Below are 72,089 nucleotides of genomic sequence, written 5' to 3'. Positions count from 1 at the left end.
ATGGCAACGGGTTTTTGGGACTTCAAATGTATTTTATTGATTGACTGCAAAAGGGTAAAACAATAAATTCAGAGTACTATTGCAACCTTTTGCATCAATTAAATGTACAAATTCGAGAAAAATGTCTTGGCTTACAACACGAAAAAAAATAATTTTTCATCAAGATAACGCATCAGCGCACAAGAGTGTTTTAACAATGGCTAAAATCAACGAATTAAAGTACGTGTTGCTTGACCACCCACCTTATTCTCCTGATTTAGCTCCCAGTGACTTTTACTTGTTCCCAAATTTAAAAAAATTCCTTGCTGGCAAGCGTTTTACCTCAAATGAAGAAGTAATGACTATTGTAAACCACTATTTTGAAGACCTTGAGGAAAACTGTTTAAATTAAGGTATATAATTGCTAGAAAAGCATTGGACTAAGTGTATTGAAGCATTGGACTAAGTGTATTATATTGAAAAATAAAAATATTTTTGAAAATTTAACTATTCTCTTTTATTGATAGACTAAGAAGTTTCCGAACCACTCTCGTAATTAAGTGATACGAGTTAAAAAAGGGTATATTTACATGAAAGATTGATTTTTTGTATCTTGCCTTCAAAGCAAAAAAGCGGTTAAAATAGCGTTTTTTTTACTTGAGACAAAGCATAATTTCTAAGTAGAGTTTGACTTTGGAGTTTTAAGTTGTCGCTAACACGTTTTAAAGGACTTTGATAACACATGAATAACAAAGTTGAACAAACGAATCAATTAAAAATTGTTACCTAGAATCAAGTACGCAAACCTCAAATTTAAAAGAGAATTGTGTCCTAAATGTATTCCTGCACTGAAAAAAATATTGTCGTGAGATCAAAGATTTCGTGTCTTTAAAATACGAATGCAAATTTTGCTTAGCATAGAAGACGCATTTCTCTAATATACTGTTTTTTCCTTGTCCAAAAGTCGATAAACTTTTCAATGAAGTCGTGTTGTCCTTATAATTAAGGTCAACTTGACTTTAATAATTCAGAAGAATTCTTTAAAGTTAATGAATTGTCTTTAAATTTGTTGTCTTTTTGCATCTTGACTACAAAGCAAAAAATCGTTCAAAAATAGGACATGTTTTTCAACGCTTTATTTTAAAGACGTTTTTTACTTGAAACATAGCATAATTTCTACTGGAAGGCTCGTCTGAATTTGGAAAATAAAGTTGTCGTTAACTCTTTTTTAAAGGACTTTGATAGCATATAAAAAAAAGCTGAAAAAGCGAACAATAACAAGTATATACGGCCGTAAGTTCGGCCAGGCCGAATCTTATGTACCCTCCACCATGGATTGCGTAGGAACTTCTACTAAAGGCTGTCATCCACAATCGAATTACTTGGGTTGCGATAACACTTGCCGATGGCAAGGTATCGTAAAACTTTTTAACACTGTCTTCTAAATTGTAAGTTAGCCCATACGGGGTATATATTAAACAAAAAAAGGCCGATTAAATACGTATATAATATAGTTTGACAAAATTTTCTATAGAAATAAAATTTTGACAAAATTTTCTATAGAATTGAAACCTTGACAAAATTTTCTATAGAAATAAAATTTTGACAAAATTTTCTATAGAAATAAAAATTTGACAAAATTTTCTATAGAAATAAAAACTTGACAAAATTTTCTATAGAAATAATATGTTGACAAAATTTTCTATGGAAGTAAACTGTTGACAAAATTTTCTATAGCAATACAATTTTGATAAAAATTTCTATAGAAATAAAATGTTGACAAAATTTTGTATAGAAATGAAATTTTGACAAAATTTTGTATAGAAATAAAATGTTGACAAAATTTTCTACAGAAATAAATTTTTTACAAAATTTTCTATAGAAATAAAATTTTGACAAACATTTCTATAGAAATAAACTTTTGATAAAACTTTCTATAGAAATGAAATTTTAACAAAACTTTCTATAGTAATAAAATTTGACAAAATTTTCTATGGAAATAAAGTTTTGGTAGATTACAAAATTTTCTATAGAAATAAAATTTTGACAAAATTTTCTATGGAAATAAAATTTTGACAAACATTTGTATAGAAATAAACTTTTGACAAAACTTTCTATAGAAATGAAATTTTGACAAAACTTTCTATAGTAATAAAATTTGACAAAATTTTCTATGGAAATAAAGTTTTGGTAGATTGTTTTTGGCGATATGGACCAATTTTTGTGTAATAAGTCATCGGCTATATATAACTAAAGACCGATATGGACCAATTTTTACATGGCTGTTAGAGGCCATATATTGACAAAATGTACCAAATTTCAACCGTATCGGATGACTTTTGCTCCTCCAAGAGGTTCCGGACGTCAAATCTGGGGACGGTTTATATGGGAACTATATATAATTATGGACCGATATGGACCAATTTTTGCATGGTTGTTAGAGACCATATACTAACACCATGTACCAAATTTCAACTGGATCGGATGAATTTTGCTCTTCCAAGAGGCTCCGGAGGTCAAATCTGGGGATCGGTTTATATGGGGGCTATATATATAATTATGGACCGATATGGACCAATTTTTGCATGGTTATTAGAGGCCGTAAACTAACATCAGGTACCAAATTTCAACCGGATCGGATGAATTTTGCCCCTCCAAGAGGCTCCGGAGGTCAAATCTGGGGATCGGTTTATATGGGGGCTATATATAATTATACACCGATATGGACCAATTTTTGCATGGTTGTTAAAAACCGTATACTCAGACCACGTACTAAATTTCAACCGGATCGGATGAATTTTGCTCCTCCAAGAGGCTCCGGTGGTCAAATCTGGGGATCGGTTTATATGGGAGCTATATATAATTATGGACCGATATGGACCAATTTTTGCATGGTTGTGAGAGGCCGTATACTAACATAAGGTACCAAATTTCAACCGGATCGGATGAATTTTGCCCCTCCAAAAGTCTCCGGAGGTCAAATCTGGGGATTGGTTTATATGGGGGCTATATATATTTATGGACCGATATGGACCAATTTTTGCACGGTTGTTAGAGACCGTATACTAAGACCACGTACCAAATTTCAACCGGATCGGATGAATTTTGCTGCTCCGGGAGGCTCCGCAAGCCAAATTTGGGGATCGGTTTGTATGGGGGCTATACGTAAACGTGGTCCGATATGGCCCATTTTCAATACCATCCGACCTACATCAATAACAACTACTTGTGCCAAGTTTCAAGTCGATAGCTTGTTTCGTTCGGAAGTTAGCGTGATTTCCACAGACGGACGGACAGCCGGACAGACGGCTAAGACCCCATATACTTTATGGGGTCTTAGAGCAATATTTCGATGTGTTACAAACGGAATGACAAAGTTAATATACCCCCATCCTATGGTGGAGGGTATAAAAATTTGCTTCCTAGAAGCAAGTACACAAAACCCAAATTTAAAAGAGAATTGTGTCCTAAAAGTATCCTTACTTGTATTCTCCGCTTCTTTGGCTCGGAATCAATACCAAATTTTTTAATGTAACGACAAAATCTTTGGAACCGGGCATGCTTTTTTTCAGTGTGAATGAGCACATTTCATCCGATCCGGTTGAATTTTACAACGTGATGTTAGTATATGCCTTTTAAAACCTATCAATCTGTCATGTGAACTATCTTTCATTTTAGAAGGCAGTTAAGGAGTTTTAATATACCTTGCCTTGTTTTAATATACCTTCAAACCCAGTTTCGACCAAATACCAAACATTTATCGGCGCTGGATTATGCCACCTCAGTAATGTTGGTGACATTTCTGAGGGTTTCAAAGCTTCTCTAAGTGGTTTCACAGCAATGTGGAACGCCGTTCGCACACGGCTATAAAAATAAGGTCCCTTGTCATTGAGCTTAACATAGAATCGAGCAGTACTCAGTGATAAGAGAGTTCACCACCAAGTTATTACGATGGACTGAATAGTCTAAGTGAGCCTGAAATATATCGGGCTGCCACTATAACTAACCTAATCCATGGTGGAGAGTATATAATATTCGTCCTGGCCGAACTCTCGGCCATATATACTGGTTTTAACTTAAAAACAATCGTTGAAAAAAAACCAAACGTGCCGACGCAGAAACCTCCATGAAATATCTCTCTACTCATTTTGTGATTTCCGATTATAGGTTTTCTGGCTAAAGTACTTGGAACGAATTTGTGCCAACGTATTTTTGTGGAGTTTGGATTTTCTTATTTTTCATATTATATTCAATTTTTGATATTAATTTTATTCGTTGTATTCATTTTCTTTTGTTCGTGCTAATATCAAATTATGATCGTATTTCAATGCCCTGGGCACTGTTACATGTTTTGATCTCCATTAGACGTCTGACCACATTAATCAAAAACTACACCATCATCGACAGCGGGGGAATCAAAAGAAACAAAACAAAAAGCGTATAAAAATGGATATACAATGAAAATTGGAAATATTAAACAAAAAAATAAAAAAAAAATCATTCATACGTATCGATAAAATAATGCTTATGGGGTGAATTGCAGTACTTACGAGAATGTATGTTAAATACGTATATGAGTTATTTGTCATCTAAACATTGTATCTTACAAAATGTTACAAAAACAGTTTTCGTAAAACAGGTGATATATACTTTAGACACAAGATCGGATACTTATCAATGAGGAATTATATCAATTGTATTATTTTAATCAGTCTACACACAGAGAAGAGGTTGGTTGGAAATCGGTTGAAGTAATGAAAATTCTACATTTATAATTAAATATCAATTACCCCAATCTATGTACTATATTTGCAATCATACGTTGGTCTTTACTATAATGTTTCTACTATTCCAATGGATTTACGTTTGTGTTAGACGACAGACAGTTGTAGGAACTGAATTTCTCTACTTTGAAAACTTATGTTTGAATTCGGATGACACGACCTGCCGTAATTAATTGTCGTAACTGTCACTTAGTTATCACCACTTACGGATGGTTTTCACAACCGAATGTCATTTGAATTATTTTACAAATGCCATTTCTATTAAAATTTTAATTTCATATCTAACGAGGACTTATTTTTCGGACTTCAAATTAAAACGACAGGATTTTCAGCTGCAGTAATTTTTTAATTATCTAAATATGCACCAAATAGTCTCCATATATATATATATGGAGACTATTTCAAAATAAACACTAATATTAAAGATATATACTGTCCTTTATGAGCCCAAAATAAATTTCAGTCATATCAGATGCAAATTGCTGTTTCTATTGGGGCAATAGGTCAAATAGGCAGATTAGTCGATACACTGAAAAAAATATTGTCGTGCGTCCAGATTTCATGACCTAAAAATACGAATGCGTGTTTTACTTAGAATAGAAGGCGCATTTCTCTGATATAAATTTCTTCAAAATTAATGAATGCGTCTTTAAATTTGTTGTTTTTTTGCATCTTGATAACAAAGCAAAAAAGCGTTTAAAAATATGAGATGTTTTTCAACATTTATTTTAAAGATGATTTTACTAGAAACATTGTATACGAGTCTGAATTTGAAAATTTAAGTTGTCGTTAACACGTTTTAAACGACTTTAAATGCACATGAAGAAGAAAACAGAAAACACCTATATACGAACATACGGCCGAATCTTATGTACCCTCCACGATGTATTGGGTAGAAACTTCTACTAAAGACAGTCACCCACAATTAAATTACTTGGGTTGCGGCCGATGGCAAGGCATCTGTAAACTTCTTAACATCATTTTCCAAATTGTAAGTTAGTCCATGCGGGATATCCCAGCAAAAAAACGTCGTCAAAAAAGTAATGAAAATGTTCTTTTTGGATGCGGAAGTGTTGCAAAATTGAAGCAGAAGCGATGAATTTAACATGGGTTTGTCATAGGACGGAAGTCCTCCATTTCAACAGCCGGTGTACTGAATTTGCATCACTTCTTTAGGTGTGGTCCGAATTCAATGTTTTGAATGTAAATTATAAAATTCTGTGATATTTTGTGAAATAAATAATTTTTATAATTTTTAATGGAATCTAACGCTTTCCGAAACGTTTAACCTCAAATATTTTCAAAAATTCGCAATTTTTCAGATTGGATTTAGCATTTTTTTCGATAAAATGTAAATAATTTGTATCATTTTATGAATTCTTAAACTGTTTTTAACCAATTTGAAACAAAAAAGTTTAAATTACCCATTAAAAAGATGAAAAAAGCATGTTATAAAAAATTGAACGAAAATAACTTCCTGTGTAGTTAAAATAAAGAACATCATTGGGAGTACATCTTCTGGATGTGCTTTTAAAGTTGTGCCTTTGAAAGAACTTCCAAATTTTTTTGCTGGGATATAGTAGACAAAAGAAAAGTCGATTAAATACCTATATATTCAGTTCTTGACCGGTATATATAGGGAAGAAATAATTACGAACCGACATCAACTTTTGTGCGGTAATTATAGAGTCAGAATTGAAATATGGTGGTCGCTTTATATGGGGGCTATATACAATTATGAACACGAGTCTACCAAAAATGCTATTTTTTACTATTTGGTAGATTGATAGAATTCTTGATGTTTTGGAAGATTTTGCAAAATATTCCTCTCCAACTATGAAATGCTTCATAAATTTTCTATAGAAAAAACATTTTGACAATATTTTCTACAGAAATAAAATTGTGACAAAATGTTCTATAGAAAAAAAATTTTGACAAAATTTTCTATAGAAATAAATTTTTGATAAAATTTTGTATAGAAATTATATTTTGACAAAATTTTCTAATGACATAAAATGTTGACAAAATTTTCTATAGGAATAAAATTTTCAATAGAATTTTCAATAGAAATTAAATTTTGACAAAATTTTCTGTAGAAATAAAATTTTGACAAAATTTTCTACAGAAATAAAATTCTGACAAAATTTTCTACACAAATTGAGATCGTCAGATAGTATAGGAATCTTGGTATCATGTTTAATGATTCTTTAACGTGGTCAGACCATATAACCATGATCTGTGGCAGGACATTTGCCACTCTTAGAACTCTTTGGAAGACACAGAGATATCTACCACTGAGAATCAAACTGCTCTTGGCGAAGACCTGCTTAATTCCGGTATTGATGTATGGGTGCGAAATCTTTTCTAGTTGTGATGCTAGGAGCAAACGGAAATTGAATGTCTCCTTTAATTTAATGCAATTATAAGATACGTTTTCGGCCTCAACAGGTATGCCCATCTGACTCCGTTTTCAACCAGAATATTGGGGGTCCATTTTGAGAACTACCTGAAAATTCGTGTCTTAGTATTTCTACATAGGATTATTATGCACAAGGAACCTGATCATCTATTTAATAGATTACGCTTTAGTGCATCAGGTAGAACTGGTAATTTAATCCAACTACGCCACAGATATGTTGTATCGGAGTGGCAATTCTTCATCCATGCGATTCGTCTCTGGAACATATTACCACTAAATATAAAGACAATTACAAGCAGAGCACAATTCAAAAGCAAACTTTTTATATATTTTCTTTAATATTGGCATGTTCCACAATAATAAGTAAACTACACTATCCATTCACTTCTTTTCATTGTACTTATCATAATTATATTTTGTATTTTAATTGTATTTTAATTGGCAATAAGATTCATATAATCTCTAGAAACGTTTATTAATTGACCCTGTTTAAGTTAACTTTCAATTTTGATATTTTATTTATTTATTTATTTATACTTTTTTATTTTCGTAGCAAACAATCATTTCTTTTTACCTCATGTGTCACTCATTTATCTTATCTAAACGATAATTTTACATTTCGTTTTAGTTTAATTAAATTTATTAAATTTTGTTATGATATAAATCTGTTCGCATACAATCAAATGCCTGTACTGTAAATTATAGGACCTTGAGTCTTGTCGTGCAGGAACCAACTCAATAAATACAAAAAAATAAAATTTTGACAAAATTTTCTATAGAACTAAATTTTTGACAAAATTTTGCATAGAAATTATATATTGACAACATTTCCTAAAGACATAAAATTTTGACAAAATTTTCTATAGAAATAAAATTTTGACAAAATTTTCAATAGAAATAAAATTTTGACAAAAATTTTTATAGAAATAAAATTTTGACAAAATTTTCTATGGCAATAAAATTTTGGCTCGAGTGGCAATTGTGATTTTTCTGTCTATTTGGGGGCTACATAAAATATAGATCGATTTGTACCAATTTTGGCATGGTTGTTATCAGCCATACACTAGCGAAATATACCAAAATTCAACCGTACCGGATGAATTTTGCTCCTTCAAGAAGCTCTGTAGGTCATATCTGGGGATCGGTTTATATGGGGGTTATATATAATTATGGACCGATATGGACCAATATTTGCATGGTTGTTAGAGACCATATACTAACACCACGTACCAAATTTCAACCGAATAGGATGAAATTTGCTTCTCTTAGAGGCTCCGCCAGCCAAATCTGGGGATCGGTTTATATGGAGGCTATATATAATTATAGACCGATATGGACCAAATTTTGCATGGTTATTACATACCATAAACCAACACCATGTACCAAATTTTAGCAGGATCGGATGAAATTTGCTTCTCTTTGAGGCTGCGCAAGCCAAATCTGGGGATCGGTTTATATTGGGGCTATATATAATTATGGACCGATTTGGACCAATTTTTGCATGGGTGTTAGAGATCATATACCAAATTTCAGCCAGATCGGATGAAATATGCTTCTCTTTGAGGCTCCGCAAGCCAAATCGGGGGATCGGTTTATATGGGGCTATTTATAATTATGAACCGATGTGGACCAATTTTTGCATGGTTGCTAGAGACCATATTTTAGCATAACGAACCAAATTTCAACCGTAACGGATGAATTTTGCTCCTCCAAGAAGGTCCGGAGGTCAAATCTGGGGATCGGCTTATATGGGGGCTATATATAATTATGGACCGATATGGGCCAATTTTTGCGTGGGTGTTAGAGACTATATACAAACACCATGTACCAAATTTCAGCCGGATCGGATGAAATATGCTTCTCTTTGAGGCTCCGCAAGCCAAATCTGGGGATCGGTTTATATTGGGGCTATATATAATTATAAACCGATGTGGACCAATTTTTGCATGGTTGTTAGAGACCATATTTTTAGAATAACGTAGCAAATTTCAACCGAATCGGATGAAATTTGATTCTCGTAGAGGCTCCGCAAGCCAAATCTGGGGGCCCGTTTAAATGGGGGCTATACTTAAAAGTGAACCGATATGGCCCATTTGCAATACCATCCGACCTACATGTTTATCATCCCACTGTGTGTATAAATATAAATATGTCTTTTTCGAGATCTATGGGAAAAAAACTCGTATTGAAAACTGATAAAATATTCTCTTTTAATAGAACTGATTACGAAAAACTGAACTCATTACTATTAAAATCTTACCAGCGAGAAATCTTGATGAATCAATAAATACATTTTATGAAACTTTGAATTCATTCATTGAGCAATCTGTTCCATTAATTAGAGTAACTTCTCACACTGATCCACCTTGGAATGACAATAAATTACGTAACTTCAAGAATAGAAAGAATAAACTGACTACATCAATAACAACTACTTGTGCCAAGTTTCAAGTCGAGCGCTTGCTTCGTTCTGAAGTTAGAGTGATTTCAACAGACAGACGGACGGACATGCTTAGATCGACACAGAATTTCACCACGACCCAGAGTATACACACAAAAAAATTAGTTTATGATTCAACCACGAAATTAATTTTTTAATTGAAATGTCTTCAATCACAGAAATGATAGTATCAATTAAAAAATTAATTGAAGGTCAATTAAAAATTAATTGATCCAATTAAAAAATTAATTGATAGTATTAAGTTTTGTGATTGATTTTTGTTTCAATTCAAAAATTTGTTGATTCAATTAAATTTTTAATTGAATATATTTTAAAACTCAATTAAAATTTTAATTGGAAATTTTTTTCTGTGTATGTACTTTATGGGGTTTTAGTGCAATATTTCGATATGTTGCAAACGGAATGACAAAGTTGTTATACCACACATCCTATGGTGGAGAGTATAAAAATAATGAATTAAAATTTGCTACCTAGAATCAAGTACGCAAAACTTAAATTTAAAAGACAATTCTGTCTTAAAAGTATACTTACATGAATTATCCGCTTCTTTGGCTCGGAAACAATACCAAAGCCATTAGTGTAAAGACAAAATCTTTAGAAACGGACATGTTTTTTTTTTTCAGTGCAAGGAAGCTACTATTGGCATAGTTCCTTTAAATTTTAACCAAATCGGATTAAAATTGCGATCCATGGACTCAATAAGTCAAATCAATAGATCGCTTTAAATACATCTGGATTTCCAATTTCATGAATATCGAATAAAAGTTGCGACGTATATATACTCACGAAGTCAAATCGGTGGATCGGTTTATATGGGTCTATATCGAAACATGGGTCGATTTAGTTGATCTTCGAACTTGACATGCTTGCCGACAAAAACAGAACCTGTGGTAAGTTTCAGTGAGATCATGCCATTATTAATAGCTGTAGAGTGATTACAACAGACAGACATAGTTAAATCGTTTTAGAAGTCTTCCCTGATCGGTTTATATGGAGGAGTCTATATATAATTACGAACCCATTTAAGCGTGCACAATTGAGTTTTAAAAAATATTCAATTAAAAATTTAATTGATTCAACAATTTTTTTAATTTTAACAAAAATCAATCATAAAAATTTGTATTTGATACTATTATCTCTGTGATTGAAGACATTTCAATTAAAAAACAAGTATATACGGCCGTAAGTTCGGCCAGGCCGAAGCTTATGTACCCTCCACCATGGATTGCGTAGAAACTTATACGAAAGACTGTCATCCACAGTCGAATTACTTGGGTTGTGGTATCTTAAAACTTCTTAACACAATTTTGTAAATTGTGAGTTAGTCTATACGTGGTAGAGAGCCGGAATTGAAATATGGGGGTCTCTTATATGGGGGCTATATACAATTATGGACCAATCTTTGTGTGATTGGGGATCGATTTATCTGAGGGCTATATATAACTATAGACCGATATGGACCTAGTTAGTCATGGTTGGTAACGGCCATATACTAGCACAATGTACCAAATTTCAACTGACTCGGATGAAATTTGCTCCTCCAAGAGGCTCCAAAACAAAATCTCAGGATCGGTTTATATGGGGGCTATTGGCATGGTTGTTAAATATCATATACTACCACCACGTACCAAATTTCAACCAGATCGCATGAATTTTGCTCTTCCAAGGGGCTCCGGATGTCAAATCTGCGGATCTGGTGTTGGGTGTTTGAGGCCATATATTAACACCGCGTACCAAATTTCAACCGAATCGGTTGAATTTTGCTCTTCCACGAGGCTCTGGAGGTCAAATCTGGGGGTCGGTTTATATGGGGGCTATATATAATTATGGACCGTTTTGGACCAATTTTTGCGTGGTTGTTAGAGATCATATGATGACACCCTGTACCAAATTTCAACCGGATCGGATGAAATTTGCTTCTCGTAGAGGCTCGGAAAACCAAATCTGGGGATCGGTTTATATGGGGGCTATATATAATTACGGACCGATGTGAACAAATTATTGCATGGTTGTTAGAGACCATACACTAACACCATGTACAAAATTTCAGCCGGATCGGACGAAATTTTCTTCTCTTAGATGCTCCGCAAGCCAAATCTGGGGATCGGTTTATATGGGGGCTATATATAATTATGAACCGATATGGACCAATTTTTGCATGGTTGTTAGAGACCATATACCAACACCATGTATCAAATTTCAGCCGGATCGGATGAAATTTGCTTCTCTTAGAGGCTCGGCAAGCCAAATCGGGGGATCGGTTTATATGGGGGCTATATATAATTATGTACCGATGTGGACCAATTTTTGCATGGTTGTTAGAGACCATATACTAACACCATGTACAAAATTTCAGCCGGATCGGATGAAATTTGCTTCTCTTAGAGGATCGGCAAGCCAAATTTGGGGGTCCGTTTATATGGGGGCTATACGTAAAAGTAGACCGATATGGCCCATTTGCAATACCATCCGACCTACATCAATAACAACTACTTGTGCCAAGATTCAAGTCGATAGCTTGTTTCGTTCGGAAGTTAGCGTGATTTCAACAGACGGACGGACGGACGGACATGCTCAGATCGACTCAGAATTTCACCACGACCCAGAATATATATACTTTATGGGGTCTTAGAGCAATATTTCGATGTGTTACAAACGGAATGACAAAGATAATATACCCCCATCCTATGGTGGAGGGTATAATAATTAGATCAATTCATTTCGTGATAGGTTAGGTTAGGTGGCAGCCCGATGTATCAGGCTCACGTAGACTATTCAGTCCATTGTGATACCACATTGGTGAAGTTCTCTCTTATCACTGAGTGCTGCCCGATTCCATGTTAAGCTCAATGACAAGGGACCTCCTTTTTATAGCCGAGTCCGAACGGCGTTCCACATTGCAGTGAAACCACTTAGAGAAGCTTTGAAACCCTCAGAAATGTCACCAGCATTACTGAGGTGGGATAATCCACCGCTGAAAAATTTTTGGTATTCGGTCGAAGCAGGAATCGAACCCACGACCTTGTGTATGCAAGGCGGGCATGCTAACCATTGCACCACGGTGGCTGCCGTGGTGATTGAAGACAAAAAATATTTGTTTGTGTGTGGTAGTTAGAGGCTATATACTACAGAACATATACCCATATCACGTACCAAAATTTCACTACCATCCCAAATACATCGATAACAATTACTTGTACAAGTTTTAAACCGAAAGCTTATTTCGTTCAGAAATTAGCATGATTTAAACTGACGGACGGATGGAAGGACATCGATAGATCGACTCCGAATTTCACCACGACGAATAATATATACATATATATTTATGGAGTCTGACATTAATATTTCGATGATTTATGGTGGATGGAAGGAATATGGCCACTTCAAAGATGTTTCAAGGGCAAAATGTTGTTTTGGAGAGGAACATGTAACATGTTTGTCACAACTCTGATATTTTCTCGAAATCTATATATCTGATTACGAAAACCATATATAAGTTCAGCAATAAAACACCATTTTTGTTACAAAAATGTTTCATGGCTCTTGAAACATGTTTGGGAAGGAATATGAACTCCTCTCTGCGTGTACAATGAATTAAGGGTATGTTTTATTTATTATATTCTACCAGTAAAAAAACAGAAAAGAAATAAAAATATGATTTCAACCGATTCATCCAAAAATAGTAAGAAATAAAAAAAATTATTTTAAACAAGAATGGTTTCGGCAGTATTAGCACACTGGACCCAATATGTGAAATAGTTAGGTTATGTATAGTGGCAGTTCGTTATTTCTATAGACCAATCAGTTCATTGTGATATCATGGTGCCTCTTATCATTGAGTGCTGCCGCTTCCATGTTTGGATCAATAGCTAGGGACTTCATTTTTATAGCTCAGTCCGGATAATAGATAAACAGAAGCTTTGAAACACTCAGAAATGTCACCAGAATTACAGGTGATAATTCGCCGCTGAAAAGCTTTTCGTTGTGGGGACAAAATTGGAATTGAACCCATGACCCTTTGTACTTTTACCGATGATATCGTTGGAAGTCGGCCAATGGTAACCGATGTGTATTGTAAGTGGTAACCCATTATTTTTAAATCTCTGGTAATGCTACCAGTAGTAAGTTATTGATTAATGGTAAACGAATCGCATGCGGTTACCTAAGTTTTGTTAATACCCTGCAAAAACTCTCATTACTCGGTAATCTTGTAGGTAATCCTACTTAAAAAGTAATAAGCACATTCTAATGGAACAATGCTGTAAGATGAATACTACATGAGTAGGGACTTATAAAGTAAATTAATTTTTTTCTAATGAATTACTGAGAAGTATTTATAATTGTCATTATAAGTTAGTCATTACGTGTAATGAGAGTTTTACTTCTGGTAATGCAAATTGTAATGATTTGTGGTTACCTAGTTTTTGCATATCTATATTGATTACCAAAAAAATCAGCATGGATATGCATTCATTTGCAGTTATGTTAAATATTTCAAAAGGGATAAAATGAGACAGCCATAATTGATCATTCAACACTTTTTATCGCTTACCAATAGGAAATAAAGACCACGTTATAAGACCACAAAAAAACAAATACATTTCCTGCATCACATTATTTATATACGATATCCAAAACTAAATAACAAAAATACTTTAATTATATATGCACATTATTGATTTATCGCCCATATAGGGTTCAGATTTTATTTATGAATAGCTCTAAATTAGATGGTGAATAATGACGTTATGCGAATAAAATGCACATAGAAAAATGCAGATCTTCATATGTAAAAATCTGTGGGACCTAAAAATTACTGTAACATATTCAGATGGAGCCGTGTACTTATCTATGGATACACTGAAAAAAAAAAATATGTTGACGCTCACCTTTGGGACTTGCTTCCCTCTGTTGAAGTCGCGTTCCTTTAAGTTAATGCTAATTTTATTCACTGCAGGTTAGGTTTAAGTTGTTGCCCTATTTATTTCAGGCTCACTTAGATCAAGTAGTCTACTGTGATACCACATTTTACTAGATTTACATTCGTTTATTATAAAGAAATTACTCCTTAATATTGCATAATCTTTCACTTTAGTTCAATATTTTCATCAGTGGAGGTACGTAAAGCCTTCTGTAGTTGGTAGTACTGAAAAATTGTCATTGAGGCATTTCCCAAACAAAATATATTCTGGGTCGAGGTGAAATTTTGTTGACTATGTTCTAAGTACGCCTTGGAACTTAGAACAAGTTGTCGTTTTTTTCTATGCCGGATGGCATTGCCACATCGAACCACTTTTAGGTACACAGTCAAAAAAATCTCTACAGTAACATATAGTCCCAAACACATTCTGCTTCAAGCATATATTTCAGAATTTCAGAATTGGTCCAACCAAAATATTGTTTGCATTTTTGAAACATATTATGTTTCACCTTAGGCATTCACTGGTAGGAAAAACACTATTAATGAAATTTTCTTTCGGTGTATACATTTTTAAGGCGCCAATTTGTTACTTCCAATTTTTACTTGCAGCATACTCTCTCGGTCTCTCTCACATATATATTTATAACCAATTTCTAAATTAATATATGGTTGCATCCACACATATTATATTTACAACAAGTAAGGAAAGTCTAAAGTCAGGAGGGACCGACTATATTATACCCTTCACCACTATGTATACCAAAATTTTTGATACCATCTTAACACCTTCAAATTTGTTGGGAGCTAAATAAAGGTTTATGTTCCCATATACAAATATTTGAATATGAACCGATTTGGACAACATTTTTAAACTTTCACAAAGTCTCTAGACTCTAAATTTAAATTGGTTAATGACCGGGACGGACCAAAATGTTAGTAAAAAACAAGTAGGGAAAGTCTAAAGTCGGGCGGTGCCGACTATATTATACCCTGCACCACTTTGTAGATCTAAATATTCGATACCATATCACATCCGTCAAATGTGTTGGGGGCTATATATAAAGGTTTGTCCCAAATACATACATTTAAATATCAATCGATCTGGACAGAATTTGATAGACTTCTACAAAATCTATAGACTCAAAATTTAAGTCGGCTAATGCACTAGGGTGGAACACAATGTTAGTAAAAAAATATGGGAAACGTTTAAATCTGAAGCAATTTTAGAGAAACTTCGAAAAAAGTTTATTTATGATTTATCGCTCGATATATATGTATTAGAAGTTTAGGAAAATTAGAGTAATTTTTACAACTTTTCGACTAAGCAGTGGCGATTTTACAAGGAAAATGTTGGTATTTTGACCATTTTTGTCGAAATTAGAAAAACATATATATGGGAGCTATATCTAAATCTGAACCGATTTCAACCAAATTTGGCACGCATAGCAACAATGCTAATTATACTCCCTGTGCAAAAGTTCAACTAAATCGGAGTTAAAAGTTGGCCTCTGTGGTCATATGAGTGTAAATCGGGCGAAAGCTATATATGGGAGCTATATCTAAATCTGAACCGATTTCAACTAAATTTGGCACGCATAACTACAATGCTAATTCTACTCCCTGTGCAAAATTTCAACTAAATCGGAGTTAAAAATTGGCCTCTGTGGTCACATGAGTGTAAATCGGGCGAAAGCTATATATGGGAGCTATATCTAAATCTGAACCGATTTTAATAAAAGTTGGCACACTTGACTATAGTACTAATTGTTCTTTTTGTGCAAAATTTTAAGCAAATTAGGGTAAAACTCTGGCTTCTGGGGCCATATAAGTCCATATCGGGTGAAATATATATATGGGAGCTATATCTAAATCTGAACCGATTTCTTCCAAAATCAATAGGGTTCTATTCTGAGCCAAAACACATACTTGTGCCAAATTTGTAGTCGATTGGACTAAAACTGCGACCTAGACTTTGATTACAAAAATGTGTTCACGGACAGACGGACATGGCTATATCGACTCAGGAGCCCACCCTGAGCATTATTGCCAAAGACACCATGTGTCTATCTCGTCTCCTTCTGGGTGTTGCAAACATATACACTAACTTATAATACCCTGTTCCACAGTGTGGCGCAGGGTATACAAATGTATATTCTGGATTTCCTAGACCACCTGGTGACTTGGAATAAGGAGATCTCAAGGGGAGGATCCCCATTTCTAAATATCATATTATATTTAGTACAAACCTCTTACTCTTCTGTAGTACAAATCCTTTAGAATCATTTATTAGATTTTATTTTTATCATTTTATAAAATTTTACCTTTTGTCCGGACGAAGGATCGAACCGCGGATCAGCCGGATCGGATGAAATTTGCTTCTCTTTGAGGCTCCGCAAGCCAAATCTGGGAATCGGTTTATACCGGGGCTACATATAATTCTGAACCGATGTGGACCAATTTTTGCATGGTTGTTTGGGACCATATACCTACACCGTGTACCAAATTTCAGCCGGATCGTATGAAATTTGCTTCTCTTTGGGTCTCCCCAAGCCAAATCTGGGAATCGGTTTATACCGGGGCTACATATAATTCTGAACCGATGTGGACCAATTTTTGCATGGTTGTTTGGAACCATATACCTACACCGTGTACCAAATTTCAGCCGGATCGTATGAAATTTGCTTCTCTTTGGGTCTCCCCAAGCCAAATCTGGGGACCGATTTATATGGGGGCTATATATAATTCTGGACCGATATGGACCAATTTTTGCATGGTTGTTTGGGACCATATACCTACACCATGTACCAAATTTGAGCCGGATCGGAAGAAATATGCTTCTCGTAGAGGCTCCGCAAGCCAACTCTTGGGGTCCGTTTATATGGAGGATATACGTAAAAGTGATCCGATATGGCCCATGTGCAATACCATTTGATCTCCATCAATAACAACTACTTGTGCCAAGTTTCAAGTCGATAGCTTGTTTCGTTCGGAAGTTAGCGTGATTCCAACAGACAGACGGAAGAGCATGCTTAGATCGACACAGAATTTCACCACGACCCAGAATATATATACTTTATGGGGTCTGAGAGCAATACTTCGATGTGTTACAAACGGAATGACATGAAGTTAATATACCCCCATCCTATGGTGGAGGGTATAAAAATAAAATATACAAATTTGATTTCTCACACCGAAGGTAGAATTCAATTTATAAGCCATTGAATCTTTGAGATCTACGTCAGCATTGGTTTAAATTTCAATGGTTTTTAACAACACAAAACCGAAAATCATTTAGACCACAGTCTAACATGATCAATAAGAAACAAAATATACATATTTAATTTCTCATATTAAAGATCAGAGTTCAGTATATAAGCCATTGGGTCTTTAAGAACGTCGTCAATCTTGGTTTATATTTCAATGAATTTTAACAAGAATGAAAAAAATTTTAGATCACATTCTAACATGAAGGTGTGTTTTTTTTTATCAAAAATGAGTTTTGAAAGGCTTCAAGCGGATAATTTGTAACCCAACACCGTGGATTATGGGTTACAAGTTTCCTATAATTGTCTTTTTTTCTTAATCGATTAAGCAAAGTTTTGAAATAAAGGATCCCAATGTTTTCAGGTATTACTTGATGGCCTTTTGTGGCGTTGCCAATGCTGTTTTCTATTCAAAGACGGAAGTGGTTGAAGAATAAGAAATAAAATAAACATATTTGATTTCTCATAACATAGAGATCAGGTTATAAGCTATTGGATTTTTGAGAACGAGCTCAATCTTAGTTTAGATTTCAATGTTTTTTAACAAGAAAAGAAAAACATCGCCGTCTAAAATGAAGGTGTGTATTTGTTTATTTTTTTTTTTCTTCAAAAATTCCCTTCTTTTAAGAAGGAAAAAACGTGGATTTTTGGCTACAAATTTTCTTTAAATATTATTTTTCTCAATCGATTAAGCAATGATTTAGAATAATTGAACTCTTTTTTTCTTTCAATCTCCAGGTATTGCTTGATGGCCGTTTTTGCGGTTGTCATTGCAGGCTTCTTATTCGAAGGCGAAAGGGGTGGTGGCGGCGATGGTTTTGGCAGAATTGGTGGTGGCGGCGGTGGTTGTGGCGTGGGTGGTGGTGGCTATCGTGGGAGATCTATGTGTGGTCATTGTGGCTGGTCAGGCTGCTGGGTCGGCGGCAAATATGGTTACTGCGTTTATGGTGGCGGCTAAAGCGGAAGTTGTAGTGACATCACGGTCACAATAATTAAAATCATGCATAAAGGTTGTGCCCGTGGTGGCGGCGGCTATGGTGGAAGCGCTGAATGTCGCAGCTAGGCTGCCGGCGGAGGTGAGAGTTGTGATTGTGACACTGAAAAGTTAAAATGAGCAAACTTATCTCTCAAGGATCCTCAGGTGGTGGTCATGGAGATGGTCATGCCAGCGGTTTATATGGCGTTAAGGTTATATGTGAAGCCGATGCCGGTGGATGTTATGGCAGGGATCCTGCTGGTGGTTCCAGTGGTTGGTCATCTGGTGGTTCCAGTGATTGTAAATTCCATTTTCCATATACCTCCAGTCTAAAGCCTTTGGTAATGTCTAGTGGACATTTTGACACATTGTTATATATACCATATTAAATCTCATCTTAGCCAATTTTACACCACTTAATTTTTTCTGAAGTGTGTTGTTATTTTAGTGTATAAAGGTTCTTTTAAACAAAAAAAAAAAAAACAAGTGCACTGAAAAAATGTAGCCCATAATTTATAACAAGTTTTGAATTTTTCCTGATTATTATGAAAATCTTGTAATAATTATTATTTTGTACTCTTTTTGCAGTTTTGCAAAATGGGATACATACTCTTATATAGTTTGAAATTATAAAGATTTGGTCGGTTTTTCGTGCAAGTAACGAAATTTTTACTTACATATATACCCTAACAAAACTAGTTTATGTAACATATGCTCCCTAACATATTCTTATTCAAGCATATATATATTTCCCGAATTTGTTCAAACCACAAATTGTTTGATTCTCATACTGGGTTATGTTGATTTCTTTCGTTATTAGCCCAATTCTGAATAACTATCTGGGCATTTTTCCTTATTTCCTGTTCCCCTATTCTAAACATTATCTCCCAGAGAAATTTTCTCTTTTCCCTTATTCTAAACCAACTTCGAAAATGGGAAATTTTTCCCTTGACAATAAGAAGGGAAAACGATGACGTTTTTTGGAATTTTCTGTAATTTCAGGTCAAAAATCACAAATTAAAAGCAACAAGTATATATGGGCGTAAGTTCGGCCAGGCCGAATCTTATGTACCCTCCACCATGGATTGCGTAGAAATTTCTACGAAAGACTGTCATCCACAATCGAATTACTTGGGTTGTGTTATCTTAAAACTTCTTAACATCGTTTTCTAAATTGTGAGTTAGTCCATACGTGGCATTTTTATTATACAAAAAAGGTATGTATACACACAGAAAACAGATAGGTTGAAAATCGATTATTGTAACGAAAATTCTACATTTACAATCAAATCACAGTTGTGTCATTCATTTTACTTTATTTACAATCGTTATTTCGTTCCTTCTACCATTTGTTGTTTGTAATACAAGACAATTTGTTGTCTAAACTAAATGCCTCTCTTTTGAAAAAATTTGATCGAATTCGATAGGCACAATCAACCTTATAAAACCTTTGTAACTGTCATTTAGTAGTCAGCACTTTCGTTTGGTACTCACAGCCGAATTCCTTTGAATATATTTTTGAAATGTCAATAAAATTATTACCATCAACGTTGAAGTATAGTGTGTTTTTTAATATCAAATAACTAGAACTGAAAACGGAATATTTCTTATTCGTTTCGAAGTTTCTCATCCGTGGACAGCCTATAAAATATTGTCGTGAACAACTCGCGCCGTGCGAAACTGGCCTTAATACACTATATTGGCTGTGAAACGAAAATAATACACAGCAATATTGGCAAAAACAAATAGATTCAGGGTACTTACTGCTACGGTGCGCATCCTCAATATGGAATAATTTCATTGGCGGCTCTCCATCCATCTCTATATATGAAACCCCAAGAAAGTGACCATCGGGGATAGGTTCGTATGTCGTTTATAAAACTCCACACTAATTTCTTTACTTAATTTATTGTGTGTTTTAGACATGCTATAGACTGTTCGGACACCATCTATAAATACTAATATGCGAAGAGTACCAAAGATTTAGCTCCAACCTATTCATGCTGGAGGGTATACTTTTAAGGGTGAACATTTTTTTATAATGTATAAATATATTGTATTTAAGTATAAGTATCTTCCTATCATCTAAAAAATATAAAAAAAATTCAGTATTTTGTGGGTTTTTGTTATTCAATTCAGTCATGGTGCTTTAAAGTTGGGAGATACAACTAAATGAAGAAGGGAGCAACGACCAATTTCATCGTCTGACACAACCAACTCCATATATAGTATTAGTTGGGTTTCCCATCATTCGATTGAGTCGACCGAATTTGTTGGGTGTCACAACTGCCAACTGGTAGTTGCTACAACTGCCAAAAGGAAGTTGGTAATAAATTCGATTGTCACAACCAATCTGTATTCTCTGTGTAGGTAAGTCTACAAATAATTACGAATCGATATGGAATATCACGTACCAAATTTCAACCGAATCGGTTGAATTTTGCTCTTCCAAAGGGCTCCGGAGGTCAAATCTGGGGATTGGTTTATATGGGGGCTATATATAATTATGGACCTATTTCGACCAATTTTTGCATGGTCATTAGAGACCATATACTAACACCATGTACCAAATTTCAGCCGGATCGGATGAAATTTGCTTCTCTTAGAGGCTCCGCAAGCCAAATCGAGGGATCGGTTTATATGGGGGCTGTATATAATTATGGACCGATGTGGACCAATTTTTGCATAGTTACTAGAGACCATGTACTTACACCATGAACCAAATTTCAGCGCGATCGGATAAAATGTGCTTCTCTTAGAGGCTCCGCAAGCCAAATCGAGGGATCGGTTTATATGGGGGCTATATATAATTATGGACCAATGTGGACCACTTTTTGCGTGGTTGTTAGAGATCATATGTTGACACCATGTACCAAATTTCAGCCGGATCGGATGAAATTTGTTTCTCTTAGATGCTCCGCAAGCCAAATTTGGGGATCGGTTTATAGGGGGGCTATATATAATTATGGACCGATGTGGACAAATTTTTGCATGGTTGTTAGAGACCATATGCTTACACCATGTACCAAATTTCAGCCCGATCGGATAAAATTTGCTTCTCTTAAAGGCTCCGCAAGCCAAATCGAGGGATCGGTTTATATGGGGGCTGTATATAATTATGGACCGATGTGGACCAATTTTTGCATGGTTATTAGAGACCATATACTAACACCGTGTACCAAAAGTCAGCCGGATCGGATGAAATGTGCTTTTCTTAGAGGATCCCCAAGTCAAATTTGGGGGTCCGTTTGTATGGGGCTATACGTAAAAGTGGACCGATATGACCCATTTGCAATACCATCCGACCTACATCAATAACAACTATTTGTGCTAAGTTTCAAGTCGATAGCTTGTTTCGTTCGGAAGTTAGCGTGATTTCAACAGACGGACGGACATGCTCAAATCGACTCAGAATTTCACCACGACCTGGAATATATATACTTTATGTAGTCTTAGAGCAATATTTTGATGTGTTACAAACGGAATGACAAAGTTGATATACCCCCATCCTATGGTGGAGGGTATAAAAACATAAAATAATAGTGGCACGCACCAGGATGGGATGCATCCAACTACCGAATCTTCACCTCATGGTCACAGAGCTATACATAACATATCCAACAGTTATTTGAAGACAGACTTTTTACCCTATAATATTTGTGAAACCTGAAAAGAGAAAAGCAGGCAACTCAAGTGGGTTAATGGCATCGCGTAGCTTTCTTCTTTTTATACTTTGACCATTGGCGTACTCAAAACGTTTTTTTAAGTTTTTCGCTTTAAACTCACCAATTCAATACACATTCAATTCAAAAAATGTATTAAATAAAACCGTTGAAGTTAAACAGCTGACTTCGAATACTCTAAATTATTTCTCCCTTATTATTCTCTTCCTCTACTGCTTAAAATAGGAAGATTTTATTCCCGGTGAAAATTAATTCCCAGGGAATATTTAGAGTTGGGCTATATCTATATCCATCGCTAAATTTTAAAATTTGTTATAAATTATAAGATACATTTTTTTCTGCGTAATTATTTGGAGTGAATGAATATTTTCTACCGTAACCGTTGTAAGAACAAAGAAGAAATGAATCACATTTTGATCTTACGATCTCATTTACTGAAGGAATTTCCACTACACCCTAAAAAAATCGCCTCCGTAACATATACTCCCAAGCATATTCCGCTTGAATCATATATATTGTTCAAACAAAAAATTGTTTGCAGAGTGCAAACATATCTTTAAATGTCTTTCACTATCTAACCAGCAAAAAGATTTTGAAGTTATTCTAAAGGTACAACTTTAAAAGCACTTTCAAAAATGTTCTCCCAAATATGTTCTTTATTTTAACTACATCCAGAAAAAAGTGACCACTTCTTTAAGTTGAAATGAAATCATTTTCAAGAAAGTTGAACTTCGTATAGCGCCATAGACATTTTTATTTGTTTGAACGATATGATTTTGGTAGAAATTAGGTAGAACGCTTTCCATATATTAGTTAACATTTTCCTATATTTATGTACCACTATAATACAGAATGAAAAAATTTAATTGAATTGAATTCATATATGGAATGATTTTATTGAACTTTTTTCATTCATTTGGATAAATCTTACATATTTGTGGTAAAACTTTTACTTCAAAATTAAAAGTAAAAGTTTTGTTGCTGTTTTCTGTTGCTGTTTTCTTTCTTTATACACCATCACGAACATTGATAGACTTATTGTTTGTCATTTATGTTCAATAATTTTGAAAAAACGTAAAAATTTTCTCACTTATTTAAAATAACAAATATTTTATTTGTTATTTATTATATTATTTTACTATAAATATTATTATTTAACAATCTCTCCGTATACCATAACATCGCGATTCCAACTAAAAAAACAACCCACGCGTAAACATATCGATTATATCGATGACAGGTATCGATTACAGGTAAATAAAAGAAATATGGGAAAATTTCCTACACTGAAAAAACAGTGAACCCACCAGGAAAGATAACATTCGATTAATTTTAGAAAATTTGGAACTTTTTTAGAAAATTTGAACTAAACGGTATTACAAGCGCTGGCATCACTCCGATATGGCAAAAATAAGTAAATATTTTTCGACAAATTCAAGAAAATTTATTAGACATAACTAAATTTTTTCAGTAGTTAAAAAAAATTTTGTAGTTTTAAGAGAAATCTTGGAGTTCAAAATTGCAAGAATGTCTTTAGTGACATACAAAGTTCATGATGGACACATTTTTGGTAAAATTTACAAATTTAAAGCAATAATGAACTATTTTGTAAGAAATACGAAATTAGGAAATCTTTATGCTTTATTTGTGTATAACTTTTTCCCGTTTTTTAGTTCATTTAACTAACATACGCAAAAAATTATTTGACTAAAATAAACTTTTTCCAAACATAATGATTCTATGAACTAATATAAAGTTAATATGGCTTTAGTGAAATAGAGAGTTCACTTTTTTTTGAGTGTATATTCTAACAAATGTGTGATTGATTACTTCTTAGTACGAATGAACAAAAATATTTTTCTATGCCAAGTGTTATTCGTATGTATGATAAGCTTTCTATAATAAAGGAATTCAGTGTTATCGTTTTATAACAAATTTTACTAAATTTGAGGAAACTTGGTTTTAGTTCGGGTTTTGTTTATTTTTACGAATGCTTTGTTATCAGTGAATAAAATTTTCTTGTCTAGTAGTAAATTCTTATACCCAGCGAAGAAAACAGTATTAGTAAAATTCCATGCCTTATTCTAGTTAATGAACTATTCCTAACTGCTTTCAGTTTAGGATTTTTTTACTGAAACAAGTAAATTTTATTATTTCACACAAAATATTAACTGAGTGGAAATAAAATGGCTAAACTAAATTGATGAACATTTTTTCCTTTAGTTTCGAAGACACTTTTTTCTGGGTGTACACAGGAAATTCTTTTAATTCAATTTTCACCACCATAGAATGGTGATGGGGGTATAATAAGTTTGTCATTCCGTTTGTAACACATCGATATAGCGATTCAATAATGGCGCTATCGTTCTGAAATTTGGCACAGATTCGTTTTTTGTTTGCAGGCAGGTCAAGTTCGAAGATGGCCTATATTGGTCCAAGTTTTGATAAAGGGTGATACGGTCAAAATTTGGTCAAGGGAAAACGCGTGTAGGGTCTTTTTTTGGACTTCTTTAGGTTCCGCTTGACAATAGCCCAGTATTTCTCAATTGGGCGGAGCTCTGGCGTGTTGGGAGGGTTCTTGTTCTTGGGAACCACCTGCACGTTGTTGGCGGCGTACCACTCCAATGGCAAGATGCCAAATCCGGCCAAAACAGTATGGAACAACCTTGTTTCTTCAGGAAAGGCAGCAGACGTTTATTGAAACACTCTTTCACGTAAATTTCTTGGTTGACAGTCCCGGAAGCTATGAAAATGCTGCTTTTCAAGCCACAGGTACAGATGGCTTGCCAAACCAGATATTTCTTTGCCAACTTTGACAGTTTTATGTGCTTGAAAATATCTGCTACCTTTCCCCTTCCTTTTGCGTATAAAACTCCTGTCCCGGAAGCTGCTTGTAGTCGGCTTTAACGTAGGTTTCGTCGTCCATTACCACGCAGTCAAACTTCGTCAGCATCGTCGTATTTTGTTTATCATCGCGATTTGTAGTCACTACCTTTTTGTAAGTCGATAGTCCGGCTCGTTTTTTGGCTCGATGCACGGTTGTAGACGATACACCCAGCTTATTTGCGGCATCTCGGAGAGAGAGGTTAGGGTTTCGCTTGAAACTACCGGCAACTCTCTTTGTCGTCTCAGCGGCTTCCGGTTTTCGATTTTCCCCCGATCCAGACTTCCTGGCTGTCGACAAACGTTCCCCAAACACTTTAATTACATTTGTAACGGTTGATTTGTCAACTTTTAGCGATTTTGCCAGATTTGCGTGCGAGTAGCTCGGATTTTCGCGATGCGCGAGCAAAATTTTGATACGCTGCTCTTCTTGCTTGGACGGCATTTTGACAACTGAAGAGTGAATTCCAAAATCAAAATAGGAGCAACATTCTACACACACACACTTTCAACATGAGGGGTGTTCAGGTTTTTTAAATGCAAAATTTAAAGAAATACGTCAAGTTTATATTGACCAAATTTTGGCCGTATCACCATTTATAGTCCCCATATTAACCGATCGCCAGATTTAGGGTCTTGGGATTTTATAAACCGTAGTTTTTATCCAAATTGCCTGAAATTCGATATCTATACGTATTCTAAGACCACACACAGAAAACAAATTTGTTGCGACAACCAATTTTTTTGCCAACCAATTTATTTGGTTCCATCTACTACCGGAATCTAACCGATAGAATTTGTTGCCTCAACCAATTGACAGTAAAATTGGCAGTCACAACCAATAAATTGTATTTGTTTTTTTTATGACAACCAACTATTGTTTGAAGTAACTGCCTTTTGAATTATCAGAGCAACCAATAAAATTACTATCGGTACCCCATTTGAACCACGAACAGCATGCAAAATTATGCAAAAAAATCATTATTTATTTTTAGTACTTTATTGTTCAATAATATAAAGGCATAAATAATACATATTTAGATATAAAATTTTTTGTAATACTAATCCGATTTTATTGTTTGCTTCAAATCGCAATGTATCTTTCGAGTTATCTTCCGAATCTATTTTGTGCGCCGGGGTGTATGGGGAAATAATCGTAACGTTCTTTTCCTCCTGTAGCTACCGCCAAGATTTTGATGTTGAGTGAGTTGCTACGTAGACCCAATGGTTTTTGATGGGTAACGTTCAGATGTCCCGAAACGGCTACCATTGCGTATACATTTAGACAAATCCATTATTTAAGATTGAAGGACTGTTTTGATGTGCATGAGATACAAGAAACATTTGAAAATACCTCTCAGGCTGACGAAACATAGATCCACTGGTACGCATCAGAGATCAAGGAGCAGTCGAAACAATGAACTTACTTCTTTTTATTTCATTTTGGCGATGGATGGATTAGCAGTATTCAGATTTTATTCGTATATACTATACATATTTAAGCTGAAATGTAAATTTTCAAAATATCGATTTATTGACATTTAATATTCTACTTAACTTTTTAACAATTTTACTCACATTGAAATATTGAAGTTGATATATCCAAATATTGGTTGCAGCAATAATCAGTTTTTAAATCTGTTGAAACAACCAAATTATCTGCTGTACAGACTTTTTGTCAGTTTTGCTGACACTTTGGGAAAATAAATCAATCAACACAAAAATGAAATTTGTTTTTAATGAATTGAGTTACAACGACCAATGTTTGGTCGTTAGTAATAGCATTTGATTGCATTGATATTTTATTGGTTATATCAACCACCAAACGAAAGAAATAACAAACATATGATCCACACAACTAAAAATAATGTATCTGAACTATCTTTCTGTTATCCTGCTCGAATTCCAACCAACCATTTCTCTGGGTGCATAAAGAGGTGTGCCGAAAATGGTGAGTATCGGTCCATGTTTTGGTATAGTCCCCAATATAGACCGATCTCCCGATTTTATTTCTTGGGCTTCTAGAATCCGTAGTTTTTATACAATTTGCCAGAAATTGGATATCTAGATGTATTCTAGAACCATGAAGAGTTATGCCGAAAATGGTGAGTATCGGTCCATGTTTTTATATAGCCCCCATATAGACCGATCTCTCAATTTTACTTCTTGGGCTTCCAGAATCCCTAGTTTTTATCCAATTTGCCTGAAATTGGAAATCTAAAGGTATTCTTGGACCATAAAGAGGTGTGCGGAATATATTGTGTATCGGTACAGTTTTTGATATATCCCCCTTATAAACCGGCCCTCCGATTTGGGGTCTTGATTTTAGAACTACAATAAGATGTGCTGAGTATTGTGTGTATCCCACCATGTTTTTGGCATAGCCCCCATTAGACCGTTCTCCCGATTTAACTCCTAGGGTTTTTAGATATTGTTCACCCTCAAGAAAATTGTCTCTGTAACATATACTCCCAAACATATTCTATTAACTTAAAAAATATCTCTCAAGCAGAGCACCACTCTCATTTAATTTTCTCACTGTATCACGTTGGTGTTTTTCGTTATCAATCTCCATCGCCATCTTTATCTCTCTTGCACTATCTGAAGTTTCTGAATACATATATGTTTATAAGAAAATTCCAAATAAATGTTTGGTTGCATCCAGAGATATTATATTTAAGAAAATGTGATGTCCCAAACGTAATATGTTCTAATATATTAACATATATGTATTTCCCAAACATGTTATACTATTTATGAACATTATATGCTTGCACTTAAAAATAATGTGCTAAAAATTTTACACCGAAGCATATGAAAAACAGTATTTTTCGTCCCTGTAGTTTTTATCCGATTTGCCACAAACTAAAGATATACTAGCATTTTAGATCCACAAAAAAGATAGAAGATATATATGGGAGCTATATTGAAATCTGAACCGATTTCTTCCAAAATCAATAGTGTTCTATTCTGACCCAAAAAACATACTTGTGTTAATTTTTAAGACTGTTTTTAAGATTGGACTACTAGAACTGGGACCTAGACTTTAATTACAAAAATGTGTTCACAGACAGAAGGGTGGACAGACATGGTTAGATAGACTCATGGTTAGGTTAGGTTAGGTTTAGATGGCAGCCCGATGTATCAGGCTCACTTAGACTATTCAGTCCATTGTGATACCACATTGGTGAACTTCTCTCTTATCACTGAGTGCTGCCCGATACCATGTTAAGCAATGACAAGGGACCTCCTTTTTATAGCCGAGTCCGAAAGGCGTTCCACATTGCAGTGAAACCACTTAGAGAAGCTTTGAAACCCTCAGAAATGTCAACAGCATTACTGAGGTGGGATAATCCACCGCTGAAAAACTTTTTGGTGTTCGGTCGAAGCAGGAATAGAACCCATGACCTTGTGTATGCAAGGCGGGCATGCTAACCATTGCACCACAGTGGTTCCCACAGTAGATCGACTCATGGACCGGCCCTGAGCACTTTTGCCAAAAACACCATGTGTGTATCTCGTCTCTATCTGGTTGTTGCAAACATATGCACTAACTTATAATACCACAGTGTGGTGCAGGGTAAGAACAGAGTAATGTGCTAGTAAATAAGTCATTACAGGATTACATTTACTACGGTACACTATGTGTACTTGGTACAACAAACAGTCTCGAAGGCGCATCAAATGCATTATCATCTCACCATGCGATTTACTTATTTTATACAACGAGATTTATTAGTATAAACTTTATAAGATCCAGAATAAATGATGGATATTTCCAAATCCCATCTTGATTAGATGCTTATCAATAATGAACAAAAACAAAATATGTTCTTTGGAAACATGCAATCAAGATTTGTGGTTAAAAGCTTTTGATAACTAGCGCCTAAAATTAAATCTGAAAAATAGGCATGAAATCTGGATATCGTCAATGCCACAGATAAAGATTCACTATGATGAGGCACATGGTCATAACATTACAAAATTCAAATGCAAATGAGTATCTTTTCATTTAGTTTTTTTTTTTTACATCTTAAACCTTCATTGCAGATACTGGTTTTTGTGATGCCAACGGTTTCATTCGCTTAATAGACCAAACAAAAACAAAACAATGATTACTGCTTAACTTCAAGTAGGTAGGTCATCTTCATCATCACCACTACCACTACCACCACCACCACCATCAACAACAGCATCATTTTATGGTTTATGGTATATAAAGGCAGTTGTAATTTCAAATAGGGCATCAATCTCTGGTCAACAGTCATTGAGTTTACAATACCAAGTCCAAGATTAATAAGGTCTAACATGAAGGTATGTTGCAGAATTCCTTTATTTCGATGAATAAAGGACGATTACCGTTAGTGGAAATATTTTGCCTAACACTGTGGATTATAGGCTTTATATTTTTCACAAAACGGACCTTTGGTTAAGAAATATAATTAATTTTCGATTAACAAATTCGACCAACTTTTTATTGCCAGGTTTTCGTATGTTTGTTGGCAGTTTGTGCTGTCGCCAATGCTGGCTTCTTGTTTGGAGGTGGTAGTGGTGGCGGAGGCGGAGGCGGTGGTGGTGGTGGTGGCGGCGGTGGCTGGTCCAGCGGTGGCGGTGGCGGCTACAGTGGTGGAGGCGGTGGTGGTTGGTCCAGCGGCGGCGGTGGCGGCTATGGAGGCGGTGCTGGTGGAGGCGCTGGTCCCACCACCATTGTCAAAGTAATCCATGAAGACGGCGGTGCTGGCGGTGCCGGTGGAGCCGGTGGATGGGCTGCTGGAGGCGGTGGTGGATACGGAGGTGGTGGTGCCGGTGGCTGGTCCTCAGGAGGTGGTGGCGGTTATGGCGGCGGCGGTGATGCTGGTGGTGAAGTGAAAATTATTAAGGTCATCTCCCAAGGCTCATCCGGTGGTGGTCATGGCGGTCATGGTGGTCATGGAGGCTATGGTGGTGGTCATGGTGGTGGTCATGGTGGTGGTCACGGTGGTAGCCATGGTGGTTCTTCAGGTGGACATGTCAAAGTCATCAAAATCATCTCTGAAGGAGGTGCTGGTGGTGCTGGCGGCGGTTACGGTGGTGGCGCTGGAGGTTGGTCCGGCGGTGGTGCTTCAGGTGGCTGGTAAATGCAACTTTCACCATTTCTCCCTCGCTCCCTCCTCTACGAAACCCATTTCTCATGTTTAGTTAACTTTGTGATATCTTGTTATTGATCGGCTTCGAGTTGAGTTTAAGAGCTCTTCTCTGTGGCTGAATCCATGGCCACTTCAATTTTTCTGAAGTGGTGTTGTTATATTAGTGAATAAAATATTCATCTAATGTTTTTTGTTACATAATATTAATTGTTTTCAATCTTTTTTGTTATAAAGGGGTTAAGATTACCTAATATGCAATATAAGCTCTAGGGTTTTATGGTATCTGCGATTTTTATTTCCTCTTTATTGAGTGTTTCCGCCAATCATTTGATCCTACATATATTACGAAATTGTCCCACTTGAATTAGCTAACCATAAAGCTATCCAATTATGTAAAATGATTAATTTTTGTATGTGGCATTGCATAGAAATGAGTGGAGTTATATTTGACATTGTAAATTAATGGGATTGCATGATTTCCAAGGTATATCTATTCTCATAAACTCCGCGAAGGGTTGGACTAGAAAATTAAAACGGAAATCGCTTCACATAAACAATACTACACTAGATGGATTTCAAAGTAAAGTATGTTAATTGTAAATTGCAACCTTTACCCGAAGAACTATTTTCTTTACAGTTATATAACGTAGTTTTTTTTTTGGGCGTGAGTTAGAGTTTAGCTAAGGTATGGGGATGGATTGGATAGAATGGCTATCTATTTTACCGCAGTAAAAACACATCGAAATATTCCTCTAAGACCACATAAAGTATATATATTCTGAGTCGATCTAAGCATGTCCGTCCGTCCGTCCGCCTGTTGAAATCACGCTAATAGTTAACTCACGCACACTCACGACTGAAAAATCATACTCACACACACACTCACGCACGATATTTTTTGGTAGGACTCACGCACACTCACGCACGAAAACGTCGTGACTCACGAAAAATACCGTGACTCACGAAAAATATCGTGACTCACGTATAATGTTATGATTAATTTACCTTACCGAAGTGTCTGAAAACATGAGCATTATTAAAATCGAGAGTGTTATTAAACTCTTAACATCCTAGGTGTCACTAAAATTGTAATTGAATTTAACTCTTAAGCGTTTTATGGTGGTGAGCAGGAATATTTTCGTGAGTGTAATTCGGTACTCACGCACACTCGCGAAGATATTATTTTCGTGACTCACGCTCAAGCACGACATTTTGGGTTGTTAATCACGCTCACGCACACTCACGCTGTTGTCATGAGCGTGACTCACGACTCACGCACGAATCATGAAAATATTCGTGATTCACGAAAATTTTGTGTCACGTGCACACCTGTACTATCGACTTGAAACTTGGCACAAGTAGTTGTTATTGATGTAGGTCGGATGGTATTGCAAATGGGCCATATCGAACCATTTTTACGTATAGCCCCCATATAAACCGACGCTCAGATTTGGTTTGCGGAGCCTCTAAGAGAAGCAAACTTCATCCAATCCGGTTGAAATTTGGTACAAGATGTTAGTATATGCTCTCTACCAACCATGCAAAAATTGGTCCATATGGGTCCATAATTATATATAGCCCCCATATGAACCGATCCTTCAATTTGACTTGCGGAGCCTCTAAGAGAAACAAGTTTCATCCGATCTGTCTGAAATTTGGTACATGGTGTTAGTATATTGTCTCTAACACCCATTCAAAAATTAGTCCACTTCGGTCCATAATTATATATAGCCCCCATATGAACCGATCCTTCAATTTGACTTGCGGAGCCTCTAAGAGAAACAAGTTTCATCCGATCTGTCTGAAATTTGGTACATGGTGTTAGTATATTGTCTCTAACACCCATTCAAAAATTAGTCCACTTCGGTCCATAATTATATATAGCCCCCATATAAACCGATCCCCCGATTTGACTTGCGGAGCCTCATGGATGAGAAAAATTCATCCGATTCGGTTGAAATTTGGTAAGTGGTGTTAGCATGTGGTCTCTAACAACCATGCGAAACTTGCTCCATAGCGGTCTTAATTATATATAACCCCCATTTATACCGATCCCCAAATTTGACATCCGGAGCTCTTGAAGGAGCAAAATTCATCCGATCCGGTTGAAATTAGGTATGTGGTGAAATTTGGTACATTGCGCTAGTATGGACTATGGCCGCTAACAATCATGCCAAAATTGGTCCATATCGGTCTATATAGCCGATCCCCACAAATCTACGAAAATTTTATTTCTATAGAAAATTTTGCCAAAATTTTATTATTTTATTATTATTTATTTTAAGGAAATCTTGTCAACATTTTATTACTATAGAAAATTTTGTATTTAAAAAACCTGAACACCCCTCATTTTGAAGGTGTGTGTGTGTAGAATGTTGCTCCTATTTTGATTTTGGAATTCACTCTTCAGTTGTCAAAATGCCGTCCACGCAAGAAGAGCAGTGTATCAAAATTTTGCTCGCGCATCGCGAAAATCCGAGCTACTCGCACGCAAAGCTGGCAAAATCGCTAAAAGTTGCCAAATCAACCGTTACAAATGTAATTAAAGTGTTTGGGGAACGTTTGTCGACAGCCAGGAAGTCTGGATCGGGGGGGAAATCGAAAACCGGAAGCCGCTGAGACGACAAAGAGAGTTGCCGGTAGTTTCAAGCGAAACCCTAACCTCTCTCTCCGAGATGCCGCAAATAAGCTGGGTGTATCGTCTACAACGGTGCATCGAGCCAAAAAACGAGCCGGACTATCGACTTACAAGAAGGTAGTGACTCCAAATCGCGCAGATATTTTCAAGCACATAAAACTGTCAAAGTTCGCAAAGAAATATCTGGTTTGGCAAGCCCTGTACCTGTGGCTTGAAAAGCAGCATTTTCATAGCTTCCGGGACTGTCAACCAAGAAATTTACGTGAAAGAGTGTTTGAATAAACGTCTGCTGCTTTTCCTGAAGAAACACGGTTGTTCCGTACTGTTTTGGCCGGATTTGGCATCTTGCCATTACGGTAAAAAGGCCATGGAGTGGTACGCCGCCAACAACGTGCAGGTGGTTCCCAAGGACAAGAACCCTCCCAACACGCCAGAGCTCCGCACAATTGAGAAATACTGGGCTATTGTCAAGCGGAACCTAAAGAAGACCAAAAAAACTGCTAAGGACGAGCAGCAGTTCAAGGCAAACTGGCTTTCTGCGGCGAAGAAGGTGGACAAGGTGGCTGTACAAAATCTGATGGCAGGTGTCAAGCGTGAGGCCCGGCAATTCGGATTTGGAAAAGCGAAAGCCTAACTGAATATTTTTCCTGAATTTTATACTAATTGAACTTGAAAAAGAAATTTAATTTGATTATTTAAATAAACGATTTCACCGATTTACACGCGTTTTCCCTTGACCAAATTTTGACCGTATCACACTTTACTATACAAAATTTTGTCAAGATTTTATTTCCATAGAAAAATTTGTCAAAATTTTATTTCTATAGAAAATTTTGTCAAGATGAGTTATATACGTATTTAATCGGACTTTTTTTTTGTTTAATATATACCCCGTATGGACTAACTTACCATTAAGAAGACGGTGTTAAGAAGTTTTAAGATACCTTGCCATCGGCAAGTGTTGCCGCAACCCAAGTAATTCGATTGTGGATGACAGTCTTTAGTCCCAGTTTCTATGCAATCCATGGTGGAGGGTACATAAGATTCGGCCTGGCCGAATTTACGGCCGTACATACTTGTTTCAATTACGCTCTGAAATCGTCTGTATCAAAATTAAGCGGAAACCTTCACAAAAAATCAAAACGGAATGTACATGGTTTCGTCCACGGATGTTCACGATTTTATGGATGGTGTTGGTTTTTCTTTGTTATGGACACTCCGTCGGTGGTGCAATGTGATAAAGCGCCTGTTAACGGGTATAGAGCTGACAATCCATGTTCGACCGACTAAAGTGGTTTGTTTTCTTTAAATAAAGTTTCTTTGGCTGCTTGTGCGTTGGTGGCTATCTCGACCATTGTGTGACCCAGTCTCCAGAAAAGCTATACTATTCTTCCAAACAAACTTCCTTACAGTCAACAGCAAATGGTTAACGATGGTTGTTTCTCAAAAATTTCATTTGGGAACAAGTATACCAAAGATTGCGTAGAAAGTTCTTGTAAATACTTTAATCCACAATCAATTTTCGCATGGTAATTATAGAGCCAAATTTCAACCGGATCGGATGAAATTTGCACCTCCACTATGTAGGTTGGGTGATAAGTCCCCGGTCTAACACATAGATGGCGTCGCTAGTATTAAATGCATTTTTATATAGTACCAACCTTCAAATGTTTCGTGTCAAAATTTGACGTCTGTAAGTCAATTAGTTTGTGAGATAGAGCGTCTTTTGTGAAACAACTTTTGTTATTGTGAAAAAATGGAAAAAAGGAATTTCGTGTTTTGATAATGAGTTTCCGGACTCTGCCCCAGGGAAATCAACAATAATTGATTGGTATGCAAAATTCAAGCGTGGTGAAATGAGCACGGAGGACGGTGAACGCAGTGGACGCCCGAAAGAGCTGGTTACCGACGAAAACATCAAAAAAATCCACAAAATGATTTTGAATGACCGTAAAATGAAGTTGATCGAGATAGCAGAGGCCTTAAAGATATCAAAGGAACGTGTTGGTCATATCGTTAATCAACATTTGGATATGCGGAAGCTATGTGCAAAATGGGTGCCGCGCGAGCTCACATTTGACCAAAAAGAACAACGTGTTGATGATTCTGAGCGGTGTTGCAGCTGTTAACTCGTAATACACCCGAGATTTTCCGTCGACATGTGACAATGGATGAAACATGGCTCCATCACTACACTCGTGAGTCGAATCGAAAGACTCAAAAGTCCGCTGGCAAAGTAATGGCCTCTGTTTTTTGGGATGCGCATGGAATAAGTTTTATCGATTATCTTGAGAAGGGAAAAACCATCAACAGTGACTATTATATGGCGTTATTGGAGCGTTTGAAGGTCGAAATCGCGGCAAAACGGCCCCATATGAAGAAGAAAAAAAGTGTTGTTCCACCAAGACAACGCACCGTGCCACAAGTCATTGAGAACGATGGCAAAAATACATGAATTGGGCTTCGAATTGCATCCCCACCCACCGTATTCTCCAGATCTGCCCCCCAGCGACTTTTTCTTGTTCTCAGACCTCAAAAGGATGCTCGCAGGGGAAAATTTGGCTGCAATGAAGAGGTGATCGCCGAAACTGAGGCCTATTTTGAGGCAAAACCGAAGGAGTACTACCAAAATGGTATCAAAACATTGGAAGGATGTTATAATCGTTGTATCGTTCTTGAAGGGAACTATGTTGAATAATAAAAACGAATGTTGACAAAAAAAAAATTTTTTTCTTTGTTAGACCGGGGACTTATCAGCCAACCTGTTATATGGGTACACAGAAAGAAAAAGCGTCCCCAAAAAAGTAGTGGTAATGTTATCTTTGGATCTGGAAGTGGTGCCAAATTGGGGCAGAAGTGATAAATTTAACATGGGCTTGTCATAGCCAAAAATAATCTACCGAAATTTCTGAATTCTGAAGTTGTTGATCAAATTTTTGTAGTTAGTATAAAACAATGTTGTTTTTGTTTTCGAAAAAATAATGTTTTATATCGAGTTTATAGAAAATTTTGTTATAATTTTATTTTTATACAAAATGTTGTCAATATTTTATTTCCATAGAAAATTTTATCAAAATTTTATTTCCATAGAAAATGTTATCAAACTTTTATTTCTATAGAAAATTTTATCAAAATTTTATTTCTATAGAAAATTTTGTCAAAAATTTATTTAAAAATTTTATATCTACAGAACATTTTTGCACAATTTTATTTCTTTAGTAAATTCTTGCAAAACTCTTCTATAGAAAATTGTACCTCTTAGTTGGAGAGGAACTCTTTGCAAAATCTACCAAAACATCAAGAATTCTACCGACATATTTGGAAGTGCTTTTAAAGTTGTGCCCGTACTTCCAAAATTGTTTGCTAGGTAATAATGGACCAATTTTATGGTTGTTAAAGGCTTTATACTAACATCGTGTACCACATGTACATATACCATGTACCAAATTTCAGCCGGATCGGATAAAATTTGCTTCTCTTAGAGGCTCCGAAAGCCAAATCGGGGGATTGGTTTATATGGGGGCTATATATAATTATGCACCGATGTGTACATGGTTGTTAGAGTCCATATACTAACACCATGTACCAAATTTCAGCCGGATCGGATGAAATTTGCTTCTCTTAGAGGCTCCGAAACCAAATCTGTGTGTCGGTTTATATGGGAGCTATACGTAAAAGTGGTCCGATATGGCCTATTTGCAATGCCATCCGACCTACATCAATAACAACTACCTGTGCCAAGTTTCGTTCGGAAGTTAGCATGATTTCAACAGACGGACGGACGGACATGCTTAGATCGACTCAGAATTTCACCACGACCCAGAATATATATACTTTATGGGGCAATATTTCGATGTGTTACAAACGGAATGACAAATTTAATATACCCCTATCCTATGGTGGAGGGTATAACATAATAAGGGGGCTGTATCAATATGAAAATTTATGTTAACAGTTTTTACATTTATATGTCCAAAATTAATTGAGGACATGTTAGGTACAAATTGCTCTATTGGTCCAAGAAGTCAAATCGAAACATTAGTCCCCTTTTATTGGATCTTTAATATGTCCAGATTTTAAATTTCAAGCAAAACCAAAAAAAATTTCCACTTCCATGCCCTTAAATTGGGAATGTGAGCTACATCGAAGCATGGATCGATATACTCGTATACCAAATCTATCAATGCTCTTAGATTTGAAAATTCAGGCAAATGGGATGAAAATTGCGAGGTCTATATGCTAAAGAATTCAAATCAGGGGATTAAATATTGATTGCAGGTACTGGCTTTTCTGAAGCCAACGATTTATTCGCTTATTAGGCCAAAGCGAAAAAAAAACAAGTAAGTTCGGCCAGGCCGAATCTTATGTACCCTCCACCATGGATTGCGTAGAAACTTCTACGAAAGACTGTCATCCACAAATTTCAACTCACATGGTTGTTAAATATCATATATTACCACCACGTACATAATTTCAACCAGATCGGATGAATTTTGCACCGGAGGTCAAATCTGGGGATCGGTTTATATGGGGCCTATATATAATTATTGACCGATTTCGACCAATTTTTGCATGGGTGTTTGAGGCCATATATTAACATCACGTACCAAATTTCAACTGAATCAGATAAATTTTGGTCTTCCAAGAGGCTCCGGAGGTCAAATCTGGTGATCGGTTTATATGGGGACCGATAATTATGGACCGATATGGACCAATTTTTGCGTGGTTGTTAGAGACCATATACTGACACCATGTACCAAATTTTAGCCGGATCGGATGAAATTTGCTTCTCTTAGAGGCCTCGCAAGCCAAATCGGGGGATCGGTTTATATGGGGGCTATATATAATTATGGACCGATATGGACCAATTTTTGCACGGTTATTAGAGACCATATACCAACACCATGTACCAAATTTCAGCCAGATCGGATGAAAATTGTTTCTCTTAGAGGCTCTGCTAGCCAAATCGGGGGATCGGTTTATATGGGGACTATATATAATTATGTAATTATGTGCACGGTTGTTAGAGACCATATACCAACACCATGTACCAAATTTCAGCCGGATCGGATGAAAATTGTTTCTCTTAGAGGCTCTGCAAGCCAAATCGGGGGATCGGTTTATATGGGGGCTATATATAATTATGGACCGATGTGGACCAATTTTTGCATGGTTGTTGGAGACCATATACTGACACTATGTACCAAATTTTAGCCGGATCGGATGAAATTTGCTTCTCTTAGAGGCCTCGCAAGCCAAATTTGGGGGTCCGTTTATATGGGGGCTATACGTAAAAGTGGACCGATATGGCCCATTTGCAATACCATCCGACCTACATCAATAACAACTACTTGTGCCAAGTTTCAAGTCGATAGCTTGTTTCGTTCGGAAGTTAGCGTGATTTCAACAGACGGACGGACGGACGGACATGCTCAGATCGACTCAGAATTTCACCACGACCCAGAATATATATACTTTATGGGGTCTTAGAGCAATATTTCGATGTGTTACAAACGGAGTGACAAAGTTAATATACCCCCCATCCTATGGTGGAGGGTATAACAATGACTGCTGCTTAACTTCAAGTAGGTAGGTCATTTTCATCATCACCACAACCACCGTCAGCATCAACATCAGCATAAATTTGTGATTTAAGGTATATAAAGGCAGTTGTAGTTTCAAGTAGGGCATCAATCTCTGGTCAACAGTCATTGAGTTTACAATACCAAGCACAAGATTACTAAGGTTATAACATGAAGGTATGTTGCGGAATTCCTTTATGTCAATGAATAAAGGACGATTACCGTTAGTGGAAATATTTTGCCTAACACTGTGGATTATCAGCTATATATTCCTTGGACTTTCGCTTAAGAAATATATTTAATTTTTGATTAACAAATTCGACCAACTTTTTATTACCAGGTTTTCGTATGTTTGTTGGCAGTTTGTGCTGTCGCCAATGCTGGCTTCTTGTTTGGAGGTGGTAGTGGTAGCGGTGGTGGTGGCGGAGGCGGCTATGGTGGCGCTGGTGGTGGCGGCGGTGGCTGGTCAAGCGGTGGCGGCTACAGTGGTGGAGGCGGTGGTGGCTGGTCCAGTGGCGGCGGTGCTGGTGGAGGCGCTGGCCCCACCACCATTGTCAAAGTAATCCATGAAGACGGCGGTGCTGGTGGAGCCGGTGGATGGGCTGCTGGAGGCGGTGGTGGATACGGAGGTGGTGGCGGTTATGGCGGCGGTGCTGATGCTGGTGGTGAAGTCAAAATTATTAAGGTCATCTCCCAAGGCTCATCCGGTGGTGGTCATGGCGGTCATGGTGGTCATGGAGGCTATGGTGGTGGTCATGGTGGTGGTCACGGTGGTAGCCATGGTGGTTCTTCAGGTGGACATGTCAAAGTCATCAAAATCATCTCTGAGGGAGGTGCTGGTGGTGGCGCTGGAGGTTGGTCCGGCGGTGGTGGTTCAGGTGGCTGGTAAATCCATCTTTCACCATTTCTCCCTCCCTCCTCTACGAAACCCATTTCTCATGTTTAGTTAACTTTGTGATATCTTGTTATTGATCGGCTTCGAGTTGAGTTTAAGAGCTCTTCTCTGTGGCTGAACCCTTGGCCACTTCAATTTTTCTGAAGTGGTGTTGTTATATTAGTGAATAAAATATTCATCTAATGTTTTTTGTTACATAAAAATAATTGTTTTTCAATCTTTTTTGTTATAAAGGGGTTAAGATTATCCAATGTGGAATATAAGCTCTATGATTTTATGGTATCTGCGAATTTTATTTCCTCTTTATTGAGCCATATTGAGAAATATTCAAGTGTTTCTGCCAATCTTTTGATGTTACACTTATTACGAAATTGTTCCACTTAAATAAGCTAATCAGACATCAATGTTAACCATAAAGGCTTCCAATTATTTAAAATGGCTAATTCCATGGGCATTGCATAGAAATGAAAGCTGTTATATACGCCATTGTAAATTAATGGGATTGCATGATTTCCAAAGTATTTCTTTCTCATAAACATTGCGAAGGGTTGGAATAGAAAACTAAAACGGAAATCGCTTCGGATATACAATACCAAACTATGTAAACGATGTAAGAGAAGAACATAATGCACATTGTTAGGTTTCCAAAAAGCGCCCTGGAAGCGTAGCTTTAGATGATTTCTAATTTGTTCAAATGTATGTCATATTAAAGAAGGTTTTCCTATGAACGGGATCCTGACATCCCGGTAAATTCGAAAAAATCCCGCATTCCCTGGAATGAAAAAGCCCGGGAAAAAAACTCTAGTTGAGGGATATACATTATGAGGATGGGATGTATTTATGTGACCAATACAACGATGCCTTACATACTGAAAAAAATATTGTCGTGAGGTCAAAGATTGCTGTAAAATACCAATGCAAATTTTGCTTAGCGTACACACAGAAAACAAATTTGTTGTGCCAACCAATTTTTTTTTGCCAACCAAATTATTTGGTCCCATCTACTATCAGAATATAACCGACAAAATTTGTTGAAGCAACCAATTGTTGTCTGGCACAACAGTACATAAAGTAGTTTAAAGAACTAAATTTTGGGCACATTAACAGTCTAATTAGCCAACAGAACCATTAAAATTGCATTCGTTTGTACAACCAACTAATTATTGTCCGACGACCAATACTTGCGAATTTAAAGAAAACATCATTTTAGTTTTTATTTTATTATATATTAATGTATATTCTAGTTATTGACCAAAAATAAACTTGTAAAAAGCCCTTAATGAACGGTAACAAATAATCCCATGAAATAGCTAAGGTGGAGATTTTCAAAATCTTCAAAACCACAATCAAGTATTTCCAATTGTTGTAGTACCACATTATCATCGTTGGACGCGTCCCATAGCAAATGAATAACATTGATTTTTCCAACTGCCGCCAATACTCACGCCCATACACTAATTTTGTTAGTTCGACCACGCTCAGTTAGTTCGACCACTCACAATCACGTGATCAATTTTCAGTGTGACTTCAATCAGGCTCATGAAATTTTTCTTATATATCGGCATCAGGAGAATGTTGAAATTTTGAGACCGCTGATGAAGCAGACAATCTATATATTTACCTTTCCCAACCTCGGTACTGGTAACATTTGCTAAGATATCTATAGAAATTTTATAGAAATTAAGGGAAATGATGAAGAGTAAGTTGCATTTTGATGTTTATCTTACTTACCTTGATGCAGCTACCGGAATTAAAAAATTATGAAAAAATCTAACTTGAATTTTTAAGTTTTATATAATTAATGAAACAAAAGATTATTTGTTGTCATATATGTAGTCCATAGCAACAATTTCCTTTTATAACTATCAAATCTGTTAACACAACTAACTTATTTGCTATACAGACTTTCAGTTGGGTTTGGTGATACATTGGCAAAACAAATTAGTTATCACAACAAGATCGAATAAATTGAAATAGTTGCTTACTTCAATATATAAATAGCGACCAATATTTGGTCGGGTGTACCAACTTTTAGTCACACAACTATTATATTGGTTACAGAAACCATTAAACAAGGGAAGTAACTAAAAATTATTCCAAACAATTAAAAATTGTGGGTCACCACAATCTATTTGTTGTCGTACTCGAATTCCAACCAATCATTTCTCTGGGTGTAGAAGACGCATTTCTCTAATATAAAGTTTTTTTCGATAAACTTTTCAATGAAGACGTATTGTCCTTATAATCCCAGCAAAAAAATTTGGAAGTTCTTCCAAAGGCACAACTTTAAAAGCACTTCCAGAGAATGCACTCCCAATGATGTTCTGTATTTTAACTACCCAGGAAGTTCTTTTCATTCAATTTTTTATAACATGCTCTTTTCATACTTTTAAGGAGTAATTTTAACTTTTTATACCCTCCATCATAGGATGGGGGTATATTAACTTTGTCATTCCGTTTGTAACACATAGAAATATTGCTCTAAGACCCCAAAAAGTATATATTCTGTGTCGTGGTGAAATTCTGAGTCGATCTAAGCATGTCCGTCCGTCCATCCGTCCGTCCGTTGAAATCACGCTAACTTCCGAACGAAACAAGCTATCGACTTGAAACTTGGCACAAGTAGTTGTTATTGATGTAGGTCGGATGGTATTGCAAATGGGCCATATCGGTCCACTTTTACGTATAGCCCCCATATAAACGGACCCCCAGATTTGGCTTGCGAATCCTCTGAGAGAAGCAAATTTCATCCGATCCGGCTGAAATTTGGTACGTGGTGTTAGCATATGATCTCTAACAATCGTGCAAAAATTGGTCCACATCGCTCCATAATTATATATAGCCCCCATATAAACCGATCCCCAGATTTGGCTTGCGGAGCCTCTAAGAGAAGCAAATGCCATTCGATCAGGCTGAAATTTGGTACATGGTGTTAGTATATGGTATCTAATAACCATGCAAAAATTGGTTCACATCGGTGCATAATTATATATAGCCCCCATATAAACCGATCCCTAGATTTAACCTCCAGAGCCTCTTGAAAGAACAAAAAAATTCATCTGATTCAGTTGAAATTTGGTACGTGGTGTTAATATGTGTCTTAGAAGTATTGTGTCTTAGAAGTATCCGCTGTTTGGCTCGGAATCAATACCAAAATTTTTAAAATAAAGACAAAATCGGCATGATTTTTTTTCAGTGTGGATGGTATAAAAACCTAAGATTTAGACAGTATCGATAACACAAGGGAACAATGGTTCTGTTGATTAAGAACTGAATATCGTTTTTAAGGTTATTTGGGACGCTGAATCCAAATCTGAATCGTTTTCAAGTTATTCCAAGTGCAGGTTTGGTTTCAGCGACCTCAAATTACTAAAAATTTGCTATTAATTTTAAATCAACAAAATAATTTTTGTTCTCCTGTGTAATATATGGAATAACGTTCAATATTTTGTTTTCGTTAATATACCAAAGCTGCATATCAGCTCCGCCCAGATATAATGACTGTCATTTAGTGAGTTGTAAACGAACTCTACTGTATTTTGTTATTACAGAATTTATGTATATCAATAGGCCAGTAATTAATTCAAATAAAATTATGCCTATATAAATAAAATCTCATAAACAATATTTTTATAGGTAGATGACACACTTATACCGGTATGGGCTTACATTTAAATCTGGGAAGGCAATGTCCATGAAAACTAGTATAGTTTTTGAAAACATCATCATTGCCATAATGATCTCGATTTACAAGTATGGATTTTGATCTACTCTTAAATGGATTTCGGTAGCTTGGCTACTGAAACCCCAAATATAATGATAATGATTTCAAAAGTCGTTATAAGTATATAAAGCTCATTTATGTTTTTACTAAACAATCAATTAATATTTAGCTTTGGGAGAGGTTAACAGTGTTAGTCTATTGATCAATTAACTACATGAATATTTGGATTTGCCCGAGATTGATTTTTGGCACAATTGAAGAAAATTCTTTAGATCTTTTTGGAAAGTTTAAAGTATATTTATAATTCGGGAGAACTAATACTACTGGTATGCCTTAGTTGGTTTGTTCTTAAAATTGGATGCGGTACCCATCCATCGCAAAGTTAATACCCTTTTTCGTATGAACTTATTTTAAGCTATAACTTTGCTTTAGAAAGGGAGACTGCAGTCAGAATAGAGGAGTAACTTCGTACGAATGTCAAAAAGGTCAATATCGAATAAGTGGTGTGTATGTGTATTATACTCGTATACTCTGATTCGTATATATCGACCTATAAATCATAAATGCAGATTTGCGAAATTTTATGCCATTTAAATATTTCCAATATTTTTTACTAATTCATTAAACAATTTAAATTTTGAGTCTAGACATTTTGTGAAAGTTTAAAAAATTTTGGCCAAATTGGTTCATATTTAAATATTTATATATGGGAATATAAACCTTTATATAGCTGCTAATTTAAATTTAAAGGTGTTAAGATGGTATCAAAAATGTTGGTATACATAGTAGTGAAGGGTATAATATAGTAGGCCCCGCCCGACTTTACACTTTTCTTACTTGTTTGTTTTAATTTAAATATTGAAAGAACAACAATTTTTCTAAAATAAAAAACAAGTAAGGAAAGTCGGGCGGGGCCGACTATATGACACGCGGACAATTATAAAGCAGCCACTCTTTTACAACATGAGCTGTATATTTTGGGTCGTTGTCTTGGTAAAAATGAAATCAGCTACCAATGCCCAGCTTTTCCGCACTTTGCTTCAAATTATCTTTCAAAATAGACAGATATTGCATGTTGCCTTCAATAAAAATGAGATTTCCAACACCCGCAGCAGAGCAAGAACCCAAAACCATCACATGCCCTCCGCCGTGTTTAACAGTTGGCCGTAAATGCTTTGGGTGCAGTTCTTCGTTTGCTTTTCTCCACACATTTCTTCTACCATCTGACCCAAAAAGGTTGAATTTCGACTCATCTACGAATAGAACATCTTTCCAAAACGAAAATTCTTTTGCTGTATACGCATGGGCAAATAGTAATCGGTCTCTCTTATTCTTAGCACTTACGAACGGTTTCTTTCTTGATATTCGAAATCCTGATATGTGGAGAACTATTCTGATAGTTTCTGCATGGCAATTCACTTGGAGATGTTTGGCCACCAAATCTCGAATATTTGGAGCAATTAGTTTGGGGTTAGATCGACATTTATTTACTATCCATCGTTCATCTCTGTCAGAAAACAGTTTTTTTGAACTGGATCTCGGCTTATCAATGATCCGATTTTCATCGGTATACCTTTTAATTATATTTTTAATGGTTCCACGAGGGACTTGAACCATTTCTGCAATTCGCCTTTGACTTACGCCGTTTTTAAAATGATTTATTATTAAATTTCGCATCTCAAACGAAGTGTGAGGTCCCATTTTTAGATTGTTTTATCTTTTTTTAAGAAAATTTTAATCGACCACTTTGTTGCGTGTTTGCGCTTTTAATATTCTAAGAACATTGTAATGTAACAGGTAAAAGCAAATGTGATGAAATACTGGAAGAAAACCGTTATATTTTTGCCATTTCTTTTGGTGGGCCATTTTCACTGTGGCATGATATTTCTGACATTTCTCTTAAATGTCTGATTCCAATAATTTATAGCTGAAACCTGAACTTTATACTCACCAAATATTGTTATTAATTAGATTTACCTAAGAGAAAACTAACATTTGGATCTCTAATTGGCCAAATATGAGATAAAATTTCAAAATATTTACATTTACTCTGGTGGGCCATTTTCACTGTGACTCACTGTATATGGGAGCTATATCTAAATCTGAACCGATTTCAATCAAATTTGGCACATATGACTATATTACTAATTGTACTCCTAGTGCAAAATTTCAACCAAATTGGTCCAAAACTCTGGCCTCTGGGGCCATATAAGTCCATATCGGGCGAAAAATAGGTATGGAAGCTATATCTAAATCTGAACCGATTTCAATCAAATTTTGTCACACATGGCTATACTATCAATTGTACTCCTTGTGCAAAATTTCAAGCTAATCGGGGTAAAACTCTGGCTTCTGGGTCCATATAAGTGCATATCGGGCGAAAGATATACATGGGAGCTATATCTAAATCTGAATCGATTTCAACCAAATTTGGCACGCATAGCTACAATGCTAAATCTACTCCCTGTGCATAATTTCAACCAAATTGGGCCAAAAATCTGGCTTCTGGGGCCATATAAGTCCATATCGGGCGAAAGATATATATGGGAGCTATATCTTAATCTGAACCAATTTCAATCAAATTTTGCACACTTGACTATACTACTAATTGTACTCCTAGTGCAAAATTTCAACCAAATTCGGCCAAAAATCTGGCTTCTGGGGCCATATAAGTCCATATCGGGCGAAAGATATATATGGGAGCTATATCTTAATCTGAACCGATTTCAATCAAATTTTGCACACTTGACTATACGACTAAGTGTTACGTTTGTACAAAATTTCAAGCAAATCGGTATAAAACTCTGGCTGCTGGGTCCATATTAGTGCATATCGGGCGAAAGATATATATGGGAGCTATATCTAAATCTGAAGCGATTTCTTCTAAAACCAATAGGGTTATATTCTGACCCAAATTAGGAACATGTGCCAAATTTGAAGGTGATTGGACTTAAATTGCGATCTAGACTTTGATTACAAAAATGTGTTCACAGACAGACAGACAGACGGACATGGTTATATCGACTCAGGGACCCACCCTGAGCATTATTGCCAAAGACACCATGTGTCTCTCTCGTCTCCTTCTGGGTGTTACAAACATATGCACTAAATTATAATACCCTGATCCACAGTGTGGGGCAAGGTATAATGATCTAGATTCTTAATGCAGTTAAGATCCAAATTAAAATATTTTTAAAATAATTTAAAATAACTTCATATCACTTTTAACACGTAGTTTTTATACAAAATTGTTGGGTGATCCAATACGTATGTGCGTCACTGTATATACGTCGCTCAATTTAGCCAAATTTAGCCATAATACTCTTATTTTACTCAAAATTCAAATTTTGATGTATTAGCCGATCTTATGTAGACTTGCATATAGCCCTCACATAATAATTTTGCCCGATTTTCGAAAATTTGGATTTTTTAGACACACTAAATGAGCGATTTCCTCTTCTGTTAATAATGAAATCTATATTAGTGGCATACTAACTATGTAAGTGTAAAATCAGCTATAGCTCCTAATAACAGACATTTATGTTCAGATTGTGATAAAACTCCCGCAAACATGTACCCCTTATGTTCTTAAATATGGAATTCTAGAATTCTACCAATATACCATTTTTGGTAAATTTCTAATATTATGTTAATGTGATAATGTCTCACGAAAATCGTCCACATCCACGTCCACAGAGGTATCCGTGTTTACTCCACAGATCTGCCGATAATAATGTCGTAAAATGTGTGGCTTCACTAATTGAATAATTGAATACTTTATCATTTTATAGAACCACTGTGCGATCATTAGATTTTTGATATAAAAAATAGGCTTTTATTATATGAATGAATATTTATGGTTTGAAACAATCTAAGTGTACGATACTATATATTTAAATATAAATATTCATACAAAGTTAATTGGTTCTCAATCTACTATCATGAGTTGTGCGCATAAGTTATAAATGATTGCTTCCTATAAAATAGTCATTTAATATTTAAAGCTCACTAATTTGGTTCACGATTTTTGAGTGATATAGATGTAACCCTTTCCAGATTAGTTTTGAATGTGTGTTATGAATTATTATTCTTAACATCATTGGCTAGAACATAATAATAGTAACGGATCCGAATTTTATGTACTTTACATACTTTTTACCACATTTTATGTACTTTTCACTACAACAGGCAGACAACAAATCTCAATAGCATAGTTGTCGTTGTTGTATGGTAACTGGTTAGTTTATTCCTACACTGAAAGAAGCATGTTCGGTTCCAAAGATTTCGCCTCTACACTAATGAGTTTAGTATTGATTCCGAGCCAAAGGTTCGCAGAAATGAAGTGAGATAAAATTTACGACTCAATTTTCTTTGAAATTTATGTTTTACGTATTTAATTCTAAAGGGTGATACGGTCAAAATTTGGTCAAGGGAAAACGCGTGTAAATCGGTATTTAAAAAATCTAATTAAATTTCTTTTTCAAGTTCAATTAGTATAAAATTCAGGAAAAATATTCAGTTAGGCTTTCGCTTTTCCAAATCCGAATTGCCGGGCCTCACGCTTGACACCTCCCATCAGATTTTGTACAGCCACCTTGTCCACCTTCTTCGCGGCAGAAAGCCAGTTTGCCTTGAACTGCTGCTCGTCCTTAGCAGTTTTTTTGTCTGTCCCGGAAGCTGCTTGTAGTCGGCTTTGACGTAGGTTTCGTCGTCCATTACCACGCAGTCAAACTTCGTCAGCATCGTCGTGTACAGCCTCCGGGATCGCGGTTTGGCCGTCGTATTTTGTTTATCATCGCGATTTGGAGTCACTACCTTCTTCTAAGTCGATAGTCCGGCTCGTTTTTTGGCTCGATGCACGGTTGTAGACGATACACCCAGCTTATTTGCGGCATCTCGGAGAGGTTAGGGTTTCGCTTGAAACTACTGGCAACCCTCTTTGTCGTCTCAGCGGCTTTCGGTTTTCGATTTCCCCCCGATCCAGACTTCCTGGCTGTCGACAAACGTTCCTCAAACACTTTAATTACATTTGTAATGGTTGATTTGGCAACTTTTAGCGATTTTGCCAGCTTTGCGTGCGAGTAGCTCGGATTTTCGCGATGCGCGAGCAAAATTTTGATACGCTGCTCTTCTTGCTTGGACGGCATTTTGACAACTGAAGAGTGAATTCCACAATCGAAATAGGAGCAACATTCTACACACACACACCTTCAAAATGAGGCGTGTTCAGGTTTTTTAAATGCAAAATTGAAAGAAATACGTCAAGTTTATATTGACCAAATTTTGACCGTATCACCCTTTAGTTAACACAAAAATGTATTCGTTTTTTTCAGCGTTTTTCTTTATGTGCGATTAGAGTCCTTTAAAGTCATATTAACGACAACTTAAATTTCCAAATTCGAACTCGATTTCAAGTAGTCGCAAAAAAAAAACCTTTGAAATAAAGAGTTAAAAAAAGTTCCTATTTCTAAACAATTTTTTACTTTGTTCAAAATGCAAATCGTCAACAACTTTAAAGACGATGTCATTAATTTTTAAGAATTATTAAAGCCAAGTTGAGCTTAGTGAAACAAAATTTTAAGGTACACAATTTAACACAAAACGACTTCATTGAAAAGTTCGTTGACTTTTTGACAAGCAAAAAAAAAAACCTTCTATCAGTTTCAGTAACTGGGACGAGCGGTCGGACGGATCACTTTTATGTATAGCTTCCATATAAGCCGATCTCCCTCTTTGAATTCTGGAGCCTCTTGGCGTGGTAATTGTCATTTGATTTGGTTGAAGTTCGATGTCAGTCCTCTAAATATCATGCAAAAATGTCCAAATCGGTCTATAATTATATGTTGAGCCTCCTGGAGGAGCAAATTTCATGGAATCCGATTGAATATTGGAAAGTAACGTCAGTATAGAAAGGTAGAACATTTTATACCATTTTTTTCTATTACGAACCGTTATGGACTTTTGCGCGGTAATTATATGGGGGCTATATACAATTATGAACCGATATGGACCAATTTTTGTGTGATTTTGATCGATTTGGATCGATATGGACCTACTTTGGCATGGTTGTTTCAACTGAATCGGATCACAATGGACTGAATAGTCTAAGTGAGCCTGAATCGGGCTGCCACTTTAACCTAACTGAATCGAATGAAATTTCCTGCCCCAAGAGGCTCCAAAATCAAATCAGGGCATCGGTTTACTTGGGGGCTATACATGATTATGGACCGATATGTACCACTTTTAGCATGGTTGTTATAGACCATATAGTTACACCACGTACCAAGTTTCAACCGGATCGGATGAATTTTGCTTCTCCAAATGGCTCCGGAGGTCAAATCTGGGGACCGTTTTATATGGGGGCTATATATAATTATGAACCGATACGGACCGATAGTTGTTGCATGGTTATTAGAGACTATGTACTTAGACTACGTACCAAATTTCAACCAGATCGGATGAAATTTGTTCCTCCAAGAGGCTCCGCAAGCCAAATCTGGGGGCCCGTTTATATGGTGGCTATACGTAAAAGTGAACCGATATGGCCCATTTTAAATACCATCTGACCTGCATCAATAACAACATACGGATGGACGGAGCAAATTAGAGCAATATTTCGATGTGTTATAAACGGAATGACAAAGTTAAATCACACATATTATGTTATATGGGGGGTATATCCTATGGTGGAGGGTATGGTTAATACAAACAAGTATATACAGCAGTAAGTTCGGCCGGGCCGAATCACCATGCATCAAATATTGGGGTTTCCTTTGAAATTTCAGGAGGGTTTGAGGACAGATCAAGCAGAGCAGTTCAACACTTCCCGAAGATAAATTTAAATATTTTACCTATCATTAACATCTCTTTTAAGTGTGCAAGAAAATTATAAAATAACGTCTTGATTTGAAATCTTTAATCTATAGATTTTCTCCCGAGAAGTAAAATCTGGAAATTTTACATTGAGTTTCAAGCAATTTTCATGATCAGTGCGCCTTCTATACCCTCAAGAAGAGAAATCAGTCCATATGGAGGCATTACCAAATGAGCCGATAAAAACTTAATCCGATACACGTTTTTGTGAGCCTAAAATAATAAAATATTTACAATTTCCGGCAAATCGGATAAAAACTACGGTTTCTAGAAACCCAAGGAGTTAAATCTGGAGATCGTTCTTACGGGGGCTATACTAAAATATGGACCGATACTCACCGTTTTCGGCACACCTTTTTATGGCCCGAAAATACCTATAGATTTCCAATTTAAGGCAAATAGGATAAAAACTTCGGATTCTAGAAGACCAAGAAGTAAAATCGGGAAATCGGTCTATATGGGGGCTATACCAAAATATAGACCGTTACTCACCATTTTCGGCACACCTCTTTATGGTCCTAAAATACATCTAGATTTCCAATTTCAGGCAAATTGGATAAAAACTACGGTTTCTATAAGCCCAAGACCCGAAATCGGGAGGTCGGTTTATATGGGGACCATACCAAAACATGAACCGATACTCGCCGTTTTCGGCACACCTCTTTATGGCCCGAAAATACTTCTAGATTTCCAATTTAAGGCAAATAGGATAAAAACTTCGGATTCTAGAAGACCAAGAAGTAAAATCGGGAAATCGGTCAATATGGGGGCTATACCAAAATATAGACCGTTACTCACCATTTTCGGCACACCTCTTTATGGTCCTAAAATACATCTAGATTTCCAATTTCAGGCAAATTGGATAAAAACTACGGTTTCTATAAGCCCAAGACCCGAAATCGGGAGGTCGGTTTATATGGGGACCATACCAAAACATGAACCGATACTCACCATTTTCGGCACACCTCTTTATGATCCGAAAATACCTCTAGATTTCCAATTTCAGGCAAATTGGATAAAAACTACGGTTTCTATAAGCCCAAGAAGTAAAATCAGGAGATCGGTCTATATGGGGGCTATACCAAACCATTGACGATAGGCACCATTAGCAGTACACTTTTTGATGGTCCTAAAATACCTCTAGATTTCAAATTTCAGGCAAATTGGATAAAAACTACGATTTCTCTAAGCCCAAGACCCAAAATCGGGAGGTCGGTTTATATGGGGACTATCAAACCGAAATAAGCCATCTTCGAACTTGACCTGCCTGCAGACAAAAGACGAGTTTGTGCAAAATTTCAGCACGATTGCTTCATTATTGAAGACTGTAGCGTGATTACAACAGACAGACAGACAGACGGACATGTTTATATCGTCTTAGAATTTCTCCCTGATCAAGAATATATATATTTTATATAAGCGGAAATCGATATTTCGATGTGTTACAAACGGAATGACAAACTTATTATACCCCCGTCACCATTTTATGGTGGTGGGTATAAAAAAGCCTATTAAAAACGTTTTTAATTAAGTTTGACAAAATTTTCAATAGAAATAAAATTTTGACAAAATTTTCTATAGAAGTAAAATTTGGATAAAATTTTCAATAGAATTAAAATTTTGACAACATTCTCTTTAGAAATAAAATTTTGACAAAATTTTCTATAAAATAAAATTTTGTCAAAATTTTCTACAGAAATAAAATTTTGCCAAAATTTTCTACAGAAATAAAATTTGACAAAATTTTCTATAGGAATAAAATTTTGACAACATTTTTTTTATATTTCTCCTATGTTACGTATAACATGAAACACAAAGAAGACTTAAATTATAGGCATTATACTAGAGTCGTCATCGGTTTTCACAGTTCTCTTACTGAGAGAAGAAAGGAGTTTAATATGGGCCAAGAGAAAACAAGGATATTGAAAAACGGATGAATTATCACAAACAAGTAAGGAAAGTCTAAAGTCGGGCGGGGCCGACTATATTATACCCTGCTCCACTTTGTAAATCCACATTTCGATACTATATTAAATCCGTCAAATGTGTTGGGTGCTATATATAAAGGTTTTTTCCCAAATATACATTTAAATCTGACTCCATCTGAACAAAATATATAATCTATAGACTTTAAATTTAAGTCGGCTAATGCCCTGGGATGGTACACTATGTTAGTAAAAAACCAGTAAGGAAAGTCTAAAGTCGGGCGGGGCCGACTATATTATACCCTGCACCACTTTGTAGATCTAAATTTTCGATACCATATCACATCCGTCAAATGTGTTGGGGGCTATATATAAAGGTTTGTCCCAAATACATACATTTAAATATCACTCGAACTGGAAGAATTTGATAGACCTCTACAAAATCTATAGACTCAAAATTTAAGTCGGCTAATGCACTAGGGTGGAACACAATGTTAGTAAAAAAATATGGGAAACGTTTAAATCTGATGCAATTTTAAGGAAACTTCGAAAAAGTTTATTTATGATTTATCGCTCGATATATATGTATTAGAAGTTTAGGAAAATTAGAGTCATTTTTACAACTTTTCGACTAAGCAGTGGCGATTTTACAAGGAACATGTTGTTATTTTGACCATTTTTGTCGAAATCAGAAAAACATATATATGGGAGCTATATCTAAATCATAGCTACAATGCTAATTCTACTCCCTGTGCAAAATTTCAACTAAATCGGAGTTAAAAATTGGCCTCTGTGGTCATATGAGTGTAAATCGGGCGAAAGCTTTATATGGGAGATATATCCAAATCTGAACCGATTTCAAGCAAATTTGGCACGCATAGTTACAACGCTAATTCTACTCCCTATGCAAAATTTAAACTAAATCGGAGCAAAAAATTGGCCTCTGTGGGCAAATGAGTGTAAATCGGGCGAAAACTATATATGGGAGCTATATCTAAATCTGAACCGATTTTGCTGATATTTTGCAAGCTTTTCGAGACTCATAAAATATTCGGATGTACGGAATTTGAAGAAGATCGGTCGATATACACGCCAATTATGACCAGATCGGTGAAAAATATATATGGCAGCTATATCTAAATCTGAACCGATTTTTTTCCAAAATCAATAGGGATCGTCTTTGAGCCGAAACAGGACCCTATACCAAATTTTAGGACAATCGGACTAAAACTGCGAGCTGTACTTTGCACACAAAAATACATCAACAGACAGACAGACGGACATCGCTAAATCGACTCAGAATTTAATTCTAAGCCGATCCGTATACTAAAAGGTTGGTCTATGATTACTCCTTCTTGGCGTTACATACAAATGCACAAACTTATTATACCCTGTACCACAGTAGTGGTGAAGGGTATAAATATGGGAAACATTTTAATCTGAACCAATTTTGAGGCAAATTCGCAAAAGTGTATTTATGATTTATCGACCGATAGATAACATATGTATTAGAAATAAAGGAAAATTTGATCACTTTTACAAGTTTTCGACTTAGCAGTGGCGATTTTATAAGGAAAATATGGGTATTTTGGTCATTTTTGCCCAAATCGGAAAAGCATATATATGGAAGCTATATAGAAATCTGAACCGATTTCAACCAAATTTGACATGCATACTTAGTATTTTAATTCTACTCCCTGTGCAAAATTTCACGTAAATCGGGCTACAACTTTGAAATCTGTAGTCATATGACGGAAAATCAGCCGAAAGATATATATGGGAGCTATATCTAAATCTGAACCGATTTGAATAAAATGTAGCACACTTGACTACACTACTAATTGTACTCCTAGTGCAAAATTTCAACCAAATTGGGCTTAAACTCTGGCTTCTGGGGCCATATACTTATTGTACTTATTGTTCAAGCAAATTAGGGTAAAACTCTGGCGTCTGGGGCCATATAAGTCCATATCGGGCGAAAGATATATATGGGAGCTATATCTAAATCTGAACCGATTTCTTCCAAAATCAATAGGGTTCTATTCTGACCCAAAACAGGAACTTGTGCCAAATTTGAAGGCGATTGGACTTAAACTGCGCCTAGACTTTGATCACAAAAATGTGTTCACAGACAGACGGAAGGACGGACAGACGGACATGGCTAGATCGACTCAGGGACCCACCCTGAGCATTATTGCCAAATACACCATGCGTCTATCTCGTCTCCTTCTGGGTGTTGCAAACATATGCACTAACTTATAATACCCTGTTCCACAGTATGGCACAGGGTATAAAAAGCCAAAATGTTTTGCTGCGTATATTCCACAATGAAAGGGAGCACATAGACATTAACCTGAACTGGTAGATCCTCTACATCAATTTTAATTTAAATGGCAATACCAACAGTGTATAGGAAAAAACGTATAAAACGAATGGATATGAATTGGAAAGTTGAAATGAACTTGATTTTTAGCCATTTTGAAGTTTTCAATGTTACATTCTACCACGTTCTTAAATTATGCTAGACAAAGAATAGACAAAACCTCAGATGAAGAAGCCTAATAAAAAATCACCTAACTTAGGGAATAACTACATTAGAAGTTTAGCTACAAAAAAAAACCCTCTTATAGAATTCTCGATAGTTAAACAACTGCCCAAAAACACTAGGGTTATTAGCATTTTGATCCAGTAATAAAAAATCACTTTACCACCGATTAACATAAATGCTAGTCGATGATGTATTAATTTTCTTTGCATAAGAAGGTGTCTAGATTAAAATTGTAGGTTGGTTGTCATGATTTAACCTTCTTCTTCTTCTTATAATTTTGTTGTACTGTTTTCAGCCAAAATATGCCAATTTCCATATATGTTTTTTGTTAATTACCAGGTGCGGAAGAATATTCTATGTGATCACTGTATGGGATCACTGTATATAAAACTGTAGACATTTCATTAGAATCACCAATCTTAATTCAGTTCTTGGTTGATTCGGAATCGAGTATGAAGGTATGTATATTTGAGGCTCAGAATAAAAATAATTTGCCTAACACTGTGGATTATAGGCAAATTTTTTTGACTCTCAGATGCTGGGAAATGGAGGTGATTTAAAAATGTTATCTTGATATATTTTTTTAGGTTTTCGTTTGTTTACTGGCGATCTGCGCCGTGGCTAATGCCGGTTTCCTATTTGGAGGCGGTAGTGGAGGTGGTGGTGGCGGCGGCGGCGGCGGTGGTTATGGTGGTGGCCACGGAGGCGGTCATGGTGGTGGTCACGGAGGTGGTCATGGTGGCGGATATGGTGGTGGCCATGGAGGTGGTGGTGGCGGCGGCTATGGCGGTGGCGCTGGAGGCGGTGGTGGTGGTACTACCATCATTAAAATTATATCCAGTGGTGGATCTAGCGGAGGTGGTGGAGGTTATGGCGGTGGTGCTGGTGGCGGCTATGGCGGGGGTGCAGGCGGTGATGCTGGTGGCTGGTCCAGTGGTGGTGGTTCCGGAGGCTATGGTGGTGGTGCTGCTGGCGGCTATGGTGGCGGCCAAGGGGGTGCCTCTTCCGGCGGTTCTGTTCAAGTCTATAGAGTCATTACATCCAGCGGTGGTGGTGATGGCGGCTACGGCGGCGGTGCTGGTGGTGGCTATGGCGGTGGTGCTGGTGGCGGCGCTGGTGGTTGGTCCAACGGCGGCGGTGCCGGCGGTGATGCTGGTGGCTGGTCCAGTGGCGGCTCCGGTGGTTGGTAAATTATCCACCCTAGTGATACATGCTTTTGTTTAGATAATTTTGTAGTCCTTTTTTATACGCTAGAAAATATTATATAAAATTCACTTGTTGAAGTAGTCAATTGCGTTTTCATTTCCTTACTCATATCACATAGGCAGACCATTACCATTTGCATTCAAGATTAAAAAGAATGCTACGATATTTACAGCGATATACTTGTACAGTCAAATTGTTGGAAAATTCACTATTAAGCGTTTGTTTCAACCGGATTTTATAAAATTAACCCCACCGTCAAATCTAGGGGCCGATTTTTATTTGGAAGCTATATTCAACCCTAGAAAGCTTAACCTACTGAAAGTCTCTGATAAGCTAAACATACGTCTGTGGGACGTATAATAGTTTGTCATCATGTGGACAAAATTTGTCGACATTTGTTTTAAATTTTTATACACTAAACCACATAGTGGTCATGGTCCCAGCAAAAAAAATTGGAAGTTCTTCCACAGGCACAACTTTAATAGCACTTCCAGAAGATGTACGCCCAATGATGTTCTTTATTTTAACTACACAGGAAGTTCTTTTCATTCATTTTTTTATAATATGCTTTTTCATATTTTTAATAGGTAATTTTAACTTTTTATACCCTCCACCATAGGATGGGGGGTATTTAACTTTGTCATTCCGTTTGTAACACATCGAAATATTGCTCTAAGACCCCATAAAGTATATATATTCTGGGTCGTGGTGAAATTCTGAGTCGATCTAAGCATGTCCGTCCGTCCGTCCGTCTGTAGAAATCATGATAACTTCCGAATGAAACAAGCTATCGACTTGAAACTTGGCACAAGTAGTTGTATTGATGAAGGTCGAATGGTATTGCAAATAGGCCATATCGGTCCACTTTTACGTATAGCCCCCATATAAACGGACCCTCAGATTTGGTTTTGCGGAGCCTCTAAAAGACGCATATTTCATCCGATCCTGCTGAAATTTACTACATGGCGTTGGTATATGGTCTCTAACAACCCTGCAGAAATTGGTACACATCGGTCCATAATTATATATAGCCCCCATATAAACCGATCCCAAGATTTGGCTTGCGGAGTCTATAAGAGAAGCAAATTTCATCCAATCCGGTTGAAATTTGAAACTTGGTGTTAGTATATGATATCTAACAACCGTGCCGGAATTGGTCCATATCGGTCCATAATTATATATAGCCCCCATCCGGTTCATCCGATCCGGTTCAAATTTGGAACGTGGTGTTAGTATATGGCCGCTACAACCATACCAAAATTGTTCCATATTGGTCTATAGTTATATATAGCCGATCTCCAATCACACAAAAATTCACATTCACACTCGAGCCAAAAATTATCTACCAACATTTGATTTCTATAGAAAATTTTGCCAAATATTATTTCTATAGATAATTTTGTCAAAATTTTATCTATAGAAAATTTTGTTAAAATTTTATTTCTATAGAAAATTTTGTCAACATTTAATTTCTATAGAAAATTTTGTCAAAACTTTATTTCTATAGAAAATTTTGTCAAAATTTTATTTCAATAGAAAATTTTGTGAAAATTTTATTTATATAGAAAATTTTGTTAAAATTTTATTTCTATAGAAAATTTTGTCAAACTGAATTATATACGTATTTAATCGATCTTTTTTGATTTAATATATACCACGTATGGACTTACATACAATTTAGAAGACGGTGTTAGGAGGTTTTAGGATACCTTGCCATCGGCAAGCGTTACCGCAACTTAAGTAATTCGATTGTGGATGGCAGTGTTTAGAAGAAGTTTCTACGCACTTCATGGTGGAGGGTACATAAGCTTCGGCCTGGCCGAACTCACGGCCGTATGTACTTATTTTGTTTCAAATTGGTTAAAAACAGTTTACTAAGCGATCAGCGCCATATTTACCACAAAGTAATCTAATTTACCACCCTTCAAGTGTTCAAAATTTCATCGAAATCGGTTCAGATTTAGATATAGCTCCCATATATATGTATCGCCCGATATTCCCAACTGTGTCCATAAACCCCTTATTTATTAACCGATCTTACTCAAAATTGGCGTACTCTAATCTTCTGTAGTACTAACTATGTATATGTGCAAAAAATCATGGAAATCGGTTCAGATTTAAATATAAATCCCATATATATGTATCGTCCGATTTTCGGAATTTGGTCATAATAGCCTTATTTTTGACCGTAGTGGCCTCATTTATCGCCCGATTTTCGAAAATTTGGTCATAATAGCTTTATTTTTGACCACAGTGGCCTCATTTATTAGCCGATCTTACTCAAATTTAGCACAAGGTAATCTTCTGTAATATCAACCAAGCCTGCAAAATATCATCCAAATCCGTTCAGATTTAGATATAGCTCTCATATCTACACTGAAAAAAAAGCATACTCGGTTCCAAAGAATTTGTCTTTACGTTAACAATTTTGGTATTGATTCCGAGCCAAAGAAGCAGAGAATACAAGTAAGGATACTTTTAAGACACACTCAAAAAAAAGTGAACTCACTATTTCACTAAAGCCAATTTAACTATATTTTAGTTCATGAAATTATTATATTTGGAGAAAGTTTCATTTACTCTAATAATTTTTTGCGTACGTTAGTTAAATGAACTAAAAGACGGGAAAAAATTATACGCAAATGAAGTAAAAAGTTTTACTAAAGTACTTCTTACAAAATAGTTCATTATTTCTTAAAATTTGTAAATTTTACTACAACAGCGTCCATCATGAACTTCGTATGTCACTAAAGACATTCTTGCAATTTTGAACTCCAATTTTTTCCTTCAAACTACAAAATTTTCTTTAAAAAGTGAAAAAAATTATTTATGTCTAATAAATTTTCTTGAATTTGTCGAAAAATATTTACTTATTTTTGTGATATCGGCGTGATGCCAGCGCTTTTAATACTGTTTAGTTAAAAATTTCTAAAACTATTCAAAATTTTCTAAAATTAATCAAAAGTTTTCTTCCTGGTGGGTTCACTGTTTTTTCAGTGCACAATTCTCTTTTAAATTTGGGTTTTGTGTACTTGCTTCTAGGAAGCAAATTTTAATTTGCTTCCTAGACAACTTTATTTTCCAAATTCAGACTCGACTTCTATGTTTCAAGTACAAAACTTTTTTAAAATCAAGTTTTGAAAAACATGTCCTATATTTGAACGATTTTTTGCTTTGTAGTAAAGATGCAAAAAGACAACAAATTTAAAGACAATTTCATTAAATTTAAAGAATTTTTCTGAATTATTAAAGTCAAGTTGACCTTAGCCCAAACATTTTTTCTTTCATGTTTTGATACCCACTTTTAAGTCAAATCACTTAATTATAAGGGCAATACGACTTCATTGAAAAGTTTATAGACTTTTGGACAAAGAAAAAAACTTTATATTAGAGAAATGCGTCTTCTATGCTAAGCAAAACTTACATTCGTATTTTAAAGACATGAAATCTTTGACCTCACGACAATATTTTTTTCAGTGTATGTAGCACCCGATTTAAAAAAAAATTTCCTTAATAACCTTAGTTTTGGCCATATTGGCCTCATTTATTAACCGATCTTACTCAAATTTAGCACAAGACAACCTTCTGTGGTTTCAACCAAACCTGGAAAATACCATCCAAATCGGTTCAGATTTAGATATAGTTCCCATATATATACATCGCTCGATTTTCCCTAATTTGGCCATAATACTGTTATTTATTAACCAATGATACTCAAGATTCAAATTTTTATGTATACTAACTCTGTATGTGTAAAATCGCTATAGCTGATCTTGCACCTACCCAATTCTTTATATAATATCAGACATTTCTGCTTAGATTGTGATAAAACTCCCATAAAAATGTACCCCCTAATATTCTTAAATATGGAAATGCGGTTAATCTCTCAAACCTATACCAATGTTAACCCACAAATGCTCATGTTTACAAATTCAGCAGGGGTGGTTTAGGGTAGGATATAGTCGGTCCGCCCCATTTTCTACTTTATTTACTTGTTGTACTCACACCAATTCTCTATACAAATCCTTATCATTTAAACAAGTTTTTTGGCTAAACATTTATTTATTTGTTACACAATACATTTTCGGTACTCATTTTCATGATGAAGAGAGAAAAACTAAAAAAACGCATACACGCAAAGAAAAAACGCTTGGAAACGTGTATCGAAAAAGTTTTTCTTTTGTTAAAGTTTTTTGAATTGCTTCGAAAATTTTAAACTTTTATCATTAAAAAAATTGGTTTGTTACAAAATTTTTATTTTTTTTATCAATAAAAAAAATTATTTTTGAACCAACAACAGAGTCCATTTCGTTTATATCAAGCACTGTTATTTTTTGACTTTAAGTCTTTCATAAGACAAATTTTACAGTTTCATAGTAAAAATTTAATATAGTAGTATGTAATGTTAAACATCTTTTCGGAATCTTCCGAACATATCTGGAATATACGTAAAAAAACAAAAAAACTTTTTGGTGTTCGGTCTAAGCAGGGATCGAACCCACGACCCTTGGCATACAAGGCGGACGTAGCAACCACTGCTCGACGGTGCCCAACTAAATGTATATTACTATTAAATAAATAAAGTTTGTTTATTCGGCACGTGGGCGCCGCAAGCTATGCTATATAAATATAAATTATATGGATAATTGTCTATGCATGACAATAACAGCTGCATAGCTCAGTGGATAGTGTGTTGGCTTATAAATTGCATGGTCCGCGGTTCGGTTCTCCGTCCAGGCGAAAGGTAAAATTTTGAAAAAATATAAAATCGAATAATTTCTTCAACATTGTTTGTATAACAGAAAAAAAGGTGCTAAGAACTAAAAAAAACCTCGTGGAAGTGAAAAAGATGTGAGGGAAAATTCAATTAGCCAGAAAAGATTGTTTTTTTTTTTTAGTTAATCTTTATGAAATTGTTTTTCATCCTGGAAAGGAATGAACGTTTATTACAAAAAATATATACTTTTCTTCCAAATAAACTTCCTTAAAGAAAAAAGAAAATCAGAAACGAACTTTGTTTGTCTAAAATGTCGTTTGGGAGGAAAGAATTATTTTTTTGCGTGTACGTCTCTCAGACGTAGATAAACTGTCGATGGTTAAAACTTGTAAAAATTGGTCCATATCGATCCAGGTTAGGTATAGTGGCAGCTCGATATTTGAGATTTACTTAGACTATTCAGTCCATTGTGATCCATCCGACCCACATCGATTGCAACTACTTGTACCAAGTGTCAAGACCATAGCCTGTTTCTTTCGGAAGTTATAGTTATATTTTATTGAGTCTAGCACAAATATTTTGATATGTTAAAAACGGAGTGACAAAGTTAGTATCTATAGTGGAGGATATAAAAATTAAACCATACCTTACCAACGGGTTGTGGTAACACTCAAGTGATTTGATTGTGGATGACAATCTTTAGTTTTTTTGGCTGTATATACGTGTTAGTCCTCAGTTGTATTGTGTGCAGTTGGTCATTACAAAACAGTCTTTATGTACTGAAACAAAATATTAAAGATTGCAGATATAAATAAATAAAGTTGTTCAGAAGGAACAACTTTAAAAGCAGTTCCAAAAATGTTCGTTATTTTATATATAAGTCCATATCGGGCGAAAGATATATATGGAAGCTATATCTAAATCTGAAGCGATTTCTTCCAAATTCAATAGGGTTCTATTCTGAACAAAACCAGAAACTTGTGCCAAATTTGAAGTCGATTAGACTTAAAAAAAAAAAATTGCGACATAGACATTGATTACAAAAATTTGTTCATAGACAGACGGACGGACGGACATGGCTATACCGATCCTGAGCAATATTGCCTAGGACACAAGGTGTCTATCTTGTCTCCTTGTGGGTGTTGCAAACATATGCACTAACTTATTATACCCTATTCCACACTGGATTCAAGTAAACTTTTTTTATACCCTCCACCATAGAATGGGTTTAACTTTGTCATTCCACATCGAAATATTGCTCTAAGACCCCATAAATTCTGGGTCGTGGTGAAATTCTGAGTCGATCTAAGCATGTCCGTCCGTCCGTCTGTTGAAATCACGCTAACTTCCGAACGAAACAAGCTATTGACTTCAAACTTGGCACAAGTAGTTGTTATTGATGTAGGTCGGATGGTACTGCACATGGGCCATATCGGTCCACTTTTACGTATAGCCCCAATATAAAGGGACCCTCAGATTTGGCTTGCGGAGCCTCTAAGAGAAGCAAATTTCATCCGATCCGCCTGAAATTTGGTACATTATGTTGGTATATGGTATCTAACAACCATGCTAAAATTGGTCCACATCGGTTCATAATTATATGTAGCACCCATATAAACCGATCCCCAGATTTGGCTTGCGGAGCCTCTACGAGAAGCAAATTTCATCCAATCCGGTTGTAATTTGGAACATGGTGTTAGTATATGATTTTTAACAACAGTGCCAGAATTGGTCCATATCGGTCCATAATTATATATAGCCCCCATATAAACCGTTCTCCAGATTTGACCTCCGGACATCCGATCCGGTTCAAATGTGGAACGTGGTCTCTAACAACCATGCAGAAATTGGTCCATATCGGTTTGTAGTTATATATAGCCGATCTCCAATCAAAAATTGGTCCATATCTGTTCATAATCATAGTTGCCACTCGAGCCAAAAATAATCTACCAAAATTTTATTTCTATAGAAAATTTTGTTAAAATTTTATTTCTATAGAAAATTTTGTTAAACTTTTATTTCTATAGAAAATTTTGTCAAAGTTTTATTTCTATAGAAAATTTTGTCAAAATTTTATTTGTATAGAAAGTTTTGTGAAAATTTTATTTCTAAAGAAAATTTTGTTAAAATATTATTTCTATAGAAAATTTTGTCAAAATTTTATTTCTATAGAAAATTTTGTTAAAATTTTATTTCTACAGAAAATTTTGTCAAAATTTTATGTCTATAGAAAATTTTGTTAAAATTTTTATTTCTATAGAAATTTTTGTCAAGATTTTATTTCTTTAGAAAATGTTGTCAAAATTTTATTTCTATAGAAAATTTTGTTAACATTTTATTTCTATAGAAAATTTTGTTAAAATTTTATTTCTATAGAAAATTTTATCAAAACTTTATGTCTAACATATAGAAAATTTTGTTAAAAATTTATTTCTATAGAAAATTTTGTCAAAATTGTATGTCTATTGAAAATTTTGTCAAACTGAATTGTATACGTATTTGATCGATCTTTATTGATTTAATATATACCACGTATGGACTTACATCCAATTTAGAAGACGGTGTTAGGAGGTTTTAAGATACCTTACCATCGGCAAGGTATCAATATCAGCAGACAACGTGAATGTTTTATTTTCTTTACATATTTCGAATACATTTGGAAAAGAAACCAAACTTTAAATATTCCCAAGCCATTGCATATGTTTAATGGAATGAAATGCAAACTATATTTTTTTTTGTTTCAATGTATTTTTTATGAAGAGTTTCTTTGCGTAGCGAATCCATATTCATTATGTTCATTATTTGCCTAACCTTGGTTGAGGTGCCAGTAATGTCGGTTAAGTGTCTTTAGCGGTTATACGATTTATATTTTGAAACATGATCAAAAAGTTTTTATTGCAGCATGAAGTATCTTTCAAGCTACTAAACTTTATACTTAACAACTTCATCTTTAAAGATGTAACAGTGGGAGATGATAAAAATTCATAATAACTATGTAAAAAAAAGCTGTCATCAAATTGTGGCTAAGAGAGTTATCAAAAAATTATGTAACAAGAGATATAATGACTATAGTGATTTAAGAAGGGCTACTGTTTACATTATGCTTCATGGCGTTTTGGGTAAAGGTGTACATGAAAAAGCAGTCGTGACTTGTGAAAATGTTCGTGACACACGTGTGAATGACCTCCGCATATACATATATTTAGTGATCGTAAGTCAAATAAATTCTTTAAATGTTGTTCGTTATTGAAAACATGTTCGTTCACTAAATGGCAAACGAACGGAGCCACCGTGGTGCAATGGTTAGCATGCCCGCCTTGCATACACAAGGTTGTGGGTTCGATGGAATCGGGCAGCACTCAGTGATAAGAGAGAAGTTCATCAATGTGGTATCACAATGGACTGAATAGTCTAAGTGAGCCTGATACATCGGGCTGCCACCTAACCTAACCTAACCTAACGTTCCCGAATACGTGAATTTACGTTGTCGATATTGTGTGAACGTTTGTTCGTCCCAAAGCCGTGAATTTACGTTGTCTATATTTTGCGAACGTCTGTTCTTGGTTCCGTTAATGTATGTTTACAAACTTGCAAAGTCGATTTCTACTGGTAAGGGGATATAATTCTAAACAGCTCGTCTGACATCTGACAGATTTATTCTAGTGACATTTCATATTATTGTTTATAAGCTTACGAAAGCATTTCGATTTATTGAATTCAGAAATAATGTTATTCGTGATGGAATTAAAGCGTGATAGTGTGATTGCTTTATATTTGTTGTGGAAAACCACAAGGGGCTATCGCTAGCAGCCTCCACCATTTAAATGTAAATAAGTCGTTTGTTTTTCGTACCACTGCTCATATACTGGTAGTGTTGCATCGCATCCAAAAAGTAATCGTAAAAACGGCAATAACACCAGAAATAATCGGGAAAGTGAGTTCCAGATTTGATTGAAATCCAGGCAGCAATGATAGAAAACTTGCTCGTGAGCTGAATATAAGAACACGAGAACGGATGCAACACATTTTGAATAACGAGATTGGGCTAAAGTCATTGAAATTCCAAAAGTGCAAGAGCTCGCCGATTCACAAAAAATTTAGACTGGAAAGAGGCAAGGCGGTTTTGGCTTGCGCGAAAGTGGCCAGTTACCAAATTTGGGTTTCTCCTATAAGAAGTCATTCCAAATTGAGAATCATAAGGTTTACTTGGCAAAACTGAAAATGTACACCTTCAATTGGCCACCAGAACTCCAGTGCCAAAATTAATACCGAATATTATCGGGAAAATGTCCAAATGACAGCATTTAAGCCCTGAGCAGATAAACATTTCGGACACATACCATTGTTAAGTCCTACTGGAATGTGCAGGTTCAAATATACAGAAAACAAGTATATACGGCCGTAAGTTCAGCCTGGCCGAATCTTATGTACCCTCCACCATAGATTGCGTAGAAACTTCTGCGAAAAACTGTCATCCGCAATCGAATTAATTGGGTTGTGGTATCTTAAAACTTCTAAACATCGTTTTCTAAATTGTGAGTTAGTTCATACGTGGTATATATTAGACAAAAAAGGTATGTATAGGTAAGTCTACAAATAATTACGAATCGATATGGACTTTTGCACGGTACGTAGAGAGCCAGAATTGAAATATGGGGGCCGCTTATATGTGGGCTATACATAATTATGAACTTGATAAGGACCAATTTTTGTGTGATTGGGGATGAAATTTGCTTCTCTTAGAGGCTCGGCAAGCCAAATCGGGGGATCGGTTTATATGGGGGCTATATATAATTATGGACCGATGGGGACCAATTTTTGCATGGTTGTTAGAGACCATATACTAACACCATGTACAAAATTTCTGCCGGACCGGATGAAATTTGCTTCTCTTAGAGGATTGGCAAGCCAAATTTGGGGGTCCGTTTATATGAGGGCTAAACGTAAAAGTGGAGCGATATGGCCCATTTGCAATACCATTCGAACTACATCAATAACAACTACATGTGCCAAGTTTCAAGTCGATAGCTTGTTTCGATCGGAAGTTAGCGTGATTTCAACAGACGGACGGACGTACTCAGATCGACTCAGAATTTCACCACGACCCAGAATATACACACAAAAAAATAACTGCAAATAAATATTAACAACTTTATTTGTATGTAAAATCTGCTGATGCTCAACAAATTTGTCTATTGAATATGAGGCATTTGTTGTTGAAATGTGTTTGTGGAAGCTTGACAAAGAAAATAATAGAAATATTCTGAATTTTCAACAAATTGTTTTGTTGCGAAAATAGTTGACTGCTATCGATATGAAAACAAAAACACAAGACTGGTTACGCGCACATCACTGAGAACATGTATTAAAGCTAAAAGAAGTGTGCGAAGAATACCGTTAGAACAAAATGAGTATGAGCACATGCACGTGTATGATAGCAAGCAAAGAGCTCATTCATCAGAGAATACAGAAAAGCATTTATAAATGCCTGTGAAAAATTTATATTTTTTTAAATTTGGTAGTTTCTAAAATGTGTTTGTTGTATGAGATAATAATAAAACCATATTAATAACGGGATTAGAGTTATTACAATTCTAATTAACTAGAATATATAACGCTGGGCAAAAAGTTGTCAAAATACTGGCTACACCCTGGACTACTCAAATTTAAAATCGTCATACATTTACAAAACTGAGTATAGGATTTTCGACACAAAAATGTTCAATGTCCAAAAATAGCATTTTGTCATATTCCTTCTCTGTGTGTACTTAACAAAATATCTCAAAAATTGTTCTGGCAATTTTGGTGCAATTATTCTGTCAATTTCAATTTAATTTTTTGTCAATACACCAATAAATTTGTTATAGGTTATTGATAGACTTCAACAAACCACATACACATTTTTTCGTTCCAATTCAAAAATATTTGTTGAGAATTAAACGTAACGTTCAACGACAAATATTTTATACTGTTGGATGCTCAACAAATTACTTACAAATTATGTTATTGGGAACACAAATTATTTGTTGCCTTCTGATGGTAACGATTGCTAACAACTTTTTTGTAATAATGGTTATTAAAAGTACAAATTAGTTTGTTGCAGGAAAATTAACAAATTTTGTTATTGGTTCTCCAACAAAAGTTATTGGTTCTCAAACTTATTTTTATCTGTGTATATACTTTATGGGGTCTTAGATCAATATTTCGATGTGTTACAAACGGAATGACAAAGTTAATATACCCTCATCCTATGGTGGAGGGTATAAAAAGTATAGGAAGAATTAACTACCTCGTGCTAAAATTGAACTAAATTAAACTACACATTATGAGATTTTCACAAGGCGTTTTTAAACCCAGGAATATTTAATGCCCTGGTATACTTTTTAGCTACAACTCAAGAAATTACATCCTCTCAAAAAAAATCATTGGCGCCAAATCATGGTCGCTTTAACAATACATTAGTTCATTCATACTATTTTTAGGAATCGTACGAAAACTGTATTTTGCGTTACTTCACATGAAACTTATGTGTATAGTCACTGAACTTTGTACCCACGTTTAGTGCATAAAGTGTTTGAGACATACTTAAAAAAGAAAAATTTGGTTTGGTTGTGGACAATTTCGAAAAAAAAAATAAAATTTAACAAAAAAGCAAATATTTCTTTGCAATAAAAAAGTTAAATTTAGCATTTGTTTAACTACGGAATTTTTTGGGTGTACAGCCCCCATGGAGACCGATCGGTCCTGGGTTGATAAAGTGCCGGTCAAATGGTCATACTATTGATTCAAATAAAGATTTCATGCATTTTATGCGTGTTTTTTTTTTAGTTTTCCTATAGCTCTTAAAAAATCTCCTTTACTAGTGCGGTATGTAAGCAAAAAGTTATTTAGCTACCCAATGGGTTAATGTTGTATTTCTCCTACAGAAATACATACCAATAATAATTTAAAGTTACTCTTCCCATAGAAAATACCACTTACGAACAGCTGAAATTAAAAACAAATGAAGAAGCCGTTCTCTTTTATACAAAATGATGACTTTATTATAGAGCTGTTAATCATAATCATCCACACATTATGGTTTGATGTTCAAATATTAGAAAACAATTAATTAATTCTCGTCAACGATTTGTATATTTTTTTTATGACAATACATTATGAATTTATAAATTCGTTTTGAATTGAAAAGAAGCTTAATGCAAATTAAGTTATTTTTTTTATGGCAATCATTTCGAAAACTCCAAACAATGTCAAATCATTTATTTTGCAATAAAATGTTTCCAATTGGTTTCGGTAGCCCTATTGTTATGTAAAATTTGACTTGTAAAATCATAACATCATTTTGGAATAATAGAAAATAGATGGATGCCATTTACAAATGTAACAAATAACAAATGAAATACAAGCAAGGAATCATTAGTTGTGATTAAATTAAATAATCCACCAAAAACTCATAATATCTTGTGTAGGCATATTTTGCTAGATTATTTAGAATCAGTCAGAAATAATTGAGCTAAACTGTTACGTAATGTGATATTAGGTTAGGTGAGGAGGATGTTCTCCAGATTGTATTTCATAAACAATCTTCTATTCTTATAATACGAGTATATAGGCTATAATACAGAGATCCCATAGTATTGAGATAAACATAGAATTGCGCAGAAATCGCTGATAATTTTGCACCCTCAACAAGTAAGTGAAGTCGGGTCCTTCACAATTATGTACAGTAGGGAGCAAAATCGAGTACATGTTTTTACTTTTTGCAATATTTATTAAATAACAAGTATATAAAGCAGTAAATTCGGCCGGGCCGAATTTTAAATACCCGCCACCCTGAATCAAATATGATAGTTTACTTTGACAACTCTTCGTCGTAGTGGGTTACTTCATAATATATAGAATTGTAGGTGGTTTGATGACAAATCTTCTCCCAAGCAAGTCAGTTCCCGAAGACAAACTTTAAAGATTCTACCTATGAAGACCAGATCAGATTCTTGATTTATGAGAACCAATTTATTTGAGTTTTAGAGAAATTATAAACATATCGTGTATATGATGAAATTACGCCTAGATTTAAAATCTTAAATATGTAAATTTTTTCGCCATTATTTAAATACGATGAGTAAAATCTGGAAATTTTACTTTCAGTTTGAAGCAATTTTCATGATCAGTGCGCCTGCTATACCCTGAAAGAAGTGTTTTCTTTTTTGAAAAACGTAATTTTAGACAAGCAGTTTTCTTTTGACACACATTTTGGAGACAATCGTTGAATAAACGAAAATACTTTATAAAAAAAACTACGGATTCTAGAAGCCCAAGAAATAAAGCCGGGAGATCGGTGTTTTTGGGGGCTACACCAAAACATGGACCGATAGGCACCATTTGCTACTCACATATTTGTGATCTTAAAATACCTCCAGATTTTCAATTTCAAACAAATCGGCTAGAAAATATAGTTTCTAGACGCCCAAGAAGTAAAAATCGAGAGATCAGTCTATATGGGGGATATACCAAAAAATGGGCACCATTTTCGGCACACCTTTTCGGCACATATTTTCGGCACACTTTTTTTTGGTCCCAAAATAACTCTAGATTTTCAATTTCAGGAAAATTGGATAGAAAATATAGTTTCTAGAAGCCCAAGAAGCAAAATCGGGAGATCAGTTTCTATGGGGGCTATATCAAAACATGGACCGATGAGCACCATTTTCGGCACACCTTTTTATGGTCCTCAAATACCTCTAGATTTCCAATTTCAGGCCAATCGGATGGTAAATATAGTTTCTAGAAGCCCTAGAAGCCAAATCAGGATATCGGTCTGTATGGGGGCTATACCAAAACATGGACCGATGGGCATCATTTTCGGCACACCTTTTTATGGTCCTCAAATACCTCTATATTTCCAATTTCAGGCAAATTGGATAAAAACTACGGTTTTTATAGGCCCAAGACTCCAAATCGGGAGGTTGGTTTATATGGGGGCTATATCAAAACATGGACCGATGGACACCATTTTCGACACACATAAAGATGTGTCCCAAAATACCTCTAGATTTTCAATTTCATACAAATCGGATAGAAAATACTGTTTCTAGACGCGTAAGAAGCAAAATCGGGAGATCGGTCTATATGGGGGCTATACCGAAACATGGACCGATAGGGACCATTTTCGACACACCTCTTTATAGTCCCACAATACCTCTAGATTTCCAATTTCAGGCAAATCGGATGGTAAATATAGTTTCTAGACGCCCAAGAAGCAAAATTGGGAGATCGGTCTATATGGGGGCTATATCCAAACATGGACCGATAGGACCATTTTCGACACACCTCCTTATGGTCCTAAAATACCTCTAGATTTTCAATTTCAGACAAATCGGATAGAAAATACTGTTTCTAGACGCCTAAGAAGCAAAATCTTGAGATCGGTCTATATGGGGGCTATATCCAAACATGGACCGATACGGACCATTTTCGACACACCTCTTTATGGTCCCAAAATACCTCTGGATTTCCAATTTCAGGCAAATCTGATAAAAACTACGGTTTTTATAGGCCCAAGACCCCAAATCGGGAGGTCGGTTTATATGGGGACTATATCAAAATTTGGACCGATATAGCCCATCTTCGAACTTGACCTGCCTGCAAACAAAAAACTAATCTGTGCCAAATTTCGGGACGATAGCGCCATTATTGCAGGCTGTAGCGTGATTACAACAGACAGACGGACAGACGGACATGCTTATATCGTCTTAGAATTTCTCCCTGATCAAGAATATATTTATATACTTTATATAGTCGGAAATCGATATTTCGATGTGTTACAAACGGAATGACAAACTTATTATACCTCCGTCACCATTTTATGGTGGTGGGTATAAAAAAGGTCTAGTAAGGCCCATTAAGATTGGGTCGTTGATGACTGGAAATAAGTTAAATGGACAGATGAAACAAAAATAAAACAAACAAGTATATACAGCACTATGTTCGGCCTGGCGGAAACTTAAATACCCACCACCATGAAACAAATATTAGGGTTTCCTTTGAAATTTCAGGAGGGCTTGAGGACTTGAGGACACTTCCCGAAGATAAATTTAAAGATTTCACCTATGAGGACTATATCAGATTCTGGATTTATAAGAACCATTTTTGTTTGAGTTTTAGAGGAATCATTAACATCTCTTGTAAGTGTGCAAGAAAATTATAAAATAACGTCTTGATTTGAAATCTTAAATCTGTAGATTTTGAACCGAGAAGTAAAATCTGGAAATTTTACATTGAGTTTCAAGCAATTTTCATGATCAGTGCGCCTTCTATACCCTCAAGAAGTGAAGTCGGTCTATATGGAGGCATTACCAAAAGGACCGATAAAAACTTAATCCGATACACGTTTTTGTGAGCCTAAAATACCAGAATATTTACAATTTCAAGCAAGTCGGATAAAAACTGCGGTTTCTAGAAACCCAAGGAGTTATATCGGGAAATCGCTTTAATGGGGGCTATACTAAAATACGGACCGATACTCACCGTTTTCGGCACACCTTTTTATGGCCCGAAAATAACTATAGATTTCCAATTTCAGGCAAATCCTATAAAAACTACGGTTTCTAGAAACCCAAGGAGTTAAATCGGGAGATCGTTCTTATGGGGGCTATACTAAAATATGGACCGATACTCACCGTTTTCGGCACACCTTTTGATGGTCCTAAAATACCTATAAATTTCCAATTTCAGACAAATTGTATATAAACTACGGATTCTATAAACCCAAGATGCAAAATCGAGAGATTGGTCTATATGGGGGCTATATCAAAACATGGAACCACACGGACCATTTTCGGCACACCTTTTGATGGTTCTCAAGTACCTCTAGATTTTCAATTTCAGGCAAATTGGATAAAAACTACGGTTTCTATAAGCCCAAGACCCCAAATCGGGAGGTCGGTTTATATGGGGACCATACCAAAACATGGACCGATGCTCACCATTTTTGGCACACCTCTTTACGGTTCTAAAGCAGCACACGGTATCCAATTTCAGGTAAATTGAATAAAAACTGCGGTTTCTCACCATAAAAACTGCGGTTACTCACCATTTTTGGCACACCTCTTTATGGTCATAAAATACCTCTAGATTTAAAATTTCAGACAAATTGGATAAAACCTACGATTTCTATAAGCCCAAGACCCCAAATCGGGAGGTCGGTTTATATGGGGACTATATCAAAACCTGGACCTATATAGCCCATCTTCGAACTTGACCTGCCTGCAGACAAAAAACGAGTTTGTGCAAAATTTCAGCACGATTGCTTCATTATTGAAGACGGTAGCGTGATTACAACAGACAGACAGACATCGTTATATCGTCTTAGATCAAGAATATATATACTTTATATAGTCGGAAATCGATATTTCGATGTGTTACAAACGGAATGACAAACTTATTATACCCTCGTCACCATTCTATGGTGGTGGGTATAAAAATTC

At 35.6% G+C, this 72,089-nt stretch overlaps 3 protein-coding genes across 3 annotated transcripts; all 3 read left to right on the top strand.

The window, feature by feature from the left end:
- Positions 1–29,633: 29,633 nt before the first annotated feature.
- LOC142230601 (uncharacterized) lies at positions 29,634–30,696 on the top strand. Its single transcript, XM_075301239.1, has 2 exons — positions 29,634–29,683; positions 29,854–30,696. The coding sequence occupies exons 1-2, from the start codon at positions 29,678–29,680 to the stop codon at positions 30,484–30,486; spliced, it is 639 nt and encodes a 212-aa protein (XP_075157354.1). The 5' UTR covers positions 29,634–29,677; the 3' UTR covers positions 30,487–30,696.
- Positions 30,697–38,886: 8,190 nt separating this feature from the next.
- On the top strand, positions 38,887–39,810 carry LOC142231049 (uncharacterized). Its single transcript, XM_075301668.1, has 3 exons — positions 38,887–38,892; positions 39,056–39,365; positions 39,414–39,810. The coding sequence occupies exons 1-3, from the start codon at positions 38,887–38,889 to the stop codon at positions 39,602–39,604; spliced, it is 507 nt and encodes a 168-aa protein (XP_075157783.1). The 3' UTR covers positions 39,605–39,810.
- A 15,322-nt stretch (positions 39,811–55,132) lies between these two features.
- LOC142231044 (uncharacterized) lies at positions 55,133–55,883 on the top strand. The gene is made up of 2 exons (XM_075301663.1): positions 55,133–55,138; positions 55,268–55,883. The coding sequence occupies exons 1-2, from the start codon at positions 55,133–55,135 to the stop codon at positions 55,868–55,870; spliced, it is 609 nt and encodes a 202-aa protein (XP_075157778.1). The 3' UTR covers positions 55,871–55,883.
- Positions 55,884–72,089: the final 16,206 nt, after the last annotated feature.

The sequence above is a fragment of the Haematobia irritans genome, chromosome 3, assembly GCF_050003625.1.
Source record: "Haematobia irritans isolate KBUSLIRL chromosome 3, ASM5000362v1, whole genome shotgun sequence".
NCBI classification, from domain to species: Eukaryota; Metazoa; Arthropoda; class Insecta; order Diptera; family Muscidae; genus Haematobia; species Haematobia irritans.
Note: the sequence above shows the minus strand (reverse complement) of the source record. Positions and strands in the feature narration are given on the sequence as shown.

What these genes read in the sequence shown, in the direction of transcription:
- LOC142231049 (XM_075301668.1), top strand. An exon ending in TGGTGGCGGTTATGGCGGCG is followed by an intron (nt 39,366 to 39,413) that starts GTGCTGATGCTG and finishes TCATCTCCCAAG; the next exon opens with GCTCATCCGGTGGTGGTCAT.